This window comes from Miscanthus floridulus, chromosome 3 (genome assembly GCF_019320115.1).
Source record: "Miscanthus floridulus cultivar M001 chromosome 3, ASM1932011v1, whole genome shotgun sequence".
NCBI classification, from domain to species: Eukaryota; Viridiplantae; Streptophyta; class Magnoliopsida; order Poales; family Poaceae; genus Miscanthus; species Miscanthus floridulus.
Window position 1 is genome coordinate 29,948,457 of NC_089582.1, and position 60,160 is coordinate 30,008,616.

Genomic DNA, 60,160 nt, shown 5'->3' on the forward strand with positions numbered 1-60,160 from the left:
TTGCAAGAATATAATCAAGTAAGTAGGGTGATTATACCGTCGTGTAGGGGATGAACTAATCACAAGATGAAGATCAAACCAATCACCGGGAGAATAAAAATGACAAGAGACAATCGATTTTCTCCCGAGGTTCACGTGCTTGCCAACACGCTACGTCCCCATTGTGTCGACCAACACTTGGTGGTTCGGCGGCTAAGAGGTGTTTCACAAACCTTGTCCACACAATAGGACACCGCAAGAACCAACCCACAAGTGAGGTAACTCAATGACACGAGCAATTTACTAGAGTTACCTTTCGGCACTCCGCCGGGAAAGGTACAACTCCCCTTACAATCACCAGAGATAGCCACAAGCAATCACCAACTCGTGCCGATCCTCCACCGCTGCTCCGAGCCGTCTAGGTGGTGGCAACCACCAAGAGTAACAAGCGAAATCTGCAGCGCAACACGAATACCAAGTGCCTCTAAATGCAATCACTCAAGAATGCACTTGGATTCTCTCCCAATCTCACAAAGATGATGAATCAATGATGGAGATGAGTGGGAGAACTTTGGCTAAGCTCACAAGGTTGCTATGTCAATGAAAATGTGCAAGAGATATGGCTTGAGCCGGCCAAGGGGCTTTAAATAGAAGCCCGCATCAAATAGAGCCGTTGGCTCAAAAAACGGGCTGACTGCGCGTCGACCGGACGCTCCGGTCACACTGCACCGGACGCAGCACTGGACGCTCCGGTCGTGAATACCGGACGCGTTCGGTCGGCATACCGGACGTGTCCGGTCTCCCTAGACTGCCACGTGTCCAGTTCAAATCAAACTTAGCCGTTGCTGCCCCTTCTGCTGACAACCGGGCGCTAACACCGGACGTAGAGTCACAAATGACCGGACGCTGAGCCGCAGCGTCCGGTGGAGTACAGTAAGCAACCACGCCCGACTGGACGCGTCCGGTGGTACTGGACCGGACGCTGCTAGTGTTTGATCGGCTGCTCTGCCGTCTACTGCCATTTCTGATTCACACCGGACGCGTCCGGTGTGGCGACCGGACGCGTCCGGTCGTAGAGTCTGCCGCCGAAATACCGGACGTGTCCGGTCGCATACCGGACGCGTCCGGTCACTCTGTAACTAGCGCGACTAACTTCTTTTTGACTCAACCTCCTTCACCCTTGCTCAAATGTGCCAACCATCAAGTGTATCACCTTGTGCACATGTGTTAGTATATTTTTACAAACATTTTCAAGGGTGTTAGCACTCCACTAGATCCTAAATGCATATGCAATGAATTAGAGCATCTAGTGACACTTTGATAACCGTATTTCGATACGAGTTTCACTCCTCTTTATAGTACGGCTATCTATCCTAAATATGATCACACGCACTAAGTGTCTTGATCACTAAAACAAAATGGCTCCTACATTTTATACATTTGCCTTGAGCCTTTTGTTTTTCTCTTTCTTCTTTTCCAAGTTTAAGCATTTGACCATCACCATGCCATCACCATTGTCATGATCTTCGCCATTGCTTCATCACTTGGAGTAGTGCTACCTATCTCATAATCATCTTGATAAACTAGGTTAGCACTTAGGGTTTCATCAATTATCTAAAACCAAACTAGAGCTTTCAATCTCCTCCTTTTTGGTAATTGATGACAACCCTTATATAAAGATATGAATTAAAGTTCATTTGAATCCATGTTGCTTACCCAAGCATATTTACCATGTGTAAAGGATATGGACAAGTTTCATGAACTCCAAATGATAGTAATTGCTCCTCCTACATATGTGCTAAGAGTTTGGATTGTAGCTTGCACATATGCTTGGATAGGAAATATAGGAGTCAATTTCTACGAAGTGATGCTAAGGTATAAGAGATGGACCTTTGAAGCGTGATACCAATCGGAGTGCACCAATATACCATCCTTAGCATCATTAGTAACTAGACATACACAAAAACTAGAATACCCCATGAGATCAACATTAAAAGCAAGGGTCTAGTTTGTTTAGTTACTTTAGCCTATGCATGCTAGTTTTTCATTTTATCATTCAAACCTATAACTAGCATACACCACACAAGCATGGATATTGAAATTAAGAACTTGTAACATGCAAGCAAATATATGAAATGTTCATTCAAATGCATCATACAAGTTTATGAGCTTGCTCCCCCTACTTGTGTGCTCAAAATTTTAATTTTAATTGATCCCTTTCCTTTATTATATATTATCTCTTCCCCTTTGTTGTTCCTCTATCTTTGTACACTATTTCTTCCCCTTTGTCATCAATGATCACAAAGGCGTAAATTATAGATAGGGTAGGATTATCAAAGTCAACAATTAGCACAAAAGGTGAGCTCAAATTATAAGTAGGTTGGGGTGAAACTATGTGAAGTAAGGATCATTTTCTCAATTTAGTTCAATTCTAGATTACTTGCAAAAGATATTTAACTCGGTTTGATCCAAGGAAAGCTTCTTCACACCTCCAAACAAGGGTTATCTTGTACCATGTTGAGTTAAACACTTATAGCTCATTTTCTAAATCGAACACTAGGTTTACAAGCCCACAAATATGTCATATGCTACCACTAGATCATTTCAAACATACAAGCAATAGTGGTACCATATAAGCATCAAATTCATTTGTTTTTCATGAATGAGCCTATTTAAATGTGAAATATGTCTAGATGCTCTAATCATGTCCTTAGCAATTGATGGATGACATGTCAATCAACTTTACCTTGCTTTGCTCGAAGGAGAGGCATGTCATATAATGGGGGTGCATCAACACATATTAGAGAAGTCAAGTATGTTCAATTCATTCCTGTGCTTGCAAAACCTTTTGTCATCAAGTGGCTTGGTGAATATGTCGGCAAGTTGATCTTCGGTGCCCACACTCTCAATGCAAATGTCCCCTTTTTGTTGGTGATCTCTTATGAAGTGATGACGGACATCTATATGCTTTGTTCTTGAGTGTTGAACCGGGTTGTTGGTGAGCTTTATGGCACTTTCATTGTCACATAGCAATGGCACTTGCTTGAACTTGATTCCAAAGTCACTCAAGGTAGCCTTCATCCAAAGTAATTGAGCACAATAACTACCGGCCGAAATATACTCTGCTTTGGCGGTTGAAAGTGCTACACTATTTTGCTTCTTTGATGACCAAGACACAAGTGATCTTCCCAATAGTTGACATGTGCCCGATGTGCTCTTTCTCTCAACTTTGCATCCTGCATAATCGGAATTCGAATATCCAATCAACTCAAATCTTGCTCCTTTGGGATACCATAATCCAACATGTTGTGTATGCTTCAAGTACCTCAATATTCTCTTTGTTGCCTTCAAATGACTTTCTCTTGGTGAGGCTTGAAATCTTGCACACATACATACACTAAACATCACATCCGGCCTTGATGCAGTCATATAGAGTAGACTTCCAATCATAGACTGATACATCTTTTGATCCACCATGTTGCCACTAGCATCACTATCTAAGCTTCCACTTGTCCCCATTGGTGTGCTAATAGCTTTACTCTCATCCATTTCAAATTTCTTGAGCATGTCCTTGATATACTTGCCTTGACTCACAAATGTGCCATTCTTTATTTGCTTGATTTGAAGACCAAGGAAGTAACTAAGTTCTCCAATCATAGACATCTCAAACTCACTTGCCATCATCTTGCCAAACTCCTCACAAAATTCTTGATTTGTTGATCAAAAATGATGTCATCAACATAGATTTGCATTACAAGCAAGTCATTTCTAAGCTTCTTGGTGAAGAGAGTGGTGTTAACTTTTCCCGTCTTGAATCCCTTAGAGAGTAGGAAATCCCTTAATCTCTCATACCATGCTCTAGGTGCTTGTTTCAATCCATACAAAGCCTTTCTCAACTTGTAGACATGGTTGGGTTTCTTCTCATCCTCAAAACTGGGAGGTTGCTCAACATACACAAGCTCATTGATGTACCCATTGAGAAATGCACTTTTCACATCCATTTGGTATAACTTGATGTTGTGGGCGCAAGCATAGGCTAACAAGATCCTAATTGCTTCCAATCTTGCAACCGGGGCATATGTTTCTCCAAAGTCAAGACCTTCAACTTGAGTGTAACTTTGAGCCACCAATCTTGCTTTGTTCCTTATTACTATCCCATCTTGATCTTGCTTGTTCCAAAAGACACACTTAGTTCCAATCACATTATGACCCTTAGGCCTCTCAACTAAATCCCATACATGATTTCTTGTGAAGTTGTTTAGCTCTTCATGCATAGTACTGATCCAATCAACATCCCTCAAAGCTTCATCTATCTTCTTAGGTTCAATGGATGACACAAATGAGAAATGCTCACAAAATGAAGCCAATCTTGATCTTGTTTGCACACCTCTTGAAATATCACCAATGATAGTGTCCAATGGATGATCTCTTGTAACATTGTTTGGTTGAAGCACTTGCACTTGATTGCTAGCATTTGATTGATCATTTGGTTGAGATGATGAACTAGCCATTTGTTGATCTTGCATATTGCCATCACTAGTGTTTGCTTGAATTTGATCATGAGAACCATTAGCTTGCACATTTGAGTTAGAGAGCACTTGATTCTTGTCATCTTCAACATCAATCACCTCTCTAGGCCTTAACTCACCAATGCCCATGTTTTCATTGCATTGACCAATTGAGTGCTTCTTATATCATCTAGATTCTCATCTTCCTCTTGGAAACCATTTGTTTCATCAAACTCCACATCATGAACCTCCTCAAGAGTGCTACTAGCCAAATTCCAAACTTTATAAGCCTTGCTAGTAGTGGAGTAACCAAGCAAGAAACCTTCATCACATTTCTTTTCAAACTTGCTTAATCTAGTGCCTTTCTTCAATATATAGCATTTACAACCAAAGACCCAGAAGTATGCTATGTTGGGCTTTCTTCCATTCAATAGCTCATAAGGTGTCTTCTCCATCATGGGGTGACAATAGAGTCGGTTGCTATAGTAGCAAGCCGTGTTGATTGCTTCGGCCCAAAATGAATGACTCACATTATACTCACTCAACATTGATCTTGTCATATCAATTAAGGTTCTATTCTTTCTTTCAACTAGCCCATTTGATTGAGGAGTATACTTAGCCGAGAATTGATGTTTAATTCCAAATTCATCACATAACTCATCAACTCTAGTGTTCTTGAATTCACTACCATTGTCACTTCTAACTTTCTTGATTGTTGTTTCAAACTCATTGTGAATGCCTTTGACAAATGATTTGAATGTAGCAAACACATCACTCTTATCAACAAGAAAGAACACCCATGTGTATCTAGTGAGATCATCCACAATCACAAATCCATATTTGTTTCCACCAATGCTAGTGTATGTGGTTGGTCCAAACAAGTCCATATGTAGCAACTCAAATGCCTTAGATGTGCTCATTATGCTCTTCTTAGTATGTGTATTACCAACTTGCTTTCTGGCTTGACATGCACTACATAGCTTATCCTTCTCAAATGTGACATCTTTCAAGCCTCTAACTAAGTCATGCTTAATCAATTTGTTCAATTGTTTCATTCCAACATGACCAAGCTTTCTATGCCATAACCAACCCAAGCTAGACTTAGTGATCAAACATGTTGACAATTGAGCTTCTCTAGAATTGAAATCAACTAAGTATAGATTCTCATATCTAAATCCTTTGAATATCAAGTTAGAGCCATCTACACTTATGATCTCTACATTATCCACACCAAATATGCACTTGAAATCAAGACCACACAATTGAGCTACCGACAATAGGTTGAAGTTCAAGCTCTCTACTAGTAGCACATTGGAAATGCTCAAATCATTGGATATTGCAATCTTACCAAGCCCTTTGACCTTGCCTTTGCCATTGTCACCAAAAGTGATACTATCAATCTCATTGCTCTTGCTTTCATTGATTGAATTGAACATTCTTGGATCATCGATCATGTGTTGTGTGCACCCACTATCAAGCACCCAATGCCTTCCTCCGGCTTTATAATTTACCTACAAAAGAAGATAAATTCTTTTTAGGTACCTAAACTAGCTTGGGTCCTTGTAGGTTAGTCACCAAGGTCTTTGGTACCCAAATGGCCTTCTTCTTTGGGCCCACAAGTGGTGTACCAATGAACTTAGCCTTCACACCATTGGCACCCTTATAAAGCATGTAACAAGAATCAAATTTGATTGAGAATACATTAGGTAGCTTGTTCTTGTTAGTCTTGTAATTTTGCTCTATATGCCCAACTTGCTTGCATCTATTGCAAAACCGACCATTACCCTTCACAAAGCTAGCTTTGGGAGTGACAAAGGCCGCCTTGCTTTTCTTGGGGGTATAGCCTAATCCCTCTTTGTTAAGAGAAAATCTTTGGCTACCCAAGTACTTTAGCAAGTGGGCTTCTCCACCATAGGCATTGCCTAAGGCACGAGTGAGCTCATTTACCTCCTTCTTGAGGTTCTCATTTTCCACCATTAGTGATGTATCATTCATAGGTGGAGTAGAAGTGGTAGTGCTACAAGAAGAGTTAGTGGGAGCAACTATAGTGGGCATACAAGAATCATCAATAATATCACATGTTAGTCCCACATCACATGTAATCATCACTTGCTCCTTCTTGGCCTCCTCCTTCTTGACTTCTTCCACTTTGACTTGCTCAATGAGGGAGGAGTGAGCTTTTTCAAGCTTAGAGTGAGTTTTGTCAAGCTTCTCATGGGCTTCCATTAGCCTCTCATGAGTGGCATTTAGCTCATCAAAGGATTGCTCAAGAGATTTTAATTTCTTGTGCAATTCTTTGCACTCCTTTCTCTTCATCTCATTGCAAGCGTGCACTTGCTCACACATATCCAAGAGCTCCTCCTTGGAGTACTCCTCATCATCATCATCACTCCTACAAGCATCACTTTCGCATTCATCATCATCACTCACATCATATTTTACCTTGGTAGGTTTTACCATGAGGCACGTCGATGGAGTGTGGAAGATGGAGGGCTTATTGTTGATGGCGATGCTTGCTAGTGCTCTCTTGATAGATTTCTTGTCATCATCACTAGAGCTATCACTATCCGAAGAGCCATCACTATCCCAAGTGACTACATAGCCTCCACCCTTCTTCTTCTTTTGGAAGGTCATTCTCTTCTCCTTCTTCTCCTTCTTTTCTTTCTTATCCTCCTTGTGCTTCTTCTTCTCATCTTCATCATTGTCACTATTGTATGGACAATTTGCTACTACATGATCGGGGCTCTTGCAATTGTAGCATCTTCTCACATACTCTTTCTTCTTGATGTGATCTCTTTTCTTTCTTGCACCATAGCCCTTCTTCTTCATGAACTTGCCCATCTTGCGCACAAAGAGAGCCATGGCCTCATCATCAATATCACTTAGATCTTCATCATCACTTGATTCTTTCTTGGATTTGCCCTTGTTTTTGTATGATGATGAACTAGCCTTGAATGTTATGCTTTTGTTCTTCTTATCCTCTTCTTCCTTCTTGTCCTCCTTATCATCCCCCTCCCTTTCCACACGATATGTCTCTTGTGTCATGACATCACCTAGTACTTGGTTGGGGGTAATGTCCTTCAATCCTCCTCTTATGATGAGCAATCTTAACATCTCAAATCTTGGAGGTAAGCACATCAAGAATCGATGGGAGACATCATCATCCTTGATCTTCTCTCCCAATACCTTCAAGTCATTGACAATGACTTACAATCGATGGAACATCTCCGGAATACTCTCATCTTCCTTCATCTTGAAGCTTGTCAATTTATCCTTGAGGATATACAACTTGGCACTCTTCACCGCCGGTGTGCCCTCATATGTTTCCTCCAATCTCTTCCACACCTCATTTGCTCTATCACAATCCTTGATTTGTTCAAACACCTTGGAATCAATGGCATTGTATATGGTGTTGAGAGCCATTGTATTGCATTGCTTGTTGATCTTATCTTGATTAGTTGGATCATCAGGATCAATGATAGCATAGTCATTCTCGGTCACTTCCCATACTTGATCATTGATTGAACCAAGATACATCCTCATCTTTCTCTTTCAATAACCATAGCATGTGCCATCAAAGAAAGGTGGTTTGCCTCCCACATGGTTGAACACAACTTAAGCCATAATTTGACACCGAGGTTGTTAAGTCTTCAATCAAACGGTGACCATGGCTCTGATACCACTTGAAAGGTCCTAGTATGCTAGAGGAGGGGGTGAATAGCCTATTTAAAAATCTACAAATCAACTAGAGCAATTTGATTAGTATGACAAATAGCGTAATACAAACTTGCTCTAGCTCTACAAGGGTTGCAAGCCACCTATCCAACAATTCTAGTTGCAAAGATTACTTAGGCACGCAAACTTGCTACTCTAAAGAGCTCAACTAGATGAATGTAAACAATAAAGCAAGCTCTCAAATCTAATTACACTAAAGAGCTTGTATCAACTAGTTTGCAAGAATGTAATCAAGTAAGTAGGGTGATTATATCGCCGTGTAGGGGATGAACCAATCACAAGATGAAGATCAAGCCAATCACCGGGAGAATGCAAATGACAAGAGACAATCGATTTTCTCCTGAGGTTCACATGCTTGCCAACACGCTACATCCCCGTTGTGTCGACCAACACTTGGTGGTTCGGTGGCTAAGAGGTGTTTCACAAACCTCATCCACACAATAGGACACCGCAAGAATCGACCCACAAGTGAGGTAACTCAATGACACGAGCAATTTACTAGAGTTACCTTTCGGCACTCTGCCGGGAAAGGTACAACTCCCCTTACAATCACCGGAGATGGCCACGAACAATCACCAACTCGTGCCGATCCTCCACCGCTGCTCCGAGCCGTCTAGGTGGTGGCAACCACCAAGAGTAACAAGCAAAATCCGCAGCGCAACACGAATACCAAGTGCCTCTAGATGCAATCACTAAAGCAATGCACTTGGATTCTCTCCCAATCTCACAAAGATGATGAATCAATGATGGAGATGAGTGGGAGAACTTTGGCTAAGATCACAAGGTTGCTATGTCAATGAAAATGTGCAAGAGATATGGCTTGAGCCGGCCAAGGGGCTTTAAATAGAAGCCCCCATCAAATAGAGCCGTTGGCTCAAAAAAACGGGCTGACTGCGCGTCGACCGGACGCTCCGGTCACACTGCACCAGACGCAGCACCGGACGCTCCGGTCGTGAATACCAGACGCGTCCGGTCGACATACCGGACGTGTCCGGTCTCCCTAGACTACCACGTGTCCAGTTCAAATCAAACTTAGCCGTTGTTGCACCTTCTGCTGACAACCGGACGCTAACACCGGACGCAGAATCACAAATGACTGGACGCTGAGCCGCAGCGTCCGGTGGAGTACAGTAAGCAACCACGCCCAACCGGACGCGTCCGGTGGTACCGGACCAGACGCTGCCAGCATCCGATCGGCTGCTCTACCGTCTGCTGCCATTTCTGATTCACACCGGACGCGTCCGGTGTGGCGACCGGACGTGTCCGGTCGCAGAGTCTGCCGCTGAAATACCGGACGTGTCCGGTCACATACCGGACACGTCCGGTCACTCTGTAACTAGCGCGACTAACTTCTTTTCGACTCAACCTCCTTCACCCTTGCTCAAATGTGCCAACCACCAAGTGTATCACCTTGTGCACATGTGTTAGCATATTTTCACAAACATTTTCAAGGGTGTTAGCACTCCACTAGATCCTAAATGCATATGCAATGAATTAGAGCATCTAGTGGCACTTTGATAACCGTATTTCGATATGAGTTTCACTCCTCTTAATAGTATGGCTATCTATCCTAAATGTGATCACACGCACTAAGTGTCTTGATCACTAAAACAAAATGGCTCCTATATTTTATACCTTTGCCTTGAGCCTTTTGTTTTTCTCTTTCTTCTTTTCCAAGTTTAAGCATTTGACCATCACTATGCCATCACCATTGTCATGATCTTCGCCATTGCTTCATCACTTAGAGTAGTGCTACCTATCTCATAATCATCTTGATAAACTAGGTTAGCACTTAGGGTTTCATCAATTATCCAAAACCAAACTAGAGCTTTCAACGTGCTGCCCAAAATCAGCACCCTGATCCGAACAGCATGGAGCAGCTTGATAGCACACCGACGAGATGTAGCAAGATCCGAGCACCGAGGAGTCCCCGGCGTAGCCGACGATGTTCGACCACCCTAGGAGTGAGGATCGAGCACCGAGGAGCGAGGAGCGAGAAGTCCCCGGCGTCGCTGGCGATGACCGAGCACCAAGGAGTCCTCGGCGTAGGCGGCGAGGTCTGAGCACCAAGGAGTCCCCGGCATCGCTGGCGATGTCCGAGCACCGAGGAGTCCTCGGCGTAGGCGGCGAGGTCTGAGCACCAAGGAGTCCCCGGCGTCGCTGGCGATGTCCGAGTTTCGAGGAGCATGGAGTCCCTGGCAAACATTAAAGTGACATTTAATCCAAAAAACAAAGTTTATGAATTTAACATAGTCACGGAGTGCGCAGCGTCGTAGGCTCACAAACTTTAGAGCATCCAGAGATTGGGTCGAATCCAACCTAGAGCCTTGGAACCCTGCATCTTTTTCTGGATGGGCTTCACTTCGGATGCGCCGGTAGCAATATCAACGATCTCCAGTCGATGGACCAAGTCGTATGGATCCCCATACAATGGCTCAGACATGTAGATTTTGTTCTCCTTGTACTTAGATACACTTGTTCCACTGAAGCTTTCGTTGAAATGTTTAGACACGAACAGTGTCTGATCACCGATGTCCCTCACCCTAGACCACTTCGGCGTAGGGTCGTGGAGGTTGCACTTGTAGATCATGCTGTTGTAGGTGAAGCTCTATGTTTTGTGGAATGTGCCCACCATGGCACCCACAATGTGTAGCTCACCGTTTGATTCCAGGTAGCTGCGGTGGTAGAGCCCCGTAGGTGACGACAGCGATGGCAGCAGCGTCGGGGTTGGAGTAGCGCCGGCGGCGTTGCTGCTGTAGACGGAGATTTCTCCAATGCAGTCGATCGCCAAGAACTTATCTTAGCAGTGGACGATGGACCCCACGGAGAACTCCAGTTTGGTGTCGAGCAGCGTCCATGCGCTGTCGACTCTAACCCGGCAAAACGCGACCTCCGTGGAGCACCCAAGCATGGCCATGGCCATGTACTCGCAGCCGGTGACGTCAGGCGGCGACGAGAGCATGATCTCACGGAAGAACACGTCCCTCATGTCTTCTAGCTTGATGGCTCTGCCTGTGGCATTCGTGTCCCCCATAGGCGTTGGTGGGATGGAGGACCCACCGGCCGTGGACCCTAGACACGCGTTCCGATGAGGACACCGCCGCGACGTGTTTGCCTGCTGGCGGGAGCTCAACGCGGGGGGCACGAGCACCGGCGAATGGATTCAGCGGCGTCACGGACACCGCCTCATCCATGAGCGCCAGCCACCCACACGAGGTGCCGCACGCCACCTTGCCGCGCACGTCGGGCAGCGTCTTGGACAAGACCTTCTCCGGGACATAGTAGAAGCCGACGCGGTCCGAGTCGGGGTCGAACGGGAGCAGCAGGAGCGGTCCGAAGGTCGTGAACGGGACGGCGGCGCGCCATAGGGAGCAAGCGGATCGGAAGGACGCCGCGTCGTGGCCTGACGCGAGACGCTACCCGATGGACTCGAGGAGATCCTCTGGCAGGTCGGATCTCCAGTTAGAGAGAGGTATGTACCTTCTCTTAGGATTGGGAGGCTAAGCCATGGAAGACATATGACATCAACTATGGTTCACGTAAGAAACAACAAGCGAGGGCGATGGAACATGTGAGCGTGAAACCAAATGAAAGGAGAAAAAAAATGTCCCTTTTGCAAATGTAAAGAGGGGAAGTAATTAAATGTAGGCAGATTTGGCAAGGTTCTCAGAAATGCAAAGATGTTTCTTTTGTCTTAATTCTCTTTCCTTCTGTGTTAATTCTCTTTCCTTTTGCTCGTTGCCATATATGCTGGTGCATACAAACATGCAATGTGTATATGGATAGCACAATAATTTTCTACTTCCTATTTTACCGTGATTACTCTATCACATGACAGACAATATTCAATCAAGGAGAATGACACGATCAATCAGTAATTAAGATGTCGTGGGATCGCGGGCATGGGCAGACGGACGAACCAAAAGAAATATCACACCAAAAAATATCCACACTTTATTATTTTTAGTTGTAGGAGATATAATCGGTACCTCTTCTGAATTCAATTAAAAAAAATATGGTACTTCACCAACCACAGATTATACCATACGTGAATCGAGTATAGTCGATGTATGGGAAAACTTGGCCAATATCTGTTTGCGTATTTTAATTATTTTTCAAAAAGAAATGTATGGCTATTTTTGCTACTACTATAGCTAAATTTTCTTTTTTTAATAGTTCAAAAATAATTTCTAAGTTCCTATTTTTTATTTATGAATTAATTGTCATACTTTGTCATGATGTTCTTAGAAAAATAACTACTCTCCGTACCACTGTATGCATGAGATGTGATTGGGGAGTAAGAAATTAAGAATACTTTGTACTTTAGCAAACATAGGCCTTGTTTAGATCGCCGTTAAGAATCAGTATTTGGCACTGTAGCACTTTCGTTTGTATTTGACAATTATTGTTCAATCATGGCCTAACTAGGCTTAAAAGATTCGTCTCGTAATTTACAATCAAACTGTGTAATTAGTTATTTTTTATCTATATTTAATACTCCATACATATGTCCAAAGATTTGATGTGATGGAAAGAGAGTGAAAAAACTTGGAATCTAAACAAGGCCATAGTATAAAAAATTACGATAGATCATAGCCTAGTAAGTCTTGAGGTCGATGAAATCATCATCCTCTGGGAACCTCGTTATCAAGGCACACATTGCCTACAACTACAACTAGATAAATATTTGTCTTAATGAGACAAACCGGGCTTCAAAATCCTTTGTACTTTAAATTTCAGCTATAGCTTCTCAAAATCCTTTGTACTTTAAATTTCTTTTTAGGCTCTTTGTACTTTAACTTGACACATATCCCCCTGACGTGTAAGTTTGTAGCAGGGAAAGTATGAAGACTTTATAATCGTGCACTACCCATGTACCTTTTCACTACTGGAGACGGCCTCTTCAAACGCCCATTAATCCTCGGCAAAGGCTTTGCTGAGGGCGGCCCTCGGCAAAGAGCTTTCGGGGAATTTTGAGTCGGCGAAGAGGGTCTTTGTCGAAGGCCCTTTATCGGGCACTCGGCAAAGCCTTTGCCGATGGCTGAAGCGGCACTCGGCAAAGAAAAGCAGCCGTCACGGCGCCGGCGCCTGGGACGGAGTCTTTGTCGAGGGCTGTCTCCGGGGGCCCTCGGCAAAGAATTATTCTTTTTTAAAAAAAAATCTTTGCCGAGGGCCTCCAACCATGGCCCTCGGCAAAGAAATGTGCAGAATTTTTTTTAAAAAATCTTTGCCGAGGGCAATGGGACGGCCCTCAGCAAAGAATTATTCTTTTTTTTTTGAAAAATCTTTGCCGAGGGCCTCCAACCATGGCCCTCGGCAAAGAAATGTTGCATAAATTTTATTTTTTTAAAAAAAATCTTTGCCGAGGGCAATGGGACGGCCCTCGGCAAAGGACCCTTCTTTGTCGAGGGCCTTGGTCATTGCCCTCGGCAAAGAGGCAGAAATTTAATTTTTTTTTTGTTTTTTTGCATTCCATCGACACGAGCATTTCACATATATACATATATATATATATATATCAACCATCACATATATATATCACACAGAACCTATTTTCTCATAATATATCACAACCATAATTGTGAACCACAAATCACAATATATTACAACGACAAGTCACATGTTCATCATCATTCACATGTTTATTACGACAAGTTCATGAAATCCAAGCACAAGTCAGAACCATAAACCATAAATATTACAATAAAATCTTTGCCGAGGGCTTCTTTGCCGAGGGCCTATCTTTGCCGAGGGCTCCTGGGGCTGGCCCTCGGCAAAGACCCCCTTTGCCGAGTGCCCGAAATCTAGCCCTCGGCAAACCCACAAGCCCTCGGCAAAGAGGACGTCTCCGGTAGTGTTTCTAGATATATCATTGGAAGGTGAGGGTGGTTGCCATTGCCACTCAAAGACTTCTTTGTAGTAGAAACGCATTAGGGTATTGTCGTGTTTTCTATATTGATAACATGCATGAACCCCCCCAACATAATAAGGAAGATGCAAAGAGTATATATATATATATATATATATATATATATATATATATATATATATATATATATATATATATAAAGAGAGAGAGAACTACTACTATCCTGTAGCTGGCTACAAAATAACTTATTCTGTAGCCACTTTGAGTTACGATAATTATTATGTTTAATTTACGAGATTATAGTAACTCCTTACTAAGTGGTTTATTACAACGTTATGGTAAATATCCTCATGTGTTATAATAACCCAACTATCGTAAATATGTATTAACATTATCGTAAATTAATATATAAAATTATCGTAAATGAATGTGGCTATAGAATATCTTATTTTGTAGCTGGCTACTGAATATACTCTCCCTATATATATATATATATATATATATATATATATATATTCCAACAATGTATGCACAAGTTCAGCTTGAGGATAAAATAACTTTTTATTTTATCCTCAAACTAAACTTGACTTGTGCATACATTGTTGGAAAAGGAGTTGACCCATAGCGCAAACATATCCCCTCATGACTAATTAAGCATACACCCCACATATAAAGTGATGTAAGTTTACTGCAAGGGAAAATATGAGCCGTGCACTACCCACCATGTACGATTTGAGATATTATTGGAAGGTGAGGGTGGTTGTCATTGCCACCCAACGATATCTACCCTACTTGTTTTCATCGCTTAGTCTACCCTACAGTGCGCTAGGGTATTGCCGTGTCTTTATTGATAACTGCTACTTGTATAAAATAAAATGTATGAACTTCAACTTAAGGAAAATGCAGAGTACAAACCAGGTTCCTGCTCATGGCGTGAGTTGCGGTTCCGCAGGTCGTGGAGGTTGTTGAGATGCCCGCGAACGTCGCCAACAGGTTGATTGACTTCTTGATTGGCATCGGAAGGATTGGGCCGCTGCGGCGGCTGATTAGGGTTGACCTCATAATTGCCTCTTGGACCCCCTTGGAGATACGAGCCACCGCCCTGGTGGAGATACGAGCCACCGCCCTGGTGCTGATTCTGTCGCCGATCGGAGAAACGACTTCCTCCCGCATGATTGGAACGGGAGGTTGCCGACTTGCAGAGCGATGATAATTCGACACGGTCGAGTGAGAAGGAGCCTGGTCTTTGCGAAAGTCATTGACTTGAACTTGGGCTGTTTTAAGTAACGCAGTGACCTTGGCAATCTCCGCGCATCTGCTGGAGTCTAGCCAGCTCATTGGTAGCTACAACGAGGTTGGCGCTCGGCGTCTGTTGGACATCATGTCCGTCGACTTGGAGGAACTCGGGATCAAGATTGCGAGCGACACACAAATTTCCTTGTGAGTGGACCTCATTCCCACCGGCAGCTGCGACGGCAGCCGCATTTGCTTCGTCGGTACGGCGCCTGGCGTGGTCAGTGTTCCTGTTTTCCCGAGCGACGCGCTGGGAATTGGTCTCTCCATCCCGGACGGTGCTATCATGGCAAACCATGAAAAGCTCCCTAGTGAAACACCTGGGCGGAGTTGGAGTGCGGGTGACGGTCTTGGTGGAGCCTTCCGATTCTACCCCTAGATCTTCCTCCAGGGGAGTAGGGAATCTTCACCGAGCTAGTGGATGTGCACCATGTTGATTGCTGGTGCAAACTGATTGGCCTTAGGCAGAGCAGGCTCGGTGAGCGGGTGGATGCGACCGATTTGGTCGGCGTAGCGATCTCGCATGGCCTCCTGATAGGCGGTGGCTGCATTGGCTAGCCCAAAAGGATGGGCCACGACGACGTCCTCCGCTGGGGCTTCCTGATCGGCCTTAGACAAATCAGGCTCAGTGAGCGGGTGGATGTGACCGATCTAGTCGACATAGCGATCTCGCATGGCCTCCTAATAGATGGTGGCTGCATTAGCTAGCCCAAAAGGATGGGCCACGACGATGTCCACCGCTGAGGCTTCCCGATCAGCCCTAGGCATATCAGATCTGGAGAGTGGTCGGCGCTGGACTGTATGCCCCTTTGGAGTTGCCATGATGATTAGATCTGCGTCTTGCCACCTTGAACGGCGCGAACGAGCAGAGCGCTTAGCGCTAACCGCCCAGAAGTGCTGGAGTGGTGGGAACTCGTCATCATAGGCAGATCGATCTAAGACAGATTCTACGAGCGACAAGCCCTCAGCTAAGCTTTTGTCGACCCGATCTATAGACGCGATCAGGTCGTCTTGATCAATGGGATTCCTCGGCCGATGTGTCATCGAGCGGCGAGCTCTCGGTGAGGAAGATGACACCGGAACAGGTTTCGAGATCGGATCTGCCAGTGTAGGTGTAGGCATGACCGGCGTAGGATTATCCTGCACTGGCTTGATGATCTCCTCGTTGCCGCTGGCGTTGATGACCCAGGAGATGGATCTGACCGTGAAGGACTGGTCGGGCCTGGGCGAGAATGGAGAGCTTGGAAGACGTACCATCTGGCTCGCCATGGGAGCAACACGCACACCCGTACCTGGCGCGCCAATTGTCAACAGAATATCGTCGACAATCCACCGAGTGGTATGCCCACGAGGCTAGATTGTACGGAGAGGTGCGCGTGAAGAGGAACTAGATGGCAACAGACACAAGATTAGACAAGTTTAGGTTGTCAGCTCGACATAATACCCTAGTCCTGTGTTTTGTTGGTTTGTATTGCTGGATATATGAGATTGAATGTGTTTTGAGGGGGTCCCCTACCCGCCTTATATAGATGGGGATAGGGTTATAGGTCGGTTAGATCTAAATCTAATCGGGCAAGTAACAATCTTTTAGAAGGAGTATGATATTTGACATATCCTAACAGATTGATCGCTATCTTCAGGATATCGCCTTGATGTCTTGCGGTGTGCGCTGAGTCAGTGCCATGCTCCGCAAGTCCTCATTTGGTGGGCTGGACCAGTCCCTGATGGTGCGGCCCATGTGTTATGCCGTGGGTACCCGGGGTTGTACCTCCCACAGCATGATTAAACTTTTAGCGGCATGGAGGGAATTGGGCTACCTTGTGGTGTCATAGAGGGAATTCTCTCAAAACGATGAACAACTTGACTGGACCGCTAAGGTGGTGAGCATATCAAAGGTCAAGATGTAAGGTTAGCATCGGTAGCCACCAATTCATCATGATGTTGTTGTTGTTGACTATTTTGTTACTCCCTCTGTCCCATTATATGTGTCATCCTAGTAGTGCTTTTGGCTGTCTAAGTTCATAGCATGTTGCATGTATCTGGACGCAAGGTATGTCTAGATTGAGGGAATCTAGCATGTAGCAGGTAGAAAGCTAGGACGACATTTAAAGCGAGACAGAGGGAGTAAGCACTTGGGAAGGCCTTTGACTAAGGCTAGAGACCACGACATCCTTGCCTACATTAAATTTGTGTCATGGACACGCAACCATAGACTTGCCAATAGGGACACAGGCCCCGAGCCAAGAAAGAGATACCCCTCCACATGCCTCTCAGCCCGTTACGCCCCATGCAATCTGAACCATTGAGACATATCCAACGTCTGAGAAAACACTTGTACACAATAAAACTGTGTTGTAGCTGTCTCCCCAAACCCTAAATTCATTTCCCCCTTTCTTTCCATATGCAGTAGCGGCGGCGCAAACATGAGCGATACAAGCGACAATGATTGGCGCGCATCACCGCAAAGAGAAGGTAACACCATCGAAATCTCCTTATAGGGCCAAGCCTACACCTTCAGCTTGCGCGCGGCTCCATCGAGCGACTTCTTGATAAGTGCTGATTTGTCTCTTGCTTTAGTTTCATGGAAGAAGTATAGGTCGTTGAGCGACATCGGCCATGGCTCCAGCGACCATGGCATTGAGCCGGGTGCGGAGGAGCAGAAGGATGAGAATCCGCGGCGAGTGGTGGCATCTCCGGCGAGCCAGCCCCAAAGGTTGCACGCCTATGTGGCATCCCTATTACAGGTGATTTTTCTTTTCTCAATTTTGCTTTTCAGATTTTTTGTTTAGTGTGGACCCAGAAAAGTTAGGCATCAAATTGGGTTTCCGAGGTTGAAGTTAGGCCTACACCTGGCCTAGGGCCACTATTCTAGTTATGGTAGAATATCGAAGCAATGATGTGGAGCGGCTATGGCCAGTCGATTAAGCTGCATTATGTCAGCTATACTATCATATGAGAAGCGAGCGATTAAAATAGGGGGTATATAAGAGATGCACATGCGGGCACGGTGTGACCGGACACCGTGGACTTACAGAATCGAGGTAGAGTTATACAGAGAAGAATACTAAGTTTTCTTTGGAATGCAGAAATATAATAGAAATTATATAAAAACTTTATAAAAATCATTTTATTTTCACAAGAAAATCCAAACAAGTTCCACCATCCATGAGACCATGAGGCCTAGTAGCAACGAATCTTGAAATTACGTGTCATAATACCACCCCCGATTAAATGGCAGGCACTCAGAGTGTCCAACTGTCCTCCGCTACGGCGTTAAGTACGGCCCTAGCCGCCCGTATCCGTCGTCCACTCGTCCCGCCCCGTACAAAAGCACAATCAGCCTCCACTTCCAGACCCGTTTCGGACCACCCAGAACCAGAAGGCGAAGCGCCTCCTCGTTCCTTCGCCACCCAACCAACGGACACGATGCACCCCACGGTTCACCCAACGGCCGATCTCGCCCCCGAGCCCTTCGCGGCAGTTTTTCACCGCGCGCCAGCCGTCAGCTGGCCAGCTTTTACTGCTACCATCACTCCCATCACCACAGGCCATCAAAGCGGTGCACGCGAAAAGCGCGCGGCGAAGGAGGCGGTAAAAAAAGCAGCAGCTCGCGAGTGAGCGGCGACCGCGAGCGCCTCCGCATTTCGAACCAAAGGGGGAAAGGAAAACAGAGAGAGATCGAGAAAAATAAAAAAAAATCCACCACCGTCTTCGTGTGGTCTCCTCGCCAAACCCTAGCGCCCAGCGTCCCCGCCCCCTGGTCCTCCGCCCCCACCTTCGCTGTCGCGGTCTCGCCCCCCATGGCGAAGTCGCGGCCGCCCAAGCGGATCCTCGAGTCCTATACCATCAAGGGCTCGGACAAAGTCATCAAGCGTGAGTGCCCCCTTTGCCCTGTTCGATCCGGAATTTACGGGGGGGTTTGGGGGATTTTTGGTGGGCTGTGGCGTATTTCGGGATATGTGTCGGGGGTCTCGGTTTCCGGGCCCTGGTATTCGGGGGGGGGGGGGGGGGGTGCCTTTACTTTGGGGTCGATTGATTTCGTCGGAAATGTTTTTGCAATAATCGGGCGCTCTGTTGTTTTTTTTGGGGCCATTTATGTCTTTACTATGGTTGAAATTTGACCGTTTATTGTTCACTGCTGCCAACTTCCGTGTCTAATTGGGGCTTGAATTCAGTTAGCACTGTGAAGGCGTAATCTTCGAGGGGGGTTAGCATCGCGGTGCTTATTACAGTACCATGCTATGCTCTGGTCACTTGAAACCTTTTTTTTCTTCTATACCAAGCTTTCGTTAGCGTGAACTCAGCTTGTTGGAATGTTCAGTCTTGTAGGTATTTGTGGATGTGTTCACATCGCATTGGCATCTGTGTATGAACGAGCTCGATTTATACAAAATAGAATTAAAAATAAAAGTGCAGTAAGCTATGTTCATTGACTGATGTGCTCTTGGATTAGATTATCCACATTTCACTAGTATCTTGGCTCTGTTATTGCGTTTCAGCTTTAGATAGAAAGCTCAATCAAGTTTTTGCAATACAGTACTCGCTTCCTCCTTCCACTGTCGTTGGACAAATTTTGGTATGAGGTCTTCAAAAATAGATTGGACCTTTCTTTTTTCTTGCAAAAAAAAATCAATTATCATAATAGAAGAACTTTGAATCGCCCTGTTCGCTTGGCTTATAAGCCGTACTTTTCAGCGAACCAACATTATTTTTCTCTCACAACAAATCAGCCAACACTTCAGCATGCTTATCAGCCAAGCGAACTAGGGCAAATACCTCTGTAAAACAAACACACTTATAATCTGACCTTTTCAAACTAAAATACACCTTATAGAAGTGAAGGATGGAGTATTTTTGTTTATATAAGGCTTTCTCGTTGCTTTGGCGAAGCAGCATAAGACGCCTTTCAGATTTGATTGATTCTTTAAATTGTTTCTTCCAGCTGGTGATTGCGTGCTAATGAGGGCCTCTGATGCATCAAAACCACCTTATGTGGCAAGAGTTGAGGCAATTGAAGCAGCAGGATCCCGAGGCACCAATGTGAGAGTGCGGGTGCGGTGGTATTATCGACCAGAGGAGTCCATAGGTGGCCGGCGGCCATTTCATGGTTCCAAGGAGGTCTTCCTCTCTGACCACTATGATGTACAAAGCGCTGACACCATTGAGGGGAAATGCAATGTCCACAGCTTCCGTAGCTATACAAAGCTTGATTCTGTCAATGCTGAGGATTTCTTCTGCCGCTTTGAGTATAAATCGGCTACTGGCAGCTTCGTACCAGATCGCATAGCAGTGTAAGAACACACTGAGACTTTTGCAATTTCATTATTTTGGATTTGCATTTTTTGTTGCATTTACAATTTGTAGCAAGTTCCATCTAATCTGATCCTTTAGCTTGTGCAATGTGTTTATCTCCTGCCACCTCTAATCCAGCATAGATTAGATTATGCTTCTGGTAGTTAGCTTTAGTTTTTGAAAGCAGCAATTTCCCCTACATGCGCCCCTATTGGATTGCTTATTGGTACTGGGGTTAGACAATTATAGAATTAATAGGAGTAAACCATGTCAAAAATGGATAGCGCTAAAATGCGTCTCCAAATGCAAGGCCTTTTTTTTTCTTAGGACTGAGATTTTGACTAACAATTACTCACTAATATGGTACATCTGTGATGCATAATCATAGTCATAATCAAGTACTTTTGAATATGATAATATATCAAGTTTGTGTCAGAAGGTTATGTACTACTAGAGTAATTATTGGTCGAAGGCAGAGGGAGTAACTTGAATTGCAGGGAGTAAGTAGATGATATATGCCCTAATTTTAGTATCATGTCACCTGTAGATAACTCTCACAAGTTTCTTCCAGGATCCCACCATAGTCACAGAAAACAGGGTCGAAGGCATCGACCCTCGACCTGGGAACATCATCCCCGACTTGGGTATTGGGGTTATTCGACCCTGCCATGTGAAAATGTCTCGCGAGTAGCGTACCACGTTCCTTGACCCCGTCGAGCTGAGAACTTTGTGACTATATCCCCACACGAGCCTTTTATTTTAGAAATGGTATTTTCTGTCCTGTTCCCAAGGTTAATGAGTCCATAACTCAATTTCATATATGATACTACATCATCATGAATCTCTTTGTACTAAATAGGAGTAATTCATTTGTATGTGTTCCTATGCATTTGCAATAATTAAAGGACATGGGAATCCAATCATCTTCTCCAGTAGATGGTATTGCTAACTATTGGGGGGAATAATAGAGGCACACAAAGGCTCATGTCATGCAAAACATGTTCTTTAGGCCTTTGTGTGTGTGTGTGTGTGTGTGTGTGTGTGTTGGGGGGTGGGTTGCAACCTAGGACTTATTGGTTCTGTGTTTACAATAGCAGGAGTATTCCAAACAATGCCCTTGCAGCAAGTTATTCCACTAATAGCACTCTTTGTTTGATTTCAAAGGCAAGCCATGGAGTTAGCATGGGTTTAGTTTGCGGATTAGGAGTGATGGGATGGACCCAACCCTGTTTTTTAGGAGGGGTATTAGTTTGGAGGTTGGGTTCATCATATGATTTTTGTTTGGTTAGAGGTATCGATTTCATGGGTTTGGAGGTTGGGTTCTCTGCTCCTTACTTTCTCCCCTGTCCATAGTAGCTGCTTGCTCAGACTCCCCCACAGCCACTCTCCATCCAGCCCGCCACTGCCCAGCGGTTCACCGACCGCCCCAGCTGAGCAACTCCCTGTCCGCCCGCACCACCACTCGGAATCTCTGTCCGCTCTTGTTGCTGCTAAGCCTCCCAGCCATTCCCCATGCCGCCGGTGCGCCGTGCTCCCAGTCATGAGTTGTCCCATGATGCGATGCTTCCATCCGAGGCTCACATGTCTCAGCGTGCCGCCCGATGTGGCCATTGCCCGCCGCGCTCCTTGCCATCGCCTCCTTGCCCCTCGCTCATGCCGCTGCCTTCAATTGGGCTGCGCTCATGCTTGCTGCTGGTGTCCGATGCATCGCACTGCGTGCGCAGACAATGCATGAAGCGAAGTGGGTTGTGCTGATTTCTTTGTTTTGCAGGGATAGAAGCCAACCCTCATCTTGGGAGAATGTTCCCTCTTGGGATGGACCCAACCCACTGGGACCTCAAACAAACACTTATAAATATGGGTCCGATCCATCCCAACTTACATGGACCCTTTAAGCAAACACACGGTTAGTTACTGGCAATTACAATATGGTAAAGGACTAAAGGGGGCGGGGGGCAGATAGAGATTAGATTTTGGGAATATCTGTCGAAAGATAGGATATTTCTTGCTTGGTTTTGGAATAGATGCATGGCTTCCTTGTATTGTGGATGCAGACCCCCAACTTTTGATAACAGCATTTGGTTTCCTGATTCCTAGAACTACTATGAACCCAAACTGTCATCAACTCAGAACCTGTTGCTCCTAACCACATTGAAGTCCTCCTGGACTCTTGCGATACACCTCAAGGTTCTTAAGGCATCATCTAGTGCCTTGAGACCTCACTCCTAGATTACTCTGTTATTGTCCCACCACATATTCTGTTTCAACCTTGCTGTCTGCTCTTATGGTTGGGTCTCGTGGGCCATGACACAACATTGCCACCTTGGATGAAAACAGGGAACTATCATGGATGCAGACTCTGAACCTTTCCCAGATGGACCAGACTTCCTAAATCCTAATTCTCTCTTGATTTTGTTCGTTAATTCACCCGAACAATTGTGTGCCTGAACTATTCTGGTTAGATACAACTTCAGCCCTATTTTTCTAATGCTAGGCTGCTAGCCCAAACTCAAAACTCCCTGAGGACTCCAACCTATGTTCCTCCTGTTCTCAATGTATGTGCTGGCTCACTTGCTGCACCTCACGCTTGAGCTTACTTTACTAGAACTTCTCTCAAGTTGTGATGTTTTATGTTTTTGGAAAGGCATAGATGGATTTTTTTTTTACTTCCAATGTATTATAAGCCAAGTCCTTGTTTGTTGTCAGCCTTTAGCTGCCTTTACCAATTTGCAGGTTTGGTTTCTGTATAGTTCTTAAATCTGAATCACCATTTTTTATTTCTCTCATCTCTTTTGTAAAACATGTGCCAGATTTTGCAAGTGTGAGATGCCATACAATCCAGATGATCTTATGATCCAGTGTGAGGAATGTTCTGACTGGTGAGCATATAGATGAAGCATGCTGTCCTAAGAAAGTTTTTTTAATACACCATGCTATACCTCTTTTCCTCTGGTGCATTGTTTAATTCAATTGATTGCTTTATTGGTGTATGAATATGAATGGGTGGATTTGTTGTTTTTGTTTGAGATTAGACATGAGATAAGAATACTGTACTGGCCAAAAACGAATTACTTTCCTTTCGTACATTTGTACGTTTATGTAGTGTAAGTGTGTAACATGATATTCACAGTGTACTTCCGCTGAGGACCAAAATAGTCAAAATGAATACATAAAGCACTATTTCTTAGCTTCTTTCATTTGCTAAAATAAAGTGTATTTACTGCTGTTCACTTACAACGAGTTGTGTTCTCAAATTGTTTACAGGTCATGATAGGTTAGCAGGGTGGCATTTTAATTTTTAGGCCTTTCACAATTCACATACATATTTCAATAGGAAGTGTTGCCATTAAGATTTAAGGTCAATTTGGAACTATATCTGAGCATTGATTGGTTCATGGCCCTGTGCGCACGTATTCAGTCACTTTGTGCCCTTTGAGGCTGTATTGGTATACTTTCTATAACAACTCTCTCTTTTTCAGGTTTCACCCTGCTTGCATTGGGATGACAATCAAAGAAGCAAAGAAACTTGAACATTTTTTCTGCCAGACCTGTACAGCTGAAAATGGGAAGATGGTTGAGAATTCACATGAAGCTACAGCGCAATCAGAAGAAAAGGTAAGCTGCACGTGATGCTAGTTGCTGCTTATCATTAATTTAAGTTTGCTTTGCTACTTAAAACTACAATGCAAATCGTAATTATGCTTCTAATAATAATAATATAACTTAAACTGATCTCTTCAGCCGGTGGAGTCAAAAAGGCGGCGAAGGTGATGGCCCTGCTGATTAAATTTATGAAATCCATGCTGGGTTGTACAAAAAGCCTTCCCAAGTTTGAGAACTGTAATTTTATTGTTCGTCGCAGTTTGTGGTTCAGGGGTCCCTCTAATGTCAGGCAAACAGTGTACATAGCTTGCAACCTGATCAGATTGTTGTATTAGAGCACACTAGGATTTGTGTGGTGGTAGCATCGGCAGTCGGACTATTGGAGTATGTGTAGAGTTGTATGGCATCCTAATGCCAGCATCAGGTGATCAAGCTTCCTCTGGGCATTAGGACCCTGTTTAGCTGGCTGGAAAAAAGGCAGATACTGATGCTGATTTGTTGTGAAAGAAAAACACTGTGATTTCGCTGAAACGATACGGCTGATAAGTTCAAGCGAATAGGGCCTAGGTCTTCTGCATATGATCGATCCAGCAATAGTACTTCCATGCAGCTGCAGCTGGACCTGGCTAGTCAGTCGCTAGTAAGTTGTCAGGAAAAACTTTGTATTGTCATGTGAACTTTTTTGAATTGAAATCTTCTATGTGATGCAAGCATCTTAGTGTGGTACTTGCAAAACTGTTGCATGAAATTGGACACCCACCCTGGCCCATTGGCTGTGGTTGCATATTTGCGTCAGTCAGCATGTGTTTAAGTTTGGATGAATGAACAATAATAAAGTTCAAAGTTTGAGCTAATTGAACTGGTCTTGCTCAACGTAACATACCCTCACATTTTGAATTATATTTTTGAGTTATGTGATGTTTATTGAAATTACGGGCTAATAAATTGGTGGCCAAATTATGCTTTGTCAGGTTTAAGTATTTAACAAGGCATAGCTGGACAAATTAGATGACGAAGAAAGAGATTCAAAGAAATTCGTGTTCACGCTAGCGGTCCAAAACTGCGGCTGGCACGAACGCGCTCGACGCTGGGTCCGCTTCCGTGCCACTGCCACGCCTCGCCTCGCCTCGCCGCACCGCGCGCTGGTCCCACTGGCCTCGCGTCGCGCCGGACAGCCGCACGCCCACGCCTTCGCTGTCGCCGTACTGAACGGGCTCAACGTTTCAACTAAGCAAGGCCCCTCTTTAGTTCCAAAAATTTTCACCCGACACATGCATAGAGTACTAAATGTGTAGACGAAAAATAAAACTAATTGCACAGTTGGGTAAAAAATCGCGAGACGAAACTTTTAAACCTAATTAGTTCATAATTAGACACTAATTATCAAATACAAACGAAAGTGCTATAGTAGCCAAAACAAAAAAAAATTCGCCATCTAAACGCGCCCTAACTCGAGCTGCAACCTGCTGACTACTGAGCAAAGGTGTGTTTCCTCGCCGTCATTCTTGCTCCTGGATGCTATCATGCAGTTTCTGCTTCGTTTCCTCTGCCAGTATTTATGGGTGAAATCGACGTCAGATCTTGAGCGTACCTTAGGTCTTGCACTGCTGCTGTTTTTTTTTTTCTTTTTTTGAGGGGTTGCACTGCTGCTAGTTACTCTGGAGCCTTTTGGATTTTTTTTTTGTTTCTTTTGAAGAAATGGATTGGGAGATTTGGATCCGAATCCTTAGGATTTAGCTTAAATTTGAGTAACCCTCCAATGTTCTTAGAGCAAGAGCAATCCCCTTCTTCTAAACACATAGTAGAAAAATTAGGTTTTTTATTGTCACATGAGACATGACTCAGCAATGGGATGTTTGTGTTGCCACTATGAGTAAATTACATTGGACTCGATTTCAATAGAGGCTAATCTGCTGTTTCGATCTGTTTATCTGAAATTTGATTATGCATTCAACTCAATCTCAACCGGGACTACTTGAAATGGATTGAAGACAATATACCTTGGACAGGATAACGCAAAAGTTAACAGATCAAAGCTTAAACCATGAATTTTGCTACAAGAATAATGGGGCTGGTGTTTCCATAGTGTCCACTGTCCAGCGATGTGATTCTTCCTTTCCGTAACATTTATGCATGGTTATTTCTCTGCCTGCAGGATTAAGCCCACAAGAAAGCACCTCGCCAATTCTGAATCTTAGGAACAGTTTCTGCAAGAAAAAAAAAACGTAAAAATGGCAGAAGCTTTGGTCATAGTGGTTCTTCAAAAGATTACCTCTGCACTTGGAGAAGAGGGATTGAAAATTATCAGTTCGAAGTTACAGAAGCAGGTACCTGACATGCAAGAAGTAATCCACAGAATGAGTCTGGTCCAAAGTGATTTGTCGATGATGCCAGCATTCATAAGTCAAGTAGATGCTCGCAGTTCCAGTGATAAGTTACTGGAGGCCTGGCTGGAACAGGTAAGACAAGCGGCACATGAAGCTGAGGACATTGTTGACGAGTACATTTATCTCGTTGTCCAAATGGAAGGAACAAACAGTTTCCTAAAGAGAGCATTGAAACAAGCAGCAGAGGTTAAAAGATGGCGCAAGCTTGCAGCCCATGCTAAATTCGTGGAGGATTGTCTTAAAAAGATCACTGAGACAAAAAAACGGTTTGGTTAAAATCGATGATTACCTCTGTGTGGGTAACCGTAGATCCGGTAAGCCTCTCCTTGTCTTCTCGGTAGATGCACCGTAGCGGGTAGACGCCGGTGCCACAGTGTAGAAGACGTCCAGCGCGGTGGCGGTGAAGTCCAGTGGCGCTGGTGGAGAGACGGCGGTCCGGTGGTGACCCTGCAGTGGGCTGACGGCGGTGGTGGGGCACATCCCGTCGCTTGCAGCACGTCTCTAGGATCGGTTTAAGTTTTCTGTAGGTGGGATGGCGGCTCCGTTCAACCTCGTGACCTAAGCCAGTTCCCCACTCCTCTATATATATGTGCTGTGCGACAGGGGCCCACCAACCAGTTAGGGTTAGGCTCCCCCGATCAGGGAGCAGAGGCAAGGGCCTAATAGTCCATTGGGCCTATTGGTGGAGATCAACTAACATTCTCCCCCTTGATCTCATTCCATCTTTCAATTTCATATCATTTACTTTTGTTCATTCCATTACAGATTAGCGCATAGAGCATGTCTCATCGTCCGGTCCATTGCCGATAGATTTAACAGCTACAACACACTACTCTGTTCTGAAATAGATACTTATCTTTGGACCTTCTTTTGTCCAGAAATTTTAGGCTTTCCCTTAAACCCATGCTAGCTATATGTTCTCTGAACACCATGTTCTCTGAACACGTTGGGTGGTAAGCCTTTTGTAATCGGATCCGCGAGCATCTTTTTTGTACTTATATGCTCAAGACTTGTGACTTGATCCCGGACTTTATCTTTCACAACATAATACTCTATGTCAATGTGTTTGGCATCACCACTTGACTTATGTTATGAGTATACTGTACTGCCTGATTATTATCGCAGTATCACTTAAGTGGTCTATAGATGTCGTCAACCACCTTCAAACCGGTTATGAACTTCTTTAGCCAGTTCACCTGCCCGTTGCCTCATAACACGCTACAAACTATCATACATTGTGGACGATGTAGTCACAGTTTGCTTTGAGCTTTTCCATGAAATAGCTCCCCTTTGCGAGATGATAGAAAATCCACGTCTAGATATGTATTCACTCTCGCATAATCAGAATCTGAATATCCCACTATGTGGAGTCAATCAGATCTTCTATACGTCATCATGAGGCCTTTCATTCCTTGCAAATAACGCAAGACTTTCTTTATCAATTTCAGTGTTCTATTCCAGAATTGCTCTGAAATCTATCAAGTAAAACCTGGTAACAAATGCCAAGTCAGGACGCGTACATACTTGAGCATGTTGCAAGCTTTCGACAGCTGAAGCATATGAAACCACTTTCACTTTATCGATTGAGCTCATATTGGTTCCTGGGGCATTTAAAATCCCTATATCTGTCACCCTTGACTATAGGAGCAGGTGAGGGACTATATTTGTGCATACTGAATTTCTTTAAGATCTTTTTCATGTATGCCTTTTGTAACAGTCTTTATACCCTTTTTCTTCTATCTCGGTGAATCTCGATCCCTAGAACGAACGAGTCTTCGTCAAGATCTTTCATATCAAGTTTTGAGGACAAAACTTCTTTGTCTCCTGTAGTAGACTGACATCACTACTAGCAAGTAAGATATTATCCACATACAGGACAAGGAAGATAAACTTTCCATTCTTAAACTTTGCATAGACACAATTGTCCTCTACATTCTCTTTTAAAACCCAAAATTCTTTATTGACTGATCAAACTTCAAGTACCACTGTCTTGAAGCTTGCTTTAATCCATAAATGGATTTCTTTAGGCGGCATCCCATTCGTTCTTTTCCTTCCATGACAAAACCTTTCGGTTGTGCCATGTAAACATTTTTCTCCAAGTCTCCGTTGAGAAATGCCGTCTTTACATCCATCTGATGTAATTCTCAATCGTAATGTGCCACTAATGCCATTATGATTCTGAAGGAAACTTTACATGAGACTAGAGAAAAGGTCTTATTGTAATCAATCTCTTCTCTTTGCATAAAGCCTTTTGCCACAAGTCACGCTTTATATGTTTCTATATTCCCTTGAGAGTCAAGTTTTGTTCTGTAGACCCATTTACAGCCTACTGTTTTGGCTCCTTTAGGAATCATTTTCAAGTCCCAAACTCTATTGGCATTCATCGATTTCATTTATCTTCCATGGCCTCAAGCCACTTCGATGAATGATCACTTCTCATGGCTTCTTCAAATGAGGTGGGATCACCCTCCATTTGAAATTCCTTAGTGTAATACACTTCATAATCAACAGGAATAGCTGATTTTCTAACTCTTTGAGACCTTCTAGGGGCCTCCACATTTGGCACATCTACTGTTTGAGGCTGTTGTTGCTCCCCCTCATGTGTGGCAATAGGTTCTATAGGATCCTGAAGAACAGGTTTCCTCATTTTATTCATTGTTGCCACAGGTGGAATAACAACAGGTGCTGACACCATAGTATCTTGCACTGTCGGTGCAGCGACAGCATGTAGTGAGAAAATTGGCTCATGAATCATTGGAGTGGGCGCATACACCCGCTTTACTTCAAGGTTAATTTCTCGAGCTACTATGCTCCCCCTCATCTTTTCATCCTCTAGGAAAACGGCGTGTCTCGTTTCCACAAACTTTATGTGTCTCTCTGGACAGTAGAAACGAAAACCTTTTGACTTTTCTATGTAGCCAAACAAATGGCAACTTACTATTTTGGGATATAACTTTTCAATGTTTGGGTTAAACACTTTAGCCTCAGCAGGGCTCCCCACATTCACAGAAGTGGTTTAGCGAGGGTACTCTTTCTGTCCACAACTCATACGGTGTTTTGGGCATAGACTTTTTTGATACTCTATTGAGAATATGAGTGGCAGTTTTAACGCCTCCATTCACAAGCTCAACTGTAAGGTGGAGTAACTTATCATACTGCCCACCATATCCATCAGGGTACGATTGATTCTTTTAGCTACTTTATTCTGCTGAGGTTCACCCGGTGTAGAATACTGTGCTACTATGCCATTCTTTTAGGGTATGCCGACCGCAGTACTCCCCCACGGTCAGACCTGACTATCTTCATCTTTAATATCTTAAATTTATCCAATGCTTCTGTTCTTTCTTTGATTGGATAAATTTAGCCATAATGGGAGTAATCATTTGTGAATGTTATGAACGAATCATAACCATCCACACTCTTTACAGGAAAGCCGACCACAGATGTCTGTGTGAATAATCTGTAGAATTCCTACGTTTCGTTTGTCATCATTCTTAATTCTTCTTTACATACTTTTCTTTTATGCATTCCCTGCATTGTTCTTAATCTGAGAGCTCTAATGGAGGAAGAATATCATTCTTAACTTGTCTTTCTATCCCCCCATCGAAATATGGCATGAACGATAGTGCCATAATTTTGACAACGCATCGTGAGCTCTCTTATACCATGATTTCTAGATTGACTTTCTGTCACCAGCTGCTTTATCAGCTGGGTGGCATGTGTCTTTGAAGAGCCAATGAACTGACTCTTTATTCTATCGAGATACTCAGTGATCGTGTCATACACTGAGATTAAGCCCACAATTGTAGGTTCAATCATGTTTTCTTTATCACAGCCAAACATTTCTTGTTGGCAGTGACCCACTTCCTATGCTCAAAACTCAAAAGTCATAGGACATCTTTTGTGATTCAAAATCCCTTTCTTTAGTTGCCCAAGTGGCATCATTCTCTTTTGTCTCCCTCACCGGTGCCACAAACTCAGTGGAACATGGTGAGGTGACTACCCAGTCCACCTTAGACAAGATGAAAACCAGGTCAAAACTTTTCTTAACATAAAAATAACATCATTTGCATGCCTTAATTCCAACGTTGGTCAAAATCAAAACATACAATTATTCTTATACACTAATTCTACATCACCGTTGGACAGAAATAGAATTAATGCATAAATCATAAATCATTAACTTTCACAACTGTTCTTACACACTAATTCTACATCACCGTTGGGCAGAAGTAGAATTAATGCATAAATCATTAAAATTAATATCTGTTCTTATACACTAATTCTACATCACCATTGGGCAGAAGTAGAATTAATGCATAAATCATTAACATTACGATATTGTTATTAACAACGTTGGTCAGAAAATAACAACATCATAATTTTATCAAAACTCTTTTTCTCCAATTAAATACCACATTGGTTCAAAATAACTGGAGAATCAATAATTTCTTTGGCTGTGGAAAAACTCTCTTTTCCTTGAATTTTACCCACAGGGAAAATTGCTTTTTCTATTTTCTTTAATCCATTAATCAATTTCCAGGAAATAAACATTTACTGAAAAAACTTTCCTTTTCTCCAGTTAAATATCATGTTTGTTCAAAATCACTGGAGAATGTACCTTTTCTTTAGCAGCGGAAAACATATACTAAATTTCTTGAATTTTACCCACAGGGAAAAATTACTTTTTCTATATTTTCTTTTGAGCCAATTTCCATTTTTCAATTTTCTAGAAAAAGAAAAATTCGAAAACAGGCTCCTTCACTATTTCGGCCCAAGACTGGCAAAAGCCGGCTCGGCCCACACAGCTGTGCGGCGCTTGACCGCACCCAGGCCGCAACCTGGGCCTGGGCCGGCAAAGTGATTTGGCCGTGCGCGTCCGCCTGGGCTGCGAGTTGGCCCATTTAATCTTGGCCGTTCGTCTGCATCCGACGGCTGCGCGTTCGTTTCGGTCGGTATAAAAACCAACGCCGCGCCGGTGCCCGAAACCCTAGCTCATTTCCTTCCTTTGCTATCTCTCTCTTCTTCGCCGCTCTCTTCTCTCTCTACCTCACCTCTTCTCAGCGCAGCGCAACAGCGACCGAGAGCGAGCGAAGCGAGAGCGACGACGGTGGAGCGGCCATGGCGTCGTCGCCGGCCCCCTCACCGGCACGCGTGCTCCCCAACGGGTGAGCACGCCGCCGTCGAGTGGCCTAGCCACGGCGCTTTCTTGGCCGAGCCCGGCGAGCCAGCTCCCCGGCTCGGCTCTTTCTTTTCCCCGCGCGCCGGCGTGACAGCAACGCTGCACGACGGCGAGGTAAGCCACCCCCTTCCCCCTCTTCCCCTTTTGGTTTGGATCTGTTTTCCTCTTATCCGAATCATTGAGTGTTGGGGATTAGGGTTTAGATCTAGGGTTAGGGTTCGGTATCCGACCTTCCCCTTTTCCCTTTCTCTGATTTGCTTTTGTGATCTTTCTTTTCTTTTCGGAGTTCATCCGAATGGGATCTAGGGTTAGGGTTCGAGTGCCGACCCCTATTCTTTTCCCTTCTTTGGATTTCCTTTCTTTTCTTTGATTTGTACTGAATCCCTCTTTTCCCCTTCCTAGTCGCGAGTTAGGGTTAGAGTTCTTTTGAACCGATTTGGGATGGGGTTAAAATTAGGGTTAGGTCTTAGGGTTCGGCCAAATCCGAACCCAATCTTCTTCTTTCTATTGTTTCTGTTCCTGTTGAAAGCTTTTACGGGTTTAGGGTTCGGCTTGAAGTGCCGAGAGCCCTTTCTTCTTTTCCCAGTTAGGGAACCTCTTCTCTGTTCAGATCCGAAAAGAAGTGTTTGGTTCTTTTCTCTTGCCGTGCGCTGGTGAACGGTGCGGCATCTTTCCCCCCGCGCGGTGGCGGTGGTGACCGGTAGACAGTGACGTCCGCCACCCCGGTCTCTCTTTCTTTCTTCTTTGACCCGATTAGGGTTAGGGTTACACACTAGTAACTTGGCTCTGGTACCAATGTTAAAATCGGTGATTACCTCTGTGTGTGTAACCGTAGATCCGGTAAGCCTCTCCTTGTCTTCTCGGTAGATGCACCGTAGCGGGTAGACGCCGGTGCCGCAGTGTAGAAGACGTCCAGCGCGGTGGCGGTGAAGTCCAGTGGCGCTGGTGGAGAGACGGCGGTCCGATGGTGACCCTGCAGTGGGCCGACGGCGGTGGCGGGGCACATCCCATCGCTGGCAGCACGACCTTTGATCGGATTAGGGTTTTCTGTAGGTGGGATGGCGGCTCCAGTGAACCTCATCCTCCGAGCCTTGATCCCCACCTTCCTTTTATGTGTGCTGTGCGATAGGGGCCCACCAACCGTATTAGGGTTGGGCTCCCCCGATCAGGGAGCAGAGGAGAGATAATCCATTGAGTTATTCTAGCAGACTCCAACATCTGTCTGAACACTCGTACCTGAATGATGATGTTTATTTTGTGGGGAACAAGGAAGAGGATAAGTGCTTAACAGAATGGCTATCTGATTTGAGGAAAGACCGCACTGTTATCTCCATATGTGGAAGGATTAGGTAAGACAACAATTGCTAGTAGCATCTACAAGAAGGAAGAAATTAAAAGAATGTTTATCTGCCGTGCATGGATCTCAGTATCTCAAAGTTACAGGGTTAAAGATCTCCTCCAAAAAATCCTACTGCTGCTTATGGCAAAAAGCGAGAATATTCCAGATGGGCTTGACACTATGGATTGCATGAATTTAGTTGAACTACTTAGAAGATATCTTAAGGACAGGAGATACTTAATTGTGTTGGATGATGTATGGAGTAGGGACTCTTGGCCTTTACTAGATAGTGCATTTGTCAAGAATGACAATCGGAGCCGAATCATTATTACGACTCGAATCCAAGCTGTGGCATCCGTGGCTGATTCAAACCGTGAAATGAAGCTTTGTTTACTACCGAAGGAGGAAGCATGGACTCTTTTCTGTCAAAAGGCCTTCTCAAGATTAGATGATAGAAGTTGCCCCATCAGCCTTAAGACCTGTGCTGAAAGAATTGTTGGTAAGTGCCAAGGTTTGCCACTGGCTCTTGTTGCTTTAGGGAGTTGTTGACGTCGGAAGTGATCCGAATCAAACACCAATAGAGCCTTGGACGCCCGGGCCGCTATGGACCAAAGAACGCAGCAAGGATGTCACTCTTTCGTGGTGAAGAACGGAGAGGTTTACAAGCAAACCACCAAAGGATAACCAACGTACTTACATGACGAAGAACCGTCTAGTTTTCAGGCAAACTAGCAAAGAAACCGTTGAAGCTCTCACCCGGGAGGGACCCCGTCAGGGCAAGGACGTCGTCGGGTTGCCCTAGGTCGGCCGGCAAGCCTAGGGTGCCATCCTTGGTCGTTGGATCAAGGGATGAACAGCATGGGGGTTGTAGAAGAGGACAAAAGGGTTGGAGTAGAGGTAATAGATTGATTTGTTTGACGATTGGATAGATGGTAACTCAATCGGCCATGATCCTCTCATATATATAGAGGGGGGTGGTCTTATCCCAGTAGGAAACCTCTCCAAGCCTTATTTTCCAAGTTTCCTATGAGTTTGGAACAGTTCGGATCTGAATCTAAAAGGCCAGATCCGAACATGATTTTCTGTCAGGTATGTCGGAAGTCCCGACTTGAGTCGGAACTCCCGACAGTCGGAACTTCCGACTTTTGTCGGAACTCCCGACGTAGGGATAACCCCAGACACCCGAGCATATTTCTTCAGGCTTCCCGGAATTCCCGACACACGTCAGAACTTCCGACAGTCGGAAGTCCCGACTTGGGTCGGAACTCCCGACAACGAGGCATCTTTCCGAGGGCATAACTTCTTCATCCGGACTCCGAATTAGACATTCCATATATGTTTCTTGACCGTCTCGACGAGAGGAACGCAATGGTGAAGTCCGTTTCACATTTTGACAACTTCACAAAATGAACATTTTTTGTTGTCAACCGGAGTCTTCGATCCTACAAAGAAATGGATGAGCATGAGTGGGAATTGTTCTATAGACAACTTAGGTGGCAGCTGAGTAGCAACCCAGAGCTGAGCTGGGTTGCTAGTGTTCTGAATCTTAGTTACAATGATCTCCCTAGTTACTTGAAGAACTGTTTTCTTTACTGTGGTCTGTTCCCTGAAGACTATCAGATAGAACGGAAACAGCTAATCAGACTCTGGATAGCTGAAGGATTTGTTCAGGATAGAGGAGCTGAGATGACACTGGCAGATGTAGCTACATGTTACCTGAAGGAGCTAACTGACCGTTCATTGCTTCAAGTTGTCGACAGGAATGAATATGGAAGGCCAAAGAGGTTTCAGATGCATGACCTTGTGAGGGAGATAACTCTAACAATATCCAAGAAGGAAAAGTTTGCTACTGCATGGGACTATCGATCTCGTCGAGCTTCCGTACAGAAGGATGGTATTCTGATGCCGGTGAAAATTTCTGCACAGCTCAGGTCCATCATCGTGTTTGTGGAGGAAGTATCATTGTCTTGGTTTAGGGACTGTTATCCAAGTTTTAGATTGTTGAGGGTCTTGAGCCTGAGACACTGCCATATTCAGAAAATACCAGATAATGTGTCTAATTTGTTTAACTTGCATTACCTTGACTTGGGATATACATTACTCAAGGAGATACCAAGATCTATTGGGAAGCTTAGCAATCTGCAAACGCTGTATCGCAAGGGTTCTGTACTCGAGTTGCCAAGTGAAGTAACTATGTTAACAAAGCTTCAGCACCTAATTATAGATGTTGGAAGGTTTGGAAGTTCAGCAAGTAACAAAATATGTCGCCAGGAACATCTGCAGACCCTGAAATACATAGAAGCCAACGGCTGCGTTGTTAGAAATCTTGGATGCTTGACTAGGATGAGAAGCCTTAGCATTAGGAAGGTGCTAGAATCCTACAACACAGATTTGTGGACTTAAGTAAGCAATATGAAAGCTTTGGCTTCGTTGTCTGTGATTGCAGCTGATCGCGACAGAGATATTCTAGATCTGTCAGACATGAAACCGTTACCATACCTGGAGAAGCTTATGTTAAGTGGCAGGCTAGATAAAGGAGCTATTCCTCCTCCGTTGGGCCACTTCCCCAAACTCAAAAGCTTGCGGCTTTGCTTTTCTGGGCTCCATGAAGACCCACTTGCTTTACTTTTTTTTTTAGAGGTCAACGATGGGGGGGGGGGGGGGGGGTGGGGGGGGGGGGGGGGGGGGGTTCAGAATGAACCCCACCTGACTTTCATTCCACAGATGCCAAGTTGCCTTGGTGGTGGAGGGACCGTAGCCCAAAAAACAGTTGTCTGGTTACAAGTTAAGGAAGGAGGAGGAGATTACATGTTGGAAGTAAGATTACACCAAAAGAGGTAAACAGGGGTGTTGTTCCTAGGCAAACGACATTGCCACAGCTTGGTGTTTTGGCCCCACTTGCTTTACTTGCTGTCATGTTTCAGAATCTAGGCCACCTTAACCTGTATCGGTGCTATGACGGTATGAGGCTGACATTTCGTGCCAGGTGGTTCCCTGTGCTCAAGCACCTCTACTTGAGCTCCATGGGTGAGTTGAAGGAGGTTGAGATTGAGGACGGCACCTTGAGAACCTTGCGTCGGCTAGAGCTCTGGGGCTTGAAAAGCTTGACGTCGGTACCAGAGGGCCTTGTACACCTTAAATCACTCCAACAGCTGTGCGTCGGCTCGATGATGCCTGAAGAGTTCAAAACAAGGTTAGAAGGACGCGATCGATGGATTGTTGAACACACCCCCTACATTGGAGATCCGTGATCGAGTATAGTCACGTGTAATCATCAATCCTATGCCTTGTCATTAAGTGATGCAGTTATTGATTCCAGAAAAGTTTGATTATTTGATCTCGTCTTGTTATGTTTCATGAGAATTGTTGGTTTAATCTGTTGTATCTTGTCATTGAAGGTGCCCCAGCTAATGTATATGCATGCTGTTCATGCTTCAACAAGCTACACTGTTTTCCTTAAAATTACAGTGCTATCACAAAATAACACTTAATGCCCTTCCTTGGCATGCATTCAGCGAAGTTTAGTTGAATGATGAAAACTATAGAATAAATTTGTCTTCGCAGACTTACAGAATAATAACGTTTTTTTTAAAAAAAATTAATAATAATAATAATAATAATAACATATTTTGGAGAGCATATTGGCCTAAGATGCAACTAACAGCTTGATGAGCAAAGAAATGATGAGTTCTCTCAAAAATAATGGCACCCAGCTGATGGTTTGTGGCACTGTGCAGGCATGAATGCTCAGGCAGGAACAATCAGAGGAAGGGATCGTGCAGGCATGAAGAAAAGACCATATGTTGGCTGAACCGCTGAATATTCTGGCTTCTGAAAATACGGCCGCGATTAATAATGCAGAGAATTGTGCGAAAGCCACATGTAGATTCAAATAAAATATCTGCATTCATACATGAGTGCAGAGAAGCTCCTTGATTTGCATTTGTTTCAATTCGCTGAAAGTTAGTTATTTGCAGAAACATGAGTACATGATTTATGAGGATTTCACTATATTTTGGCAGTGCCAAAACGGCCGCAGTTTTAAAGCTCTTGCTACAGAGTATTCTCTGTTAAAATGTTGAACTTGGTACTTGGAAGATAATCTCGCCATGGCAACTTTTGCCTTCTCTTATCTGTCATAGCGTGACGTGAGATTCTGTTGCCTGATGCTCTACTTGGACTGTTGATAACTGAATCTTGGTGCAATGTCGGGCCGCCGGGTCGACCAACGACCATGGGACCTAGCCGTAGGCTCGGCCCAGTGTTTGTTTGAAGGTTTTTCCCATGGTCCGATCCTAAACTTTTTTTAAAGAAAAAAGTCAATTTTACCTCCCTAAACTATCCTAAAAGTCTAGTTTTCCTCCCTGAACTCCAAAACTGAGTAAACCATCTCCCTCAACTTTTAAAACAGTTCATTTTACCTCTCTGACCCAGTTATAAGTGATTTTCAAAGACGGTTTTGTCTTTTTCTTTTTTATTAATTTTGGCTGAATTTTTTTAAAATCATAGTAAATCACATAAAATTTATAAAATAGAAAATCCAATTTTTTTGACTCCACAAGACTAGATCTACACAGTGAATATATAATATAGTATGCTTTAGTATAAAGTTTTTATGGTGTGCAAATTATTATATGATTGAACTGTAGTAAAAACTTTGTAATAAAAGATACCATATTATATGTTTCCTGTGTAGATCTACTTATGTGGAGTTCAACAAAAATGGATTTTCTATTTTATGATTTTTCTGTGATTTACTATTGAAATGATCAAGATACCCAAGAAAATGGTGAATTGGGCTAATTTTAAATTTCTTTGCAATAATTAAACTCTACGGTTAGCCCAATTAACCCCTTATGCCTAGAAAGTGTTTATATTGATTTAATGCACAAAAGTTTAGCACCCTAAGTTCTAATGCTACTCTAGCATGGCAATTCTAGGAATGTAAATGACAAGAATTGAATTATTCAAAGTAAATGCTCAAAGTAAAGAGAAAAGAAGGAACGCGGCGATGTTTTGACGAGGTATCGGAGAGTCGTCACTCTCCACTAGTCCTCGTTGGAGCACCCGTGCAAGGGTGTAGCTCTCCCTTGATCCGCGCAAGGATCAAGTACTCTCTACGGGTTGATTCTTCGACACTCCGTCATGGTAAATCACCCACAACCGCTCACAACTTGAGTTGGGTCATCCACAAGCACCGCCGGATGATCACCAATCTCCCAATCACCACCAAATCGTCTAGGTGATGGCGATCACCAAGAGTAACAAGCATGAACTCTCACTTAACCATGAGAAGCCTAATGAGAAAGGTGGATGCACACTTTGCTACTCTTGATCTCACTAATGAGGGCTCTCTTTGGGATTCTCAAATCTCAATCACCTCACTAGGACCTTGCTCTTCTTGGCACTCTCAAAGGTGTTTCTCAGCTGTTGAAATGAGCAAAAGTACCCCACACACGAATGGAGGAAGTATTTATAACATGGGCTAAAAAACGAACTGTTATGTGCCTCTACGGGGTGACCGGACGCTCTGGTCATGTTGACCGGACGTGCCGGACAGTTCACCCTAAACTTTAGTGTTTACAGTGTGACCGGACGCTGGCCAGCGTCCGGTCAGCACTGACCGGACGCATCCGGTCATGATTTTCCCTCTCTGGAACCTTATTAGAGTCGACCGGACGCTGGCCCTCAGCGTTCGGTCACTTCACCTCTCAGCGTCCGGTCACTTTCAGACGACTTCAGTTTGATCAAATGAACTGACCGAACTCTGCGCCAGCGTCCGGTCACACCGAATCACTCTGGGCGTTCGGTACTACCGAACCGATCGGTTCGGTTCCTCGGTACCTCGGTAAATTCGGTTCCAGAGAAAATCGGTACCGATCGGTTCCACAAAAAATTCGGTACCGACGTAATTCGGTATCGGTTCTTTCTGTTCGGTTCCGGTATTTACCGAAAGAACCGAACCAGCATGTAAAATCAGGTTCAGTAGCAAATTGTCAGAAATTTAACATGGTTTCATATAAAATAATAGTGCTAAAATCACACATATAAAAGACCACAACACAACAGGCTGTCCACGATAGATTAACACAAATACTCATAGTTGTCCACGATGGATTAACACAAATACTCATAGCAGTACCCAAGGCAAACAACAGGCGATAGCAATCAGCAAGCAATCAGCACTTTAGCAGGCAGCAGACAGCAGTGCAGCACGCAGCAGCAGCACTGCAGCAGTCCAGTCCAGGCGTCCAGCAGTCCAGCACACTAGCACAGTATGCAACCCCCAATCACTGATTCCTGGAGCCCCCAATCACTGATTTCTTTGCCAATGTCTTCATCAGACTGAGACATCTGTTATATCATCATTCAAGCGAAGTCAAAATAAACATCTAGATTCTAGAGAACCAAATTGCTCCATGAAGTCAAACATAGACTCGATCAGACTTACCTTGGACTTGGAGTCGCCAGGAAGCAATGGAAGTAGCCGTCTTCGATGCCTCGCTGTCGCTGCCCTCTCCTTGCTCTTCTCAGTTGGACGACCGGGTGACGATTGTGGGGGGTTCTCAGGTCTGGGCCTACTGGGGCGCCGGGACGGCGCGGAGAAGGACGCGGGTCAAGAGGGTGGAGAGGGCGAACGACCGGAGCGAGCGGCAGGCGGACCAGCGGCGCCGCGGAGGGGGGGGCGAGCGGCTGCGCGGTGTGCGCAGGCGCACTGCGGGGCGACGGCGGCGGGAGGAAGGCGGCGCTATGCGGCGCAGCGCAGGGGGTGGGCGGGCGCCGGGCGGCTGCGCGGCGCGGGGGGTGGAGTGTGGGACGATGCGGGGGCGACTGGCCGACTGCCCTGCGAGTGCCAAGTAGTGACTAGGGTTTACTGCCTTGGTGGGCTGCTGTTGGGTCAACAGAACATGGGCCTTAGTGCTTTACTATGTAAATTCGGTATTGTTCTGTACTTTCGGTTTACCGAGGTACGGAACCGAAAATACCTCGGTAAATTCGGTACCTGAGATCTCAGAACCGAACCTGGAACCGAATTTTTCGGTTTCGGTAAATTCGGTTCGGTTCTCGGTAAATTCGGTTCGGTTCTCGGTTTTCGGTAAATCGTGCCCAGAGTGAACACCGAAGCCAGCGTCCGGTCAGCATTTGACCCTCCATTCACTTCCAACTTTCGATCATACGTGAATGAAGTTTGCTCCAATAGATCTAAGGGCTTTTTAGGAGCTACCTGGTGCTAGGTTTAGTAAGTGTGCACCACACCTAACCTACTAGACTTATCTAGGTCAAGTTACCCGTCCATACCTTCCTTAATAGTACGGCCAAAGGAAAAACAAAGTCCGAAACTACTCTAAGTATCTCTTCAACTCCAATCGACACTTAGAACTAATCCATCCTTAACCTTATCGTCCATCCTTTGAAAACCAAAACAATTTCCATCGTAGGGGCATGACCACCATGATAGCCCAATCGATCTCTATTACCATGGCCTAACTTAATTGTCTCTGCAAAACACACGTTAGTCATAGTAATCATGTATTATCATTAATCACTGAAACACAACTAGGGGCCTAGATGCTTTCAATCTCCTCCTTTTTGGTGATTGATGACAATACTACCTCGAGTATGTGAAAGAGTTGAGGTTTTTAACATGATTGGTTCATATAAGCTTTTGGCAATAAGAACAAAAGTGTTAGGAAAGCTTATATGACCCAAGCCAACATGATGTACTCAAAAGATATGAAATAAGCATGAGTACAAGTAATAAAGCTCATTTGCATCGGAGTGAAACGCGAAAGCAAATGAGCATAGCACAAGTGATATGACATATAAATAATTCAAAGTAGAGAGCACACATGTCATATATCACGATTACGTAGATATCACTATCACATATATATAGTTTGATGCATAAGAGTAAACACACGAATGCATAATAGTGTATCACACATAAAAACCAAATATAATAGATAGTCTAAGTAAACTAAGCTTCCCCTAGATATGTCGCTCCCCCTAAGACTAACATACTCGATCCCTCTCCCCCTTTGGCGTCAAACAACAAAACCTAAGGGTCGGTCGGCGGGGCTGCAGCGGACGAGTCGGGTGCTGAGGTACGAGGAGCAAGCTGGAACTGAGTACCATCATCATCTGAACCAGAGCTCCGAGCTGTCTAACCCTCTGTAGCTAGAAGCAACGCTGAAGCAGTCTGGGCTGGATCAACAACTAGAGCTGTTGTAGACTGTACAGGTATGACTGGAGTTGCCGGCTCTGCTAATGCCACTGAGGAAGGAAGCGTCTCTGTAGTCCTGGTAATAGATGCAACTATAGAAGGACCTAGGACATGCAGATATGGCAGAGTAGGCTACCCTGTCAACTCACTAAAAGTCGCTCCAAGACTCCTGGAGACTAAAGTGTCTAGCACTAGTACCGAGGAAGTCTGAGCCAGTGTGAAGCTCGTCTGGAGAGGTGTGAACTACGGAGCTAATACGGGCGAAGCAAACCACTAGGACACCTGCTCTATAGGGGAAGCAAACTGTGCTGGTGGCTGGCCCTAACTCTGAAACCCACTAGGCTATAACGCTGGAGTCATAGAAGTGGTGGCAGGCTGACCAAGCTGGGGTGAAGGCTGTGGCGGTGAAACCCACTACATGCTGCATAAATCTAAGGAGCTATTACTGCATGAGGAGCTACTGCAGATGCATGGTCTGCTACTACTGCTGTATGGCCTGCTGCTGCCGCTGAAACTCATCCTATCGAGCCTAAAACTATGCAAAAGTAGTGGCGGTCTCCTGAGCCTAGCGAGCCTAATCCTGTCTCATCCGCTCAAATATGGCAAGTAGAGCAGGGTTAGTTTGCGGTGTAGATGGAGCTGAACTAGAGCTACCGGCCTCATGATCATGTCGTCATGGAGGCATCTGAGGAATATCGCGGTTGAAAGGATCAAGATGCCCAAGAGGGGGGGTGAATTGGGCTAATTCTAAATTTTTTCGCAATAATTAAGTCCTATGGTTAGCCCAATTAACCCCTTGTGCCTAAAAAGTGTTTCTAATTGTTCTACCGCACAAAAGACTTGCAACCTAAGTTCTAATCCTACTCTAGCATGGCAATTCTAAGAATGTAAAGACATGAATTGAATTGCACAAAGTAAATGCTTAAAGTAAATAGAGAGGAAAGGATGCGGCGATGTTTTGCTGAGGTATCGAAGAGTCGCCACTCCCCACTAGTCCTCGTTGGAGCACCCGCGCAAGGGTGTAGCTCCCCCTTGATCCGTGCAAGGATCAAGTGCTCTCTATGGGTTGATTCTTCGACACTCCATCGTGGTGAATCACCCACAACCGCTCACAACTTGAGTTGGGTCACCCACAAGCTCCGCCGGGTGATCACCGAACTCCCAATCACCACCAAGCCGTCTAGGTGATGGCGATCACCAAGAGTAACAAGCACGAACTATCACTTGACCATGACAAGCCTAATGAGAAGGTGGATGCACACTTTGCTACTCTTGATCTTCACTAATGAGGTCTCTCTTTGGATTCTCAAATCTCAATCACCTCACTAGGACCTTGCTCTTCTTGGCACTCTCTAAGGTGTTTCTCAGCTGTTGGAATGAGCAAAAGTATCCCCACACATGAGTGGAGGCCCTATTTATAACATAGGCTGAAAAAAGGAACCGTTATGTGCCTCTGCGGGCTGACCGGACGCTCCGGTCATGTTGATCGGACGCTTCGGTCAGTACACTCCGAACTCCAGTGTTCACAGTGTGACCGAATGCTGGACAACATCCGATCAGCATTGACCGGACACGTCCGGTCGTGATTTTCCCTCTCTGGAACCTTACTGGAGTCGACCGGACGCTGCCTCTCAGCGTCCGGTCACTTGACCTCTCAACGTCCGGTCGCACTGAACATTTTCACCTTGGCCAAATGAACTGACCGAACCCTGCGCTAGTGTCTGGTCACACTGAAGCCAGCGTCTGGTCAGTATTTGACCCTCTATTCACTTCCAACTCTCGATCATATGTGAATGAAGTTTGCTCCATTGGATCTTAGGCATATGTAGGAGCTACCTAGCGCTAGTTTTAACAAGTGTGCACCACACCTAACTCACTAGACTCACCTAGGTCAAGCTACCCGTCCATACCCCCCTTAATAGTACGGCCAAAGGAAAAATAAAGTCCTAAACTACTCTAAGTGTCTCTTCAACTCCAATCGACACTTAGAACTAGTCCATCCTTAACCTTGTCGTCCATCCTTTGAAAACCGAAATGATTTCCATCGTAGGGGCATGACCACCTTGATTGCCCAATCGATCTCCATTACCATGACCTAACTTAATTGCCTCTACAAAACACATATTAGTCATAGTAATCTTGTATTGTCATTAATCATTGAAACCCTACTAGGGGCCTAGATGCTTTCAATCTCTCCCTTTTTGGTGATTGATGATAATACCACCTCGAGTATGTGAAAGAGTTGAGGTTTTTAACATGCTTGGATCATATAAGCTTTTGTCAATAAGAACAAAAAGGTTAGGCGAGCTTATATGAACCAAGCCAACATGATGTACTCAAAAGATATGAAATAAGCATGAGTACAAGTAATAAAGCTCATTTGCATCGGAGTAAAGCGCGGAAGCAAAGGCAAATGAGCATAACACAAGTGATATGACATATAAATAATTCAAAGTAGAGAGCACACATGTCATATATCATGGTCACGTAGATATCACTATCACATATATATAGTTCAATGCATGAAAGTAAGCACATGATGAATGCATAATAGTGTATCACACATAAAAACTCCAAATGTAATATATAAGCTAATAAGATAACTAAGCTCCCCCTAAATACGTCACTCCCCCTAAATCTACCATACTCGATCCCTCTCCCCCTTTGGCGTCAAACACCAAAACCTAAGGGTCGATCGGCGGGGCTGCAGTAGACGAGCCGAGCGCTGAAGTACGAGGAGCAAGCTAAAACTGGTCACCATCATCGTCTGATCCTGAACTCTGAGCTGTCTGACCCTCTGTAGCTATAATCGGTGCTGTAGCAATCTGGGTCGGATTAGGAACTGGAGCTACTATAGACTAAGCTAGTAGGACTATAGTAGGCTCTGATGATGCCACTGAGGAAGGGAGCATCTATGTAGTCTCGGTGACAGGTGCAACTATAGAAGGACCTAGGACATGTAGATATAGAGGAGTAGGCATCCCTGTCAACTCACTAAAGGAAGCACCAAGGCTCCTGGACACTATGGTCTCTGGCACTAGCAGTGAGGGCGTCTCATCTGGTGTAAAGCCCGTTTGAAGCGGTGTGAACTATGGAGCTGGCAGTGACGTAGCAAAATACTAGGACACCTACTCTGTAGGAGAAGCAAACTATGCTGGTGGCTGTCCCTGACTCTGAAGCCCACTAGGCTGTAATGCTGGAGTCATCGAGGTAGTAGTAGTTTGACCAAGCTGGGGCGAAGTCTATGACGGTGGAGCCCCAATAGTAGTCACAACATGCTGCATAAATCCAAGGAGCTGCTGCTACATGAGGATCTGCTGCTGATGCATGGCCTGTTGCTGCTGCATTAGAGCCTGTGTCTACTGATGTATAGCTAGCTGCTGCTGCTGGATCTGCTGCTGCTGGTGCTGGAACTCATCCTACCGAGTCTAGAACTGAGCAAATGTAGCAGCTGTCTCCTGAGCCTTTCATGCCTGGTCCTGCCTCATCCGCTCAAGTATAGCAAGGAGAGCGAGGTCGGTCTGCGTGGCAGGTGGCACTGAGCTGGAGCTGCCGACCTCATGGTCATGTCACTGAGGAGGCATCTGAGGGATGGGCTGATAGTCATCATCAGAACTGTCACTAGGGTCGCTCACGACCATCCCCTCCTGCTGAGCAAGCTCCTCCTCCTCTATAGCTACAATGCCTCTGATGATATCATCCTACTGGGCTGTAGACTCTGGCACATTGGGATGACGGCGCGGCTGACTAGGTGCCTATGGAGTGCTATGACGGATCATCTATGTCATGTTATAGGCAGGGAACTCAGTTGTAGCACCACTATACTCTGCAAGCATCTCTGGTGGTCTCACTGTGACTGCTCTATGGATAAGCCAGGTGATCCAGTGAGCATAGGGCAACTACCTACGACCTCTGAAGCCCTCAGCTATAGTATCCTCCATCTCTGACAGAAGAAGATCCCAAATATCAAAGACTGTCTACTGCATCAGGGAGTTGATCAGCCACAACTGTATACGTGTCAAGTCCTCTCTGTATCCCATCCTGGGAAGTAGTGTCCTCCTCATAACAGCCTCAAGTATGCGAGCAATGGGATTTAGGTCACTGGGGTTCCTGCGTGATCCCTCTCTAAAGGGCTCAGTGAAGCAATGGCGAATCAAGTCCGTAGGGGGCACATTGCCACCATGAGGGCATCTGGGGGGTGCTGTCTGGCCATAGCACACCTTGTGAAGTCTGACTGGCTGCTCCTGAAGTCTCAGTATCTCCCTGACCCTCTGACTTGTCAGGCGGTAGTCTCTTCCTCCGAATGCGAAGTGAATATATCTATACTACGGGTCAATCTAGAGGGAAGCATAGAACTACCGAACCCAAGATGGAACATATAGTTCGGTCCGTCCAATCAAACCTAACAGCCCCGGCAGATATGTGAGTTAGGGGCAAATTTGCTCTCCAGTTGCTACAACTATAGAGTCAATGTGGCACACCCTCTGAGATCTAAAAACCGCCCCACTGTTGAGATAGGCATTGTAGAAATCCTCCTACAGTGGAGTGTAGAAGCCCTCTGAAGCTCTCTCATCCCTTCTCGATGGAAACCATACCTCAAACTCAACAAATCTCAGTTGCTGAACCTGCTTGGCTGTGGTAGCCCTCAAGTCAAGATGGGTCACTGGAGACGGACCCTATGGTCTAGGTGGTGGATGAGAACCCCTCTGCTGTGTGTCAGCCCTCGGCGTGACTAGGACACGAGTATGACCAGATCGGCGAAGCTGAGGCTGAGGTGCCTGCTCTATCTCCTTGGTCTGCTGGCCCTCCTGAGTCTACTCTGTCAGCTCTGCTAGTGGGGGCTACTGCTGTGGCTCCTGCTGTGACTTCCCCTGAGGCTGAGGCTCCTCAATGGCAAGACGTCGTCCTACCATCATGACAGTCCCAGGTGGACCACCATGAAGACGCTCAATACACTCAAGTCTGCCCTGCACTTCTAGTGACAGATGATCTGCAATAACAACTCCACTACGAGCACCTCCTCTCTCGGCACGCTCTGCGGCCTCTACAACTGCTGCGGCCCTCGCAGTATCTGCATCTAGGTACTTGCGCTTCCTAACTGCCTGCTTCTTGGTCGCCTTGCCTTTAGGATCTGCAGGCTAGCGAGGCGGAGGCCTCGGATCCTCATCCCCTGGACCACCTCCAACATTCTTCACGCGAGCCATCTGAAAATCTAAAGAAAAACTACCGCTAACAAGAAAACAACTGCCTCTGACACTTTTGAGGCTTGGCCTCGTTCCGTACTCACGAGCTTGGCCCCGAGTTAACCGACAACTGCCACACGATCTCAACGGCACCGACTCGCTGCACGATGGAATAGATAGGGTATACAAATAAATACAATATACCAAATAGATGCGAAACCCTAGGAAGCAAGTAATTTAGGTATGAAATTGAAACGCGGGCATGCTATCTGACGAAACGGTGAGAGGAGGAACGGATCGGGGGACACCGAATCAAGGGTTAGGGTTGGTGATGTAATGCGGCTCAAGCAGGAACTTGGCGGTTCTAGGGCATAGGCTTGCTCAGCGGCGCTGGTGAGCTACGACGGCAGTGGGCTGCGCTGGCGCTTGGGCAGTGGACCTAGCACAATGGCACAGCACTAGTGACACGGGACAGTGGCGTGCTGCAGTGGCGCGCGGGCCCAACTGTGGTGGCGCTGGGAGGTGCGGTGGCGCATGGGAGCGGAGGCGCGGGAAGTTGAGGTGGCGTGGGAGCTCTGCTGGCGATGCGGGCAGCGCGCGGGGATGACGGCGGTGAGCACTGGAGGCGGCGGCTCAGTGCATGAGCACGGGAGGCGGTGACGACAGCGGCTAAGGGCTGGATTAGGTTAGGTCAACACACCAGCGATGATTAAATAAGGTGGCCCCCTGAGTCAGAGAAGGAAACGAGAAAAGAGATCTGATGTCGCACATTTTCTACTGACCGGACGCTCCGGTGGTAGCGACCGAACGCTACCACCCAGCATCTGGTCGATTCTAGAGAGGTCCAATTCCTCTGGAATCACGACCGGACACGTCCGGTGGACACCGACCGGACATAGCTAGAGTCCGGTCACCTAGCCTTGATGTCTTCATGATCAACCAGACGCTGAAGCTCCTCCTGACCGGACGTTGGGAAAACACTGTTTCAGCGTCCAGTCACTCCTTCGCAGCAAGTTCACCTCCTATGAACTGACCGGACGCTGGACATCAGAGTCCGGTGTAGCATCCGGTCACTCTTTTTCCAGCAAGTCTTCACTGTTCTTTGTGCTGCCTGTTCCCAATTAAGTCCCAACTCTAATAAGATCCAAATAAACACCAATTGGGACTGATGTGAGTGACCTCTCTCACACCCTCAAGTTTTTCAAAATATTTTGCCTTAGGCTATAATTCTTTTTAAGAAAATAGGCGAAAAGAGGGCGATCTGAAGACAAACGACAAAACAACATTCATGCATATGCAATACTTGAATGTAAATCTAGTGGCTTGTCAAGTTTGATCCAAGGTTAAGCTTCTTCACATACTTTTCGGCGGTTATCTTAACCATGTTAGACAAGCCCTATATGCAATATAAAGCATTAAAACATGTTGTATATTACAATGTAATGCAAGGGACAACACAAGCTCAATTTTTAGTGAAGTTACTAAAATCAAGCACATTTAGTTCATTCCGCAATCTACAAAATGTTGCCTCATCTAGCGGTTTAGTAAAGATATCCGCCAATTGATCCTCGGTCCTTACACCTTCTAGTGATATATCATTTTTAGCCACGTGATCTCTTAGAAAGTGATGGCGGATATCTATGTGCTTGGTGCGAGAGTGTTGAACCAGATTATTTGCAAGTTTTACTGCACTTTCATTGTCGCACAAAAGAGGTACTTTATCTAGAACTACACCATAGTCTAGCAAAGTTTGTTTCATATAAAGTATTTGTGCACAACAAGCACCTGCGGCAATGTATTCCGCTTTAGCGGTGGACAAAGCCACACTATTTTGTTTCTTGGAGGACCAAGACACAAGTGATCTACCAAGCAAATGGCACCCTCTAGATGTGCTTTTTCTATCAACTTTGCACCCGGCATAATCCAAATCAGAATAGCCAATTAATTCAAATCTAGCTCCTTTAGGATACCAAAAACCAATGCTTGGTGTGTGCTTAAGATACCTAAGGATTCTTTTTACGACAATTAAATGAGTTTCCTTAGGTTTAGCTTGAAATCTAGCACACATACACACACTAAACATGATGTCGGGCCTAGATGCGGTTAAATATAACAAGCTACCAATCATAGAGCAGTAGAGAGTTTGATCAACCGTGTTACCTCCCTCATCTAGGTCGACATGTCCATTAGTTGGCATTGGTGTCTTGATTGGCTTACATTCATTCATCTTGAATCTCTTGAGAAGATCTTTTGTATATTTCTCTTGAGAGATGAAGATCCCTTCTTTTATTTGCTTGACTTGAAAACCAAGAAAGAATGTAAGCTCACCAATCATGGACATCTCGAACTCCTTCGACATCAATTCACCAAATTCTTTGCAGGAGTCTTCATTTGATGATCCAAAGATGATATCATCAACATACACTTGACAAATGAAGATATACCCATCAAGCTTCTTGGTGAATAGTGTGGTGTCGACCTTCCCAATTGTAAAGCCCTTCTCAATGAGAAAGTCCCGAAGGCGCTCATACCAAGCTCTTGGGGCTTGCTTAAGCCCATATAGTGCCTTGGACAACCTATAAACATGATTAGGATATCTAGGGTCTTCAAACCCAGGAGGTTGATTAACATAGACTAGTTCATTAATAAAGCCATTTAAAAATGCACTTTTCACATCCATTTGATATAATTTCATTTCATGATGTGATGCATATGCAAGGAGGATACGAATGGCTTCTAATCTTGCAACCGGTGCAAAGGTCTCTCCAAAATCTAAACCTTCAACTTGAGAGAACCCCTTTGCAACTAGTCTTGCCTTGTTCCTCACAACAACACCTAGATCATCTTGCTTGTTTCAGAATACCCACTTTGTTCCAATGACTCTTGCTCCTTTTGGCCGCTCTTCAAGAGTCCACACTTTATTGCGAGTGAAGTTGTTCAACTCTTCATACATGGCATTTATCCAATCCGGATCTTGAAGAGCTTCTTCAACCTTAGTAGGCTCAAAACAAGAGACAAAAGAGTGATGAGCAATAAATGAAGCAAGTTTTTGTGAGCGAGTCATTACACCCTTTGATGGACTTCCTATGATGAGATCTTGTGGATGATCTTATAGTAGAGATGTATTTCTTTTATTGACCACTTGGGGAGGAGGTTGTGGAGCATCAACATCTTGTGCTTGTACCACCATTTGCTCATGGGAGACATGCGTATCTTCATTTTTTACTCTCCCATCTTTTTCATCATCTTGTGGCACATTTGATGAAGAAGGTGGATCAATCACTTGTACATCATCTTCATCATCTTTAGGCTTGATGTCTCCAACCGGAATGTTCTTCATAGCCTCCCTCAATGGTTCATCACCTATATCATCAAGATTCTCATGTGCTCCTTGGGAGCCATTAGATTCATCAAATTCCACATCATATGTTTCTTCAACCAAGCTGGTGGCATGATTAAATACTCTATATGTTTTGGACTTTGATGAGTAACCAACAAGAAAACCAATATCACAATGTCTTTGAAACTTCCCTAGGTGTTGCCGCTTCTTATAGATGTAGCATTTGTAACCAAACACCCTAAAGAAGGAGACGTTTGGCTTCTTCCCATTGAGCAACTCATAAGGTGTCTTGCCAAGGAACTTTTGAAGGAATAGGCGGTTGGATGCATAGCATGCGGTGTTGATTGCTTCCGCCCATAGAGCTTCGGGGGTGTTGTACTCATCAAGCATTGTTCTTGCAAGAGTCATCAATGTCCGGTTCCTCCTCTCAACTACACCATTTTGTTGAGGAGTATAAGTTGCAGAGACTTCATGTTTGATTCCAACTTCATCACAATAAGCTTCTATGTTTGTGTTGTCAAATTCTTTCCCATTGTCACTTCTTATCTTCTTGAGCTTCACTTCAAATTCATTTTGTGCTCTCTTGACAAACTTCTTAAAGCAAGATGCAACTTCGGATTTGTCATGAAGGAAGAGATAACTCACCGGTCATATGTTGTGTGCAACCACTATCAGTAACCCAATGACTTCCACCGGTCTTGTAGTTCACCTACACATAAGAGATCAAGCTTTAGAAACCTAAACTTGTTGAGGGCCCTTCACCTTCTCAACAAGTGACTTTGTAACCCAAATTTTCTTAGGCCTATTCTTATTTGGAGGTCCTAAGAACATCACTTTTATCTTTCCACTAGAATCCTTTCTAAGCATATAGTGAGCATTGAAGGCAAAGGGTCTAGCATGCTTGGGCAAGGGTTATGGTGGTGGAGTTTGGCACTCATGAGCAAAGTGGCCTTCTTGTCCACACTCAAAGCATCTCTTTGGCTTTGGCTTTGACTTTGATTGTTGTTGTTGAACTTGAGCCTTCTTCTCTTTGTTTGCCATGTACCCAATGCCACTTCTATCCATCTTCATGACGGTGTTCATTAGAAGCTCACTTTGAAGATACTTGCCTCTAGTGAACTTGCTCAAACCAATCTTAAGATGCTCTTTCTCTAACTTGAGCTTCTTGTTTTCTTCCTTGAGAGCATCATTGTTCTTTTCTTCCTTGAGCTTCTTGTTCTCATCTTTGAGCTTCTCATTCTTAAGGATCAAACCATCATCATGAACAATAGTTTCTAGCATAATAGGCTTGGTGGTTTTGAGTTCTTTAAGATATTTCTTGAGCCTTGCATTATCATGCTTGAGCTTGACAAACTCATCATAGTCATTGCACTCAACCACTTGCTTGCCTTTGCCACTAGATCCTTGCTCAATGCTCTCATCAATTAAATCATCACATGATGTAGCTATATCAATCTTAACAACATTGTTAGTAGCATCATGTGGCTCATTGGGTAAAAATTCTTGAGAAATAACAAGATTGTCATGATTAATCTTGAGAGTAGTATATTCATCTTTTAGCTTGTTATGGCTAGTGATGAGCTCTTTGTGCACCCACTCAAGTTTATAATGTTTATCTTTAAGCTCTTTCTTAGAAGATTTGAGCTCCTTGAGTTTGGATGACATAGCATCATTTGCTTCTCTAAGCTCAACACTAGTCTTTTCGGCTATGTCACATTTAGCTAAAAGAGAATCATTCTTAATCTCAAGCTTTTCATTTTTAGCTCTAGTCTTTATAATGATCTTAGTGTATTTCTTTAGCAATTTAGCAAGATCATCATAAGTAGGTGACTCATATTCATCATCGCTATCACTATCACTATCATCATTATGAGCATGATCATCACCACTACTATCATCATCATGTGACACCTTGCGTTCACCCTTGGCCATAAGGCATAGGTGAGTAGAAGATGATGGCGGTGGTGGTGGTGAAGATGATGAGTCAATAGCAATAGCAGCCACCTTCTCGTCATCACTATCATCATCGGATGATCCACTAGATGAATCAATATCCGTGAGCCAATCACCGACAATGTAAGCCTTTCCACTCTTCTTCTTCTTGTGGAAGTCCTTCTTGCCATCTCTCTTCTTGTATGGCTTGTTCTTTTTCTTCTCATCTTCATCTTCATTGCTTGAGTCATCTTTCTTGCCCTTGTTTTTGTTCTTGAACTTGTCTTTCTTGGGCTTTGTACATTGGTGAGCTAGATGACTAAGTTCGCCACAATTGTAGCAATCCATCTCAGAGATTGGCTTTCTTCTTGAGCTTGTGAAGAACTTCTTCTTCTTGCCATTGAACTTGATGCCACTCTTGTTGAGCTTCTTTAGCATTTTGGTAGTTTTCTTCACTATGAGAGCAAGGCTTTCATCAACTTCATCATCACTTGAGCTCTCATACTCAAGCCTTGCTTTGCCCTTCTCTTGGCAAGCTTTGAATGCTAAGTCTTTTTCTTTCTTCTTTGTAGAGGATGAGCCATCTTGAGGTGTGATGTGCATATACATCTCATGAGCATTGATCTTTCTCAAGATTTGTGTCGGTGTAGCAGTGGAAAGATCACCTTGATATAGCACGGTCACAATATGCCCATATTTGTCAATGGGGAAGACACTCAAGATCTTTCTTACAACATCGAATGGTTGCATTTGAGTAAGTCCAAGCCCATTGACTTCCTCTACAAGAACATTCAAACGTGAATACATTTCATTAGCACTTTCTTTAGGAAGCATTTCAAAAGAGTTGAGCTTTTTTATGACAAGATGATAGCGTTCCTCACGCTCACTCTTAGTTCCCTCATGCAGCGCATAAACGTCCGACCATAGTGCATGGGCGTCTTTGTGGTTCCTCACCCAATTAAACACATTTTTGCAAAGGCCTCTAAAGATGGTGTTTCAAGCCTTTGCATTCCACTTCTCGTAATTTACCTCATCGCCTTGTAAGTTAGTAGCATCCCGAGGTTTTGGGAAGCCTTGTGAGGCGGCTCTAAGTATACCAACATCTAGAGCCTTAAGATACGTCTCCATGCGAATTTTCCAATAAGGAAAGTCATCTCCCTCAAAGATAGGAGGAGGTCCATCCCCGTGAGACATCTTGCTCTAGGCGGTTAAGCCTCAAAATGTGAGCATGAGGCTCTGATACCAATTGAAAGGATCTAGATGCCCAAGAGGGGGGGGTGAATTGGGCTAATTCTAAATTTCTTCGCAATAATTAAGTCCTATGGTTAGCCCAATTAACCCCTTGTGCCTAAAAAGTGTTTCTAATTGTTCTACCGCATAAAAGACTTACAACCTAAGTTCCAATCCTACTCTAGAATGGCAATTCTAAGAATGCAAAGACATGAATTGAATTGCGCAAAGTAAATGCTCAAAGTAAATGCTCAAAGTAAATAGAGAGGAAAGGACGCGGCGATGTTTTGCTGAGGTATCAGAGAGTCTCCACTCCCCACTAGTCCTCGTTGGAGCACCCGCGCAAGGGTGTAGCTCCCCCTTGATCTGTGCAAGGATCAAGTGCTCTCTATGGGTTGATTCTTTGACACTCCGTCGCGGTGAATCACCCACAACCGCTCACAACTTGAGTTGGGTCACCCACAAGCTCCGCCAGGTGATCACTGAACTCCTAATCACCACCAAGCCGTCTAGGTGATGGCGATCACCAAGAGTAACAAGAACGAACTCTTACTTGACCACGACAAGCCTAATGAGAAGGTGGATGCATACTTTGCTACTCTTGATCTTCACTAATGAGGTCTCTCTTTGGATTCTCAAATCTCAATCACCTCACTAGGACCTTGCTCTTCTTGGCACTCTCTAAGATGTTTCTCAGCTATTGGAATGAGCAAAAGTACCCCCCCACACACGAGTGGAGGCCCTATTTATAACATGGGCTGAAAAAAGGAACCGTTATGTGCCTCTGCGGGGTGACCGGACGCTCTGGTCATGTTGACCGGATGCTCTGGTCATGTTGACCGGACGCTCCGGTCAGTACACCCCGAACTCCAGTGTTCACAGTGTGACTGGACGCTGGGCAGCGTCTGATCAGCATTGATCGGACGCGTCCGGTCATGATTTTCCCTCTCTGGAACCTTACTGGAGTCGACCGGACGCTGCCTCTCAATGTCCGGTGACTTGACCTCTCAGCGTCCGGTCGCACTGAACGTTTTTACCTTGGCCAAATGAACTGACCGGACCCTACGCCAATGTCCGGTCACATCGAAGCCAGCGTCCGGTCAGTATTTGACCCTCCATTCACTTCCAACTCTCGATCATATGTGAATGAAGTTTGTTCCATTGGATCTTAGGCATATGTAGGAGCTACCTAGTGCTAGTTTTAACAAGTGTGCACCACACCTAACTCACTAGACTCACCTAGGTCAAGCTACCCATCCATACCCCCCTTAATAGTACGGCCAAAGGAAAAACAAAGTCCTAAACTACTCTAAGTGTCTCTTCAACTCCAATCGACACTTAGAACTAGTCCATCCTTAACCTTGTCATCCATCCTTTGAAAACTGAAATGATTTCCATCGTAGTGGCATGACCGCCTTGATTGCCCAATCGATCTCTATTACCATGACCTAACTTAATTGCCTCTGCAAAACACACGTTAGTCATAGTAATCTTGTATTGTCATTAATCACCGAAACCCTACTAGGGGCCTAGATGCTTTCAGCGATAGTCCTCATTTGAGCTTTCACTGGGGTCGCTCTCGACCATCCCCTCCTACTAAGCATCTAACTGCTCCTCCTCAATAGCTGCTATGCCCCTGATAGTATCATCCTACTGGGCTATAGTCTCTGGCACCTCTGGACAATGACGCGACTAGGTAGGTGCAGTCAGTGTACTATGGCGGATCATCTGAGTCAGGTTATATGTAGGGAACTCTATCGTAGCATCACTGTACTCAGCTAGCATCTCAGGCGGCCTCATTGTAACTGCCCTATGAATAAGAAACATGATCTAGTGGGCATAGGGCAACTGTCGGTGACCTCTAAACTCCTCAGCTATAGTATCCTCCATCATTGATAGAAGGAGATCCCAAATATCAAACACTGTCTGCTGCATCAGATAGTTCAGTAGCCACAACTGTATGCGAGTCAAGCCCTCGTGATACCCCATCCTCAGAAGCAGTGTCCTCCTCATAATGGCATCAAGCACTCTAGCAGTGAAAGTGAGATCACTAGGTGTCCTACTAGACCCCTCGTCGAATGGCTTTGTGAAGCAGTGGCGGACTAGATCTGTAGGGGGCACCATCCCGCCATGAGGACGTCTAGGGGGCGCTGTCTGTCCATAGCAAACCTCATGTAGCCGGACAGGCTACTCTTGAAGCCTGAGTATCTCTCTGACCCTAGTGTTCGTCAGCCTGTAATCTCTGCCACTGAATGCAAAGTGTATGAATATGTGCTGCGGGTCAATCTAGAGAGAAGCATAGAACTGACGGACCTAAGATGGAACATATAAGCCTGTCCGTCCAAGTAAATCTGTCAGCCCTGGTAGGTAAGAAACGTAGGGGTGAATGTGCTCTCCAGCTGCTGCAACAATAGACTCTATGTTTGAAAGGTCCTAATATGGCTAGAGGGAGGAGGTGAATAGCCTATTTAAAAATCTACAAATCAACTAGAGCAATTTGATTAGTATGACAAATAGCGAAAAGCAAACTTGCTCTAGCTCTACAAGGGTTGCAAGCCACCTATCCAACAATTCTAGTTGCAATGATTCCTAGGCACACAACTTACAAAGTTACTACTCACTAAGAGCTCTCAATCTTGCTACTCTAAAGAGCTCCACTAGATGAACTTAAAATAACAAAGCAAGCTCTCAATTCTAATTACACTAAAGAGCTTGCCACAACTAGTTTGCAAGAATATAAATGAGTGAGTAGGGTGATTATACCGCCATGTAGAGGAGTGAACCAATCACAAGGTGAATATTAAATCAATCACCGGGAGAATACCAAATAGCAAGAGACAACCGATTTTCTCTCGAGGTTCACATGCTTACCAACACGCTACATCCCCATTGTGTCGACCAACACTTGGTGGTTCGGTGGCTAAGAGGTGTTGCACAAACCTCGTCCACATGATTGGACACTGCAAGAACCTACCCACAAGTGAGGTAACTCAATGACACGAGCAATCCACTAGAGTTACCTTTTGGCGCTCCACCAGGGACGGTACAAATCCCCTCACAATCACCGGAGATGGCCACGAACAATCACCAACTCGTGCCAATCCTCCACCGCTGCACCAAGCCGTCTAGGTGGTGGCAACCACCAAGAGCAACAAGCAAAATCCACAACAAAACATGAATACCAAGTGCCTCTAGATGCAATCACTGAAGCAATGCACTTGGATCCTCTCCCAATCTCACAAAGATGATGAATCAATGATGAAGATGTGTGGGAGGGCTTTGGCTAAGCTCACAAGGTTGCTATGTCAATGCAAATGTCCAAGAGAGTGAGCTTGAGCCGGCCATGGGGCTTAAATAGAAGCCCCCACGAAATAGAGCCATTGGGCTCCTCACTGCACTGAACATGGGCCGACCGGACGCTCCGGTCAGACGTCTGGTCAGATTGACTAGACGCTGGACCTCAGCATCCGGTCATGCGATGTGCGCCACGTGTCATCGGCTTCAAACACCGATCGCCTGATTACAACGATCAATTGATGATCGGACGCGTCAGTTAGAAAGTGACCAGACGCTAGACCTCAGCATCCGGTCGTTTCCAGTAAGGTTCCAAACACAAATTTTCACGACCGGACATGTCCAGTCATGCTCGACCAGACTCACCCAGTGTCCGGTCACTCAATGTCTCCACTATGCACCACATGTCAGCGTACGTCAGCATTGACCGGACGCACCCTGCCAGCGTCCGGTTACTCTTCGCGCCAGCGTCCGGTCACAAGACTGAGATGCGTGCTCACTGCTGCTACTGACCGGACTCTGAACCTAGCATCTAGTCACTACACCACCAGCGTCCGGTCACTCTGTGAACCCCTGTCTTTTTTGTCTAGGGTACCGGTGGCACCGTCGAACTGTCCGCACTCTACGGGCGGACACTCCATCGGTGGAGTTTCCTACCCTTGCTCAAATGTGCTAACTACGAAGTGTATCACCTTATGCACATGTGTTACCATATTTTCACAAACATTTTCAAGGGTGTTAGCATTCCACTAGATCCTAAATGCATATGCAATGAGTTAGAGCATCTAGTGGCACTTTGATAACCGCATTCCGATACGAGTTTCATCCCTCTTAATAGTACGGCTATCGATCCTAAATGTGATCACACTCACTAAGTGTCTTGATCACAAAAACAAAATGGCTCCTATCATTTATACCTTTGCCTTGAGCCTTTTGTCTTTCTCTTTCTTCTTTTCCAAGTTTAAGCATTTGATCATCACCATTCCATCACCATCATCACGATCTTCGCCATTGCTTCATCACTTGGAGTAGTGCTACCTATCTCATAATCACTTTGATAAACTAGGTTAGCACTTAGGGTTTCATCAATTAACCAAAACCAAACTAGAGCTTTTAATGTTGCACACCCTCTGAGATATGAAAACAGCTCCACTGTTAAGATATGCATTGTAGAAGTCCTCCTACAGTGGTGTGTAGAAGCCCTCTAATGCACGCTCATCTCGCCTCGACGGAAACCACTACTCAAAATCCACAAATCTGAGCTACTGCACCTACTTAGCCGTGGCGGCCCTCAGATCTAGATGAGTCACTAGAGGTAGACCCTGTGGTCTGGGCGATGGACGAGAACCCCTCCGCTATGTATCTACCCTCGATGTGACTGGAGCACGAGTACGACCAAAGCGGCGAAGCTATGGCTGAGGTGCCTGCTTTGTCTCCTTGGCCTGCTGTCCCTCCTGAGTATGCTCTACTGTCTGTGGCTCCTGCTATGATCCCCCCTGAGGCTGACTCTCATCCAAGACAACTCACCATCCCACAACCATGGTAGTCCTAACTGGACCACCATGATGTCGCTCAACCTGCTCTAGTGTGGCCCTCATAGATGGGGAGAGCTGATCTACGATCTGGACTAAACTCCTAGCACCTCCTGCCTCCGCACGCTCTGCTGCTGCTGCAACTGTGGCTGCTCTAGCTATGTCTGCATCTGGATACTTTCGCTTCTTTGTTGAAAGTTTCTTCGTCGCATTGCCTTTTGGATCTATAGGCAGGCGAGGTGAGTGTCTTGGATCCTCATCACCGGGACCACCTCCAACATTCTTGACATGAACCATCTAATGGATCTAAAAAGAACAACTGCCGCTGACGAAGATCAACTGCCAACTGTCACTTTCGAGGCTTGGCCTTGATCCATACTCACAAGCTTGGCCCCGAGTTGACTAACAACTGCAAATAGAACCACAACGGCACCGACTCACAGCACGATAGAATAGATAGGATATACAAATAATTTTAATTACCCATCTAGAGATATAAAACCCTAAGAAAGCAAGCAATTAGGTATGAAATTGAATCGAGGGCTTGCTACCTGACAAACCGGTGACCCGAGAAGCAGAGGAACGACACATGGGGGGAACCACCAGGAATCCTAGGATTAGGGTTGCTACGAAGCAATGTAGCTCTAGATTAGTTGTGAAGAGACAATGGATGGCAGTGCGGGTGCTAGGGTTTGAGCACTGCGATGCTGGAGCACTAGAGCTTGGCTGTAGTGAGGGTGGAGCAGAGGGCACGGGCTTGAACAGGAGCTCGACGGTGGTGCGGCTGAGCGAGTGCACGAACGTAGGGAGGCACAGTGGAGTAGCACAGGCTCACAGTGGTGTGGAGCTGGGCAGCACGGCGGCGTCGGCGTGTGGTGGCGGCAACGCGGGCGGCGGCGCGTGGAGGCACGGCGTGGCCGCGGCGTGAAGTCATGGGCACAAAAAACGGCGGCTAGGGCGTAGGCACGGTGAAGATGGCACGGTGGGATGCGAGATAGGTCATGGCAGTGCTGCGATTATAAAGGGGTCCCCCGATGTGACAGAGAAGGAAACAGGAAAGAGATTGAAACCCGCACGTTTTCAACTGACCGGACGCTTCGGTGGCAGTGACCGAACACTGCCACCCAGCGTCCAGTCGATTCCAAAGAGGTCCAAATCCCCTGGAATCACGACCGGACGCGTCCGGTGGACACAGACCGGACACAGCCAGAGTTCGGTGCAAGCTGTCTCCTTCGTCTTCGATCGACCAGACACCGAGCCACTATAACATCCCGGCCCAGGGCTTAATAGGATTAATAGGATACCCATACCAACAAGTTGCAACTTCTTTTCCGGAAGCCCATCTCTAAAGAACTCTGAGGTTAAGCGTGCTTGGCGTAGAGCAATTTCAAGATGGGTGACCGATCGGGAAATCTTTTCCGGGTGCGCACGAGTGAGGACAAAGTGCGCAGAAAAGACTTGTGTGGGTCTATGAGGGCAGTCTATGTCCTAGAAAGCTGCTAGATGTAAGCGGGCCCGACCTCATAGAGGTGGGACATTACATAATAGCTGTGACAGAACTGCCCAATTTATACAAGATCAAGTACGGCTGTCCCCGCTAACACGTTGACACGCGCATACTTTCACTTATATAAACCCGGTAGTCCGCCGAGTGTCCCGAAAGACCTCGATAAATCAACATCACAACCAAGATCGTGTGATTAAGCAAATACACATCACATACGCAGAGTTGCAGCGAAAATAATATTACAAATGGGTTCACAAATAATAGTACAAGTTTGGGTTTCAAAACCGCTTAGTGAAAATAACATAGCTTTCAAATAATTACATTAATATAAGTTCCAAATATATTGCTAGCATAAGTGACATTATCTGATAAAAGCATATAGATGAGAAGTAACTATAGAATCACCGAACCCACCAGCGGTTAGCCACCATCATCAACAGGCCAAGAACTTCACCTGCAACATGGTGGGATAAACCCTGAGTACTCAAATAGCCAGACTTACCCGTCGGAAACCAAAACAAATGACACCAAGGATCATGCATAGCTTAATTTAGTGGATCTGGCTAGCAACCTTTTTGCATAAAAGCTTGAGTAACCATTAGCATTATTCACCTGTACTAGCAGTGACTTTTAGCCATTACCTACCATCTATATTAGCACCTGTACTAATCAATCACTTGATTAAGTTGCAAACAATAATAACCATATCAGGTATTTCATGGCTCATTATC

At 45.0% G+C, this 60,160-nt stretch overlaps 2 protein-coding genes and 1 pseudogene across 2 annotated transcripts; 2 read left to right on the plus strand and 1 right to left on the minus strand.

Moving 5' to 3' along the window:
• Positions 1–11,022: 11,022 nt before the first annotated feature.
• On the minus strand, positions 11,023–15,654 carry LOC136543424 (uncharacterized). The gene is made up of 3 exons (XM_066535878.1): positions 15,522–15,654; positions 11,338–11,625; positions 11,023–11,234 (listed from the first exon to the last, which is right to left on the minus strand). The coding sequence occupies exons 1-3, from the start codon at positions 15,652–15,654 to the stop codon at positions 11,023–11,025; spliced, it is 633 nt and encodes a 210-aa protein (XP_066391975.1).
• A 3,322-nt stretch (positions 15,655–18,976) lies between these two features.
• On the plus strand, positions 18,977–24,992 carry LOC136541525 (chromatin remodeling protein EBS-like). Its single transcript, XM_066533460.1, has 5 exons — positions 18,977–19,257; positions 20,327–20,675; positions 23,487–23,555; positions 24,156–24,291; positions 24,418–24,992. The coding sequence occupies exons 1-5, from the start codon at positions 19,185–19,187 to the stop codon at positions 24,445–24,447; spliced, it is 657 nt and encodes a 218-aa protein (XP_066389557.1). The 5' UTR covers positions 18,977–19,184; the 3' UTR covers positions 24,448–24,992.
• Positions 24,993–26,510: 1,518 nt separating this feature from the next.
• On the plus strand, positions 26,511–36,438 carry LOC136543425 (disease resistance protein RPM1-like; annotated as a pseudogene).
• Positions 36,439–60,160: the final 23,722 nt, after the last annotated feature.

Coding starts and splice junctions, on each gene's coding strand:
- LOC136541525 (XM_066533460.1), top strand. CDS start 19,185: ATGGCGAAGTCGCGGCCGCCCAAGCGGATCCTCGAGTCCTATACCATC. Junction 19,258..20,326: donor CTCGGACAAAGTCATCAAGC/GTGAGTGCCCCC, acceptor TGTTTCTTCCAG/CTGGTGATTGCGTGCTAATG. Junction 20,676..23,486: donor GTACCAGATCGCATAGCAGT/GTAAGAACACAC, acceptor AACATGTGCCAG/ATTTTGCAAGTGTGAGATGC.
- LOC136543424 (XM_066535878.1), bottom strand. CDS start 15,654: ATGGAGAGACCAATTCCCAGCGCGTCGCTCGGGAAAACAGGAACACTG. Junction 11,626..15,521: donor GTCCACTCACAAGGAAATTT/GTGTGTCGCTCG, acceptor GTCTCGCGTCAG/GCCACGACGCGGCGTCCTTC. Junction 11,235..11,337: donor CGTTGAGCTCCCGCCAGCAG/GCAAACACGTCG, acceptor CGAATGCCACAG/GCAGAGCCATCAAGCTAGAA.